General features: G+C 36.8%; 1 protein-coding gene across 1 annotated transcript; it reads left to right on the forward strand.

Annotated features, from left to right (window-relative positions):
- Nucleotides 1–10,557: 10,557 nt before the first annotated feature.
- Nucleotides 10,558–59,587, forward strand: LOC127680345 (selection and upkeep of intraepithelial T-cells protein 2-like; the record flags this gene model as incomplete). The annotated part of the gene is made up of 5 exons (XM_052175830.1): nucleotides 10,558–10,942; nucleotides 13,988–14,269; nucleotides 17,072–17,176; nucleotides 56,282–56,386; nucleotides 59,439–59,587. Coding segments are annotated over 5 exons (1,026 nt in total), but the record flags the coding sequence as incomplete, so codon positions are not given.
- Between the last annotated feature and the right edge of the window lie 12,502 nt (nucleotides 59,588–72,089).

Here is a 72,089-nt window from a genome sequence, read left to right on the forward strand (position 1 = left end):
ATTGGCTTCCTCGCTGCAGAATCTGGTAGACTCCTTTCCACAGCTGAGGTTATTCTTTGTAAAAAGTCAGGAAAGGTTTCTTGTGGACCTTGTATGACTTGAATAAATGGTTCAAGTCTTTTCCCTGACTCTGCAACTTTGTCCCAGGCCCTTAAAGCTGACAGTCGACACAAGACTAAGGTTTGTTCATCGTATACAGCCTGCACTTCTATCTCAGCAAAGTGACCCTCACCAAGCAGTCGGTCTATGGAAATCTCTCTACCCCTGGCTCTATTTTGCCGTGCTCTCTCCCTCACTCTGCCTCTCCACCATGTGAACCATTGTAAATTAACAGCAGGTTCTAGTATTGCTCTTGCCATATCCTTCCAGTCTTTTGGGATTATTCTATTTTTAATAGCCCAAGAAGTCAGAATTTGCTTCACAAATGGCGAATGCATTCCAAAATTAGTGACAATTTCCTTAAATTTTCTTAGATCTAACACATCCGCAGGTTGCCATTCGAATTCCTGATAACTCTGTGGATGATCATCATCTGGAGATCTTTGTTGTATATTGATCAGATAGACTAAAGTTTGTTTTTTAATAACCTTTGGCTGGCTTTCTCTAATTTTATCTTCTATATCGCCCTGAATATTTTCCTTTTTCTTGAGTTCCTGTATTTTCTGTTCAAGGTTCTGTCTCCACATTTTGATCTTTTCTTTTTATTGCAATTCTGATAGTCTACTGTTCATTTTATTTTGATTGATTAATTTTAAAAGGTTATTCTCTAAATCTAGCTTCCAATCCTCATTTTTTTCTGTTGGTCTGTCTGATATGTGAACTGCTGCATCCTTTGTTCTAGCATTACTTGTAATCTCTTTTCTAAGACAAGGAATTTTTTGTCTGGGACTCTGCCTATTGAGATGACATCAAGAGAATAAGTACTGCAATACCAATGACTTTTTCCTCTAAATCCATTCCTGTCAAATCATTCAAAATATTATCACATAGAGTCAAAAAGGTCTTCATTGTTTTTCCCATCTTTAAGTATCAAGATGCTATATATCTCTCTTATATTAATGAATTACCTTGTCCGGAACCCTTTGTATCTACTGCCCAAGCTGTTCCAGGCTTCTGTGGCAGTTAATGTTTTATCTCAGGTTTATTAGGTTCTAAACAATACATTGGGCGCCATTTTGTTGCTATTTTGTTTCCAACCCAGTTCCCTGGTAAAAGAAAGCTCAACTCAGTCAGTTAACAAAACAAGCTAAAAGCTTAGATTCGGCAACCTCCCACTACACTACTCTATTCCATCTATATTATCCCATATAACTTGCAGTTTCTCCAGGCCATGAGCTTCTCTCCCTCTGACACCTCTCCGTTTCTCCCCAGTAGCTCCTTCCCCTCCTCTTTGTTCCTCTCGCTCCTCCTCTGGATTCTCTGCTCCTCCCATTTCCTGGTGCTCAATCATTGGCTCAAGCCTTTATTTGAAAAGTTAAGGTGGGGAGAGGTTCACAGGGCAACTCCTCATCTGCAGCACCTCTGAGGATTGGAATTAGCATCAAAATACAAGCCCAGGGCTAGCCACAACATATATGTGTTGGGGGCCTCTGACCAGTTCCTCTGTCCTTCCTGGTTGGTGGCTCAGTGTCTGGGAACTCCTAGAGGTCTGGGTTAGTGGCTGGTCTTCCTATGGGGTCTCCTTCCTCTTCAGCTTTTTTCATCTCTCCCCTGATTCAACTATGTGGGTCCCTGACTTCAGTTCAATAGTTGTCTGTTAATATCTGTGTCTGTCTTGGTCAGTTGATGGTTGGTCTTCTCAGAGGACAGTCATGCTAAGCTCTGGTGTGTAAGCACATCAAAGTATTAGTAATAGTGTTAGGCAGGCCTTGGTGTCTCCCCCATGAGATGGATCCCAATTTGGACAGATCACTGGACAGTGTTTCCCTCCATCTTCTTTCCATTTTTGTCCCTACAGTTGTTTTAGACAAGAACAATTCTGGGTCAAAAGTTTTGCATGTGGGTTGGTAACCCTATTCCTCCACATGAGGCTCTGCCTGTTTACAAGAGGTGGACTCTTTTGGTTTCCTCTCCCCACTGTTGGATATTTCATTTGGGGTCACTCTCATTGAGTCCTGAGAGTCTCTCACTTCCAATGTCTTGGGTACTTTCTAGAGGGGTCCTCAATCTCCCACCCCTGAGGCTGTATATTTCCATTCTTTCTTCTGGCCATCTGTGCTTCTGTCATGAACCCTCACCCCAGTACTTGATCTTGTTCCCCTTTTCCCTCCTGCTATTTCTCCCACATCCTTCCCTCCCTCATCAAGTGATTATTTTCTTTCCCCTTCTAAGTGGGATTCAGGTATCCTCACTTGAGCCTTCCTGCTTGATAACCTCTTAAGTTCTGTGGGTTGTATCATAGGTATTCTGTGTTTCAGGAGGTAATATCTACTTATTAGTGAATACATATCAGGCATATCATTCTGGGTCTGTGTTAACTCATTCAGGATGATACGTTTGAGTTCCATCCATATGCCTAAGAATTTAATGAAGTCATTGTTTTTAATAGCTGAGTAGTACTTCATTGTGTAAATGTACCACATGTTCTATATCTATTCCTCTGTTGAAAGACATCTGGATTCTTTGCAGATTTTTCTGGCTATTATAAATAAGGCTGCTATGAACAAAGTGGAGCATGTGAACTTGTTATATGTTCAGATATATGCCCAGGAGGGATATAGCTGGGTCCTCATGTAATAAATATTATGTCCAATTTTTTGAGGAACTTCCAGACTAATTTTTACTGTGATTGTACCAGTTTGCAATACCACCAACAATGGAAGTGTTCCCCTTTCCCCACATCCTCACCAGCATGTACTCTCACCTGAGTTGTATAGCTTAGCCAGTCTAGTGTAAGGTTGAATCTCAAGGTACTTTTGATTTAAATTTCCCTAATAACTAAGGATATTATTAATTTCTTTAAGAGCTTTTTGACTATTAAAGACTCTTCTATTGAGAAATGAGTCTGTCTCTGTACCAGTACCATGCAGTTTTTATCACTAATGCTCTGTAGTAAAGCTTGAGGTCATGGATGGTGATTCTCCCAGCTGTTCCTTTATTGATAAGAATTGTTTTCACTATTATTGTTTTTTTTGCCTTTCCAGATGAATTTGAGAATTGTTCTTTCCATGCCTTTGAAGAATTGTGTCAGGATTAAGATAGGAATTTCATTGAATCTGTAGATTGCCTTTGGTAGGATGACCACTTTTACTCTATTAATTCTGCCAATCCATGAGCATGGGGTAATCTCTCAATTTTCTGAGATCTTCTCTGATTTCTCTCATGAGAGATTTGAAGTTACTGTCCTTCAGGTCTTTCATATAGAACAGAATTGAAGACCTGGAAATGAAAGCACATATTTATAGACACTTGATCTTTGACAAAGAAGCCAAACATATACAATGGAAAAAGAAAGCATCTTTAATAAATGGTGCTGGTCTAACCAGCTATCTGTATGTAGAAAAATGAAAATAGAACCATATTTTTCACCTTGTTCAATGCTCAAGTCCAAGTGAATCAAGGACATCAACATAAAACCAGATGCACTGAATCTAATAGAAGAGAAAGTGGGAGCAGGCTTAAACTTATTGGCACAGGGGAAAATTTCCTAAACAGGACTCCAATGGATCATGATCTAAGATCAAGAAAGGATAAATGAGACCTCATAAAACTGGAAAGCTTCTATAAAGCAAAAGGCATAGTCAATAAGACAAATCAGCAACCTATTGATTGGGAAAAATCTTCACTAACCCCATATCAGATAGTTTGCTAATATCCAAAATATATAAAGAAGTCAAGAAGCTAACCACCAAAAAACAATACAACCCAGTCAAAAAATGGAGTATAGAACTAAATAGAGAATTCACAACAGAAGAATCTCAGGTGACTGAGAAGCCCCTATGGAAATGTTCAAAGTCCTTAGTGATCAGAGAAATGCAAATCAAAATGATCCTAAGGCAACAACGTATGTTGGCAAAGATGCAGAGAAAAAAAAAAAAAAACACTCCTCCACTGGAGGTGGGATTGCATACTGGTACAGCAACTCTGAAAATCAATCTGAAGGTTCCTCAGAAAAGTGGAAATAGATCTACCTGAAGACCCAGCAATACCACTCTTGGGAATATACCCAAAAGATGACTCACTATGCCATAGGGACACATGTTCCACTATGTTCATAATGGCCTTGTTTGTAATAGCCAGAAGCTAGAAACAACCTAGATGTTCTGCAACAAAAGACTGGATATAGAAAATATGGTTCATTTGCCCAATGGAATACTACTCATCTATTAAGAAAAAGGACATCCTGAGTTTTGCAGGCAAGAGAATGGAACTAGAAAATACCCTGAAGTACATGCATGGTATGTACTCACTACTAAATAGGTATTAGCCAGAACAAAATACAGAATACACAAGATAAAGTTCACAGAATTCAAAAAGTTCTACAAACTGAAGTGCTCAAGTGAGAATGCCTCAGTCCCACTTGGGAGGGATAAAAAAGCAATAACAAGTGGAGAGGGAGAGAGTGACCTGGGAGGGAAAGTGGATGGGGTGGGTGGATGGGAAGAGGGTAACCTGTTCTGGTAGAGGGTAGGGAAAAGGACTGAAGTCCTAGGGACCAACAGAAAGAATGGAAGCAGGCAACCTTGGCAAGTGGGTTAGGGGACCCTCAAGAATGCACCAGAGATGTGGGAGATGAGAGACTCTCAGGACTCAAAGGGAAGGATATTAGATTAAATACCTCACAGTAGGTAGAGGAAACTTAGCCCACCTCTATAAGGAAGACAGGGCTTCAAATGATGGATGGGGTTGCCATCCCACAGTCAAAACTCTGACCCATAATTGTTCATGTCTGCATGACGATAACTGCATGGATGAAAATGGAGAGAAGCCTCAATAAAAGAAGGGACAGGCCAAAGTGGAATCCATCTCAATGGGAGGTCCCAGGGCCTAACAATTTTACTGAAGCTAAAGAGAACTTGCAAAAATGGACCTATCATTTGTGCACTCTGAAAGACCCAACAAGCAGCTGAAAGATTCAGATGCAGATATTTGCATCCAACCAATGGACAGAAGCTGTTGATTGCCCCCTCCCCCACAACAGTTAAATTAGGGAAAAGCTGGAAGAAGCTGAGGAGGAGGGCAATCCTGTAGGAGGACTAGCAGTCACAATTAACAGTGATGCCCAAGATCTCTCAAACTCTGAACCACCAACCAGACAGTATTCACCTGCTGATATGAAGTTGCCAATACATATACACCAGAGGAATGCCAGGTGGGTCTAAGTTCAGTCAGATAAGATGTATAACACCCTCAAAAGAGTAGAGGCCCCAGAGAGTTTAGATATCTGGTTGGATGGGGGATGGTTGGTGGGGGGGGGACATCTTCATGGAGACAAGGACATGGGGAGTAGGTAAGGGATGTGGAACAGTTGGAGTGTGGACTGGGGGCAGGAATTAAAATCTGAGGTGCAAAAGAAAGAGAAAGAGGGGGAGGGAGGGAGAGAGGGAGGCAGGAAGGAGAGAGAAGGAGAAATGGAGAGAGAGAGAGAGATTTAAAAAAGATTCTTCTGTTATAAATACTCTGTTTAGCTCTATACTCCATTTTTAATTGAGTTGTTTTTGTGGATGCTGTCTTCTTGAGTTTATATATTTTGGATATTAGTGCTCTATAGGATGTGGGATTAGTGAAGTTTTTTCCCAATTTGTAGGTTACTGGTTTGTCTTATTGACTGTGTCTTTTCCCTTATGGAAGCTGTTTAGTTTCATGAGGTCCCATTGATCAATTGTATGTCTTACAGCCTAAGCCATTGTAGTCCTATTCAAGAAATTTCCCCCTGTGCCAATGAGTTCAAGGCTCTTACTCTCTTTGTCTTTGATTCAATTCAGTATATCTTGTTTTACGTAGGGGTCCTTGATCCACATGGACTTGAGCTTTCTCCAAGGTGATACATATAGATCTGTTTTTAATACATATAGACTACCAGTTAGACAAGCACCATTTGTTAAAGATGTTTTCTTCTTTCCATTGTATGTTTTTCATTTCTTTGTCAAAGATCATGTACCCATAACTGTGTGGTTTACTTTTGGGTCTACAATTCTACTATATTGATTGAACTGTCTCTCTACCAATTCCAGGCAGTTTTTAATCACCGTTGCTCTGTAGTACACCTTGAGTTCAGGGATGGGGAATCCCCCAGAAGTTCTTTTATTATTGAAAATTGTTTTCTATCCTGTGTTTTTGATTTTCCATATAAAATGATAATTGCTCTTTCAATGTCTTTGAAGAAATGTGTTGGAATATCAATGGGGATTATGTTGAATCTGTAGTTTGGATTTGGTAGAATGGCCAATTTAATATGTTAATCCTATCATTCCATGAGAATGGGAGTTCTTCCCATTTTTGGAGATCTGGTTCTACGTAGGGGTCCTTGATCCACATGGACTTGAGCTTTGTCCAAGGTGATACATATAGATCTGTTTTTAATACATATAGACTACCAGTTAGACAAGCACCATTTGTTAAAGATGTTAATAAAAGAAATTGGTCTACAATTCTCTTCATTTGTTGGATTTTTGTGTGGTTTAGGTAGCAGAGTATCTGTGACTTCATAGAATGAATTAGTTAGTGAGCCTTCTGTTTTTATTGTATGTAATATTTGAAGAGTGTTGGTTGTAGCACTTCTTTGAAGTTCTGGTAGAATGCTGCAATAAAACCACCTGCCACTGGTCTTTATTTTTATTTTTTGGATAAGTTTTTAATTAACTTCTTCTATTTTCTTAGAGAATATGGGACTGTTTAGATAGTTTACCAGATCTTAATTTAACTTTGATATGTGATGTCTGTCCTGAAAAATCATTCATTTCATCTATATTTTTCAGTTATATTGAGTAAATGCTTTTGTTGTAACATCTGAGGATTATTTGAATTTCCTCAGTTTCTCTTATTATTTCTCCCTTTTCATGTCTGATTTTGTTAATTTGGATACTGTCTCCATGTTCTTTAGATAGTTTAGGTAGGAGTTTGTCTATCTTGTTGATTTTCTCAAAGAAGCAGGTCATAATTTTGTTGACTCTTGGTTTAGTTCTTTCTGTTCCTAATTGGTTGATTTCCTCCATGAGTTTGATTATTTCCTTCCTTCAACTCCTCTTGGGTGTGTTTGCTTCCTGTTGTTATAGAGCTTTTCAGATGTACAGTTAATTTGCTAGTGTAGGATCCCTCCAATTTCTTTATGAGTGCATTTAGTTCTACAAATTTTCCTTTTATCACTGATCTCAATGTTTCCCATAAGTTTTAGTATACTGTATCTTTATTTTAATTAAATTGTAGAAAGTCTTTAATTTCTTTCTTTATTTCTTCCCTGACCAACTTATCATTTAATAGAGAGTTGTTCAGCTTCCATGAATATGTGGGCTTTCTGGGGTTTTTTTGTTTTGTTTTGTTGTGGTTTTTGTTATTGAAGTCTAGCTTTTGCCTGTGGTGATCTGATGAGATGGATGGGATTATTTCAATCATCTTGTATCTGTTGAGTCTTGTTTTGTGACTGATTACATGGCCAATTTGGGGGAAAGTACCTTGAGGTGTTAAGAAAAGGTATAATCTTTTGTTTTAGGTGGAAATGTTCTGTATATGTCTGTTAAATCCATTTGATTCATATCTTCTATCAGTTTCACTGTGTTTCTGCTTTGTTTCTGTTTCAATGACCTGACAGTGAGAGTCTGATGTTGAAGGATCCCACTATAATTTTATGAGGTTCAATGTATGTTTTGAGCTTTATTCATGTTTCTTTTTTGAATGTGTGTGCCCTTCCATTAGGGGCATAAATGCTCAGAATTGAGCATCCTCTTGGTGGGTTTTTCCTTTGATGCTTATGAACTCTTTCCCCATCTTTTTTGATATTTTTGGCTGGAAGACTATTTTATTGGATATTAGAATGGCAACCTTCCACTTGTTTCTTGTAACTATATGCTTGGACAACCTTTTTCTATCCTTTTACTCTGAGGTTGTGTGTGTGTGTTTGTGTGTATGTGTGTGTGTGTGTGTGTGTGTGTGTGTATGTGTGTGTGTGTTTAATTCTCTCCTCTTGCTTTTCTTTTGTGATGATTAGTTCCTTAGTTTTCCTTGGTGTAGATGCCTTCCTGTGTTGGAGTTTTCCTTCTAGATTCCTATGTAGTGCTAGATTAGTAGAGATATATTGTTTAAATTCCATTTCGTCATGAAATATGTTGGTTTTCTCATCTTTGCTGATTGAGAGTTTACGCTGGGTATAATAGCCTGGGTGGGCATTTTTGTTCTCTCAGGGTTTGCATGACATCTGTCCAGGATCTTCTGGCTTTTAGTCTCTACTGAGAAGCCTGTAATTCTGACAGAAGTGCATTTATATATTCCTTAGCCCTTTTCCTTTACAGCCTTTGATAATTAATCTTTGTTCTGTGCATTTAGTATTGTGATTAATATATAATGGGAATTTCTTTTCCTGGTCTAATCTATTTGGTATTCTTTAGACTTCATGTACATTTATGGTCATCTCTTTCTTCAGGTTAGGAAAGTTTCCTTCTATTATTTTGTTGAAGATGTTTTCTCTCCTGGGAATCTTTACCATCTTCTATGCCTATGGGAATATTTACCTTCTTCTATTCCTATTATTCTTAGGTTTTATCTTTTTACTGTGTCATTAATTTCCTGGGTCATTTGGATTAGGAGCTTTTTACCTTTTTATTTTCTTCAATGGATGTGTCAATATCTTTTATGGTATCTTCTATGCCTCAAATTCTCTCTTCTATCTCTTGTTTTATGTTAGTGATATTTGCATCTATTGCTCTAGATCTCTTTCCTAAGTTGACAACTCTATTTCTCTGATTGTTTTTTCAACCCCAGTGATCCTTACTTGCATCTTTTATGTTTTGTAGACATGCTTATTTCTTTTCTTCCTGTTTGATTATCTAGAATTTCCATTTTCAAATTTTCTTCAGTCTGTGTTTTCTTTATTGTTTCTATTTCTATTTTCACACCTTAAATGATTTTCTTCACTTATTTTTACTTCCCTGGCATTCTTTGCATTTAAGGGATTTATAGATTTCCTCCAATATTACTACTGTTTGTCTTTTTGTGGATTGTATTCTATCCTTAGTACAGGATTCAAATCTAGTAAGAAAGTGATTTGTTACCATGCATAAATATTAATGTCAATAGTGCAACATATAGGTACATCTTGCTTTGCTCTTTATTGAAACATACATTGTTTATTGTTGGGTTAGTCCAGTGATGATTTTTATCCCCAGTGGTATGCATAGAAATTTCCATCTCTATGAAAGCTAACCAGTATGGAGAAAATTTCCAGGTTAGTTCCAGTTTGATTCCTTTTTTTTTTTCAAACAAGTGGTTTTATTTCTCTAACTATAAGAACTTACCATGCAGCAACTATATAGCAATGTAATTTCTACATTTTAATAAACTTTGGTCTGGAGAGTTGGTTCATCTGTTACATTATCTGCTGTTCTTCCAGAAGACTTGGTTTTGATATCCAGCTGGCACATGAGAGATCAAAACCACCTGTGATTCAACTTTTAGGAGATATGATGCCTTTCTCTGGCCTCTAGTGCCACCAGGCATACACATTCTATACAAACATACTTACAGGCAAAATGCTCTACACATAAAATAATATATTTTATAATTTTAATAAATGTTTCTTTCTGGAGCATTTTATAGTTGTTGTAAATCTATGTACAAAATGCATAGACTAAGCAAGGAACTAAACTTTTCTTTCCTGTATCAAAGACTTTCCCATATATTTATCATCTTGACTTGGTATGGTACATTTATTAGAGCTGAGAAACTGTGGACATAATATTAATAATTAAAATTAAATTTAGATTAGGGTTCACTCATGTCCTACTGAGTCTTAACACCCACCTTATATTGACAAGATAAAGATAGCTTTTTTATTGGTATTGTGTTGATTGCCACAAACCTGATACTCATTAATGAAAAAGCATGGGGGGAGGGTGGTGTAAAAAGAGATTTGTGGAGGGGGAACTGGAAAGGGTGATAACATTTGGCATGTGCATAAATAAAGTAAAATAACCAATAAAAGATTTTTTTTAAAAAAAAAAGCCAATAAGGGTAGATTCATCTGTGTCACCTAAAAGATAAGTAACACAAAGGGGTAAGAGGACCTGCCACATAATCATCTACAGTCATTGTACATTTTTCGCAAGAGTCATGAGCTATGGCTGCTCCTTTCTCTGCTAGCGTCTTGTACATTACCTGATTTGCCTTGAATCTAGCCTGTCTTGAAGTGGCTCAGCACTTCTAGTATTTCCTGAAAAACTTCTCTTACCATTTGCAGTAACACGTTCTGCTTCTGATCAGCTAGGAAATTATAATTAAAATACATCTGGATAAACAAAGCGACATTAAATGAGGTATATGTGAATGTTTTGGAGAAAGGGAGAGAAGACAGGAGGGATCAATAGAGAAAATAATTTCAACAAGAGGTGTGAACATGTTTACTAACTCACACTCTTGTCTTTTGTTTATTTGTTATCCTTCATAGAACAATTCACTGTGAATGGCTTACAGCAGCCAGTCTTGGCACCACTGGGTGGAAAACTGGAACTCAGTTGTCAGTTGTCTCCACCACAACAAGCAAAGCACATGGAAATTCGCTGGTTCCGGAATCGCTATACTGAGCCAGTATACCTGTATAGGAATGGTAAAGATCTGCTTGGACAAACTGTCTCTAAGTATGTTGAGCGGATTCAACTCTTGAAAGATGACATTGGAAGAGGAAAAGTAACGCTCAGGATCTTTAAAGTGACTGCTGATGATGGTGGGTTCTACCACTGCTTTTTCAAAGATGACAAGTTCTATGAAGAGCACATCACAGAAGTCAAGGTCACAGGTAGGCATGAATTCCTCTGTGACTGCCATGTACCCATTATTAAAATCCTATATAGTATTGAGTAGATGGAAATTTCTTGGTGTTTAACACTTATTGCATGGATTGATTAATGAGCTGATTGATATGCATTTAATTTATAATTGGATGTTATGGAAAAATCAAAAAAGAAGATTATTACAGTGCAGAAATTAGTTCTATAAGGAAAAACTTTCTTGTTATTTCTAAATACATTGTTAGATTTCAACCTATCATCAGATTCCTCTTGTTTTTCCTATTCTTTCAAGTATATAGGACAACTCCTTAGTATTCTTTCAAAAGAAGTGAATTACATAAATGTGCTTCTCACTAAAAATTTGGGTATGTAAGGAGGTAGGGAGATATGAGTAGAGATGATGAGGGGGAAATTATCAGAATATTTTGTATAAAATTTTTATTAAAGTAAGAAAAATATTCTTTCTGAAATAGTAATTTTTTGTTTCTGTCCAAATCAATTAAGTGACCACTCATCGCCCAGTGAATTTTCCTAAATCTTTAAAGTTTTAACTGCAATTTTCATTATCCTATGTTATAATGCTATATGTGAAGGATAGACAACTGCATGTAATTTATATTTCCTCTGAAATATTCTGAATGAAAAAGAAGAAGAGGGAAAGTAGAGGGTTTAAAGGAAACTGAACAAATCCACACATGTGTGTACATATGTGTAAGATTCTAGACACTGATGATTAATCTTTTTTGGCTGTCATGTAACACTAAACTTTGTAGTTTAAAGTCAAAGGACTTAATGTAGGCCATTGCTATTTCTAGTAGTGATATGTCACAAAAAGCTACTCTGTTAGCACAGATATAAAACATTTTTTGTCCTAAACATTAATAGACTGATCAGTTTTGATATAATGCCTTAAACCGCCATATATTTGTTCTTTGCCGAGATTTATGTCTCAGAAAGTACCTTGTTTTCAGACATGTTCATTTTTTCTAAATAAATATATACATTTCATAATATTAATGTATTATCTGCTTAATATGAAACACATTTTATAAAATTACCTACAAGTAAAATACAATTTCAACTAAAGTTACTCAATACTGTTTAAAATGAAACTCATTTTAATAATCTGCTTCCAGGTGCTTAAAAGTAACTAGTAACAATTCTAGAATCATTAAATTATTATTTCTATAAGGTTTGAATATGTATTTCTGCTTCTCATAATTAAAAGACCAAGTACCATTTCTATTGCTTTATAAATACAAAAATATTTTAAATACATGAATAAAAATGTAACAGGTCTTTTCATAGTTGACTTTAATTTGGACATGCTGCTGATTGAATATTTTATCCTTCCCATCTAGTCCTTTTGATTTTCATGAGCTCTTTTCAAATATTTATATAAATTTAATCTATAATTTTATAATTTTATTATATAAATAGTACAATTTATCATAATAGAAAATACATAAACTTTTTAAAATGATGAATGGAAACATAGTATTGGTAAATCCTAGCACAGACATAAATCAATCAATACTCTAAACCTACATGCTAATAAGTATTCAATATGATTATACTTTACCAAGACATATCTAATAACTACTGCTATCCATACCCTCATTAGTTAATATATATTTTCATTAATATTTAATTCTTATTAATGAATGGATTACATTATTTTTTTACTTAACCAATTCCCAGATAATGTACTTAAACTGTATCTAATTTGTCTCATTTAAACTCTACTAAAATTTATTTATGAGTGAGTTTTTATAAGTATATATAATGGTATACTTCTTGAATTTCAGAAGTTTTCTACAATATGAAAGTATTTTTAATAAAGCTACAAATTAGACCTTGTAATTATAATGGCCAAACTTTTTCACTGGTATGCAAATCCTTCTCAGTTCCTTGATGCTTAAAAACTATATAAAAGATCTATCTGGAATGATGGAGTAAATGATAGTAGTTACTGATTAAAGGATTCACAAGTCTTTTGTTTGTTTGTTTGTTTGTTTGTTTTGTTTTTATTTAAGCTTAATATCTTGGCTCTTACTATGGTGCAAACCTGAAAAAAAAGAACAATTTTACACATTGGAGTTCATTGTAATAACACTGCACCTCAATGTCCTTCATATCACCAAAGGATTTTACCTCCATAGTAGCTATGCTAAGAATTAACAGTTTTGCTGATTCAAGGAATGAATTGTAGGCACAATTATTTGGATACAGATTTCCTGCTATGAACAAAGCTATTTGACTTGAGTGATTATCAACATACTCAGCCCATGGAGAACAGGCTACATTCACTTAAGAAATGGTGTGTGTATTAAAATGGTCTATCTATTAAGATGGTCTTTTCATTCATCAACTGTTTCAGTGAACAATGGTTCTGCTTGGGGTGGCACAGACATTAGGTGAGGGTAAGATTCTGGTTCATTGGCTGTGTTGACTTTGAAAAGCATTCATCTCAGAAAAAAATGGTAACTTATAAGGTCATCTAATTGAAAGTTGATACAATAATTATGAATACCAAGCAAAACAATTGATTATACTCTTTGTTGTTCTCTTGCAAGCTACCTCCCAAATTAATTGTCTACACTTCTTTTAGCTGTATAAATAATTTTAAAATATATAAGCTGTTCTGAAAACCACAGTATAGTGTAAAAACATCAAATAAACAATCCTACTAATAAAGAGGCTGAGATAGGAGAAACATGATTTCAACACCATTATGTGGTACACAGCAAGACACAGTCATGTGCAAACAAGCAGAAAGTATATATGGATTGTACAATACTGGACCTATTTCTCCAATTACCAAATTAGAGAGACCACTGGGTGACAGGCAACAAATTTTTAATTCCTCATATTTTTCAATTTCAATCAATTAAGTTTCATGAACTTCTTATCGCAACAATATTCCTGCAGTTTTTTGACTATTATGTGTCTTTTGAAACTGGAATTAAAATTGAGAAGAGCTTTTATTGTTCTATCATGTCCTCCTTCTATGAAAACCTGAAATAGTATTTTCCTGTTTTGTTTTCAACCAGCCACAAGCTCAGACATACACATTCTTATGCAGCCCCCTAATATCAAAGGTGTGATGTTGGAGTGTCATTCAGGAGGCTGGTTTCCAAAGCCTCACATGGAATGGAGAGACAGCAAAGGAGAGATCATCCCAGCTACATCAAAATCCCATTCACAGGATGTAAACAATTTTTTCACCATGAAAATGACCCTTCTTATTGAAGTCAACTCACACTGCAATGTCACCTGCTACATTCAAAACACTGTAACTCACCAAGAAGAAAGCATAAGTGTTGTCCTATCAGGTAAAAATGTGTACTTTGCTTCAGTAACTTCCATTGTCACACATACTTACTATTCTATTCTTCCTTGACTTCATTTCTAACGTCTTATTTTCTTTTAGCATTACTCATCACTTAGAGCAGCATCTCTTAATTTCTTTGATGTATTTATCTTATCACTCTGCATCCTTGACTACTAACTACATTTTCCATTTAAAAACATTATGAGATCATAAACAAGTTGGGTTGGGGGAAGAGTATATTTATTGCTAAATCATACAGTGAACACTACTCACTGGCGTTCTATTCCTAGGTTTCACATCCTGATTTCTTCAACAACCCACTTAACATCTACCCAAAGTTGACACCAGTCACTCCAAGTGGGATGGGCCTATCACATGCATCATTAATCAATAAATGGCCACAGTCCAATCTGATGAAAGCAACTACTCAATTATGCTTTCTTCTTCCAAGATGAATCTAGTTAGTCTCAGCTCAAAAAAAAAATCTAACTGATATTTTGACAATGAAGTTTCCAAGGCATAGCCTTTGACATCTTACTCTCTTCTGGTTTCCTTTTATCTAATGGATTTGGATACCACTAGGCCTCTAAGAGTTTCTAAAGCTATATCTCCTTTCATTGCTTAATTTACTGCTGTGTAGTGAAATTTTATATTTTCAGTTTCTCAGGAACAAATCTTTACCTTGACGTCCATTTTCTATCACATTCATATATACAGAATAATAATGCTAGGTTTCCTTAAAATATATCCACAGAGTTGTCTGAGTCAGGTAGTACTAATGATTCCAATTTAGTCACATATTCCTAAAAGAAAACTAGGAATAAAACCTGAAGATAAAACTACAAAAAATAGACAGAGAGATAAATTCATCAGATTAATAATTGGATCCACCTAAATCATTACTTCTCACCACCTTTTCCTTATTGTATAAGCCTGAATTATAATTTTTGAATTTGAAATATCTCCTTAAAATCCTCTTTGTTCTAAACTAGTTTAGGATTGTTTGTTTTGAACATAAAGATAGGATGATTTATTTAGGATGAATATTTAATATATTTGTGTTTAATACCCTGGAATCATTCTCTATTTACTTATATTTAACCATCTCCCAATATTTAACTCTTTTTCTTTGGTAACTATATGGCCTTACCTCCTAATGGTTTCCATCTCCATCTTGTCTACTCATACATCATATAAGTGAGCTCTGACTAAAGATTGTCTTATCTAGTTGCTTCCTGTTCCAGCATATTATAAACTGAACTAACTTTCCTTACCCACTTTAATTCCATATTCAAGTCTTACATCCTAATAAGCATTAACTTGATAGCTGCCTCCATACATTAGGGAGTTCCTATTGCTTTACCTTTTTAACTCTACTTTCTTTCATATTAGTATTTTAATCTATTATGTACCTGTAAGATTATGCTATTTCTCTATGCCTGGGTCCTTTGCAAAAAAAAAAATAAATCCTTGGAGGTATTATACACTAACCTACCTAACTGATTTTAATACTAAATGCCATTAATGAAATAATACTTGATGCTTGGATTCAATACAACAAACAAACAAAAAACTGTATTGTAAGCATACATCAGTATTGGTTTCCATTCTGGAAATAGCTAAACACAACCTGGAAGAGAATGTTAACATGACTAAATCCACTGATTTAGTAGAAAGATATGTTTGTATGTGTATGAATATATATATTCACCTGTGTATAAATAATCTATATTACATATATATGTATATACATGTAAAAATTAAAGTATTTGTTATTTGTTTATAACTTCATTGAATACAAAGGCATATTTTATGATATAGTAATATCTTTAAGCATTTATTAATTCTAAACAACATATTTTTAACATATTAAGAACATGTAATTAACACAAACTTTAGGAAATATGAGATTTAAGCATATTTGCATTAACTGAGCAGAAAGAAGAATAAAGATGGATGTCAAAGAAAAGCATTTTGTCAAATGTAATTGTTTAGAAATTTGCTAGTGACTGAGTGATAGGCTGGCAAAATTCCACGTTGAACTCATTGTGTTACAAGGCATGAAAATTCACCTGATAAAGAAATTAATTCTAATGAATTACATATAAGAAAGTACGAGCTAAATACATGTTTATTCCACAAGAAACAAATATCCAAATGGATATAGAAGAATTCATTGTAGTCTGTAAATCAGCATCCTACTAGACATAATGAAATATTTTAGATGGTGTAGAATTTTTATCTAGGAATAAAGATATGAAATTCATATGAGGAAACTGAAAAGGAAAACTTACACAAACTTAAGTCTCTAGATACATTAAGTATCAGCACCCAACATTCAATGAGTACATTGAAGTGAGAAGTGCACATATCTTGCTGATATTTCAGACATTAGTGTTACAGCACTAAGTTGGACTGACTTTATTATAATTTTTGGAAGCCTACATCTGAGCATTATGGTAGATTTTGATCTTAAGAAGCTCTAAGAGGAAAAAGGTCTCTTCCTTTATTACAAGTAACCTTATAGGCAGGATGGATTGGAAGAAATGAAGGAGGTGACCTCTATATACCTGTATAGCAACCTCACTCTAAATTCTATCTGGCTCATTTTTACTCAGGTCATGTCCTGCTCTCAGCCAAATTCATTATTACCACCTCACCTATTATTACTAACTTGCCTATGGCTAATATTCCATGTGGTAGTCTCTTGAACAGTAGCATGCATCAGATGAATCAGTATTTCTAACTAGATATGTCCATCCCAATGTTTCTCAGTGTTAAGATTTGTGATTCACTCTTTTAGGTGAGCTGTTTTCATGGAAAACCATTTGGATAATGATTCTGAGTACATTACCATTTGTGCCGATTGCCTTCCACATGACTTACTTTGTTAAAGAATATCTACATGGTAAGTAGATTTGAGTTGTGGGGAATTCAAGCAGGCAGAAAATTAGTAGTTAAAGCTACCCAACCAATACTTCCCTAGTTGTCAGTTTTGACAGGAATTCATAAACTCCTGAATTACCAATTTATTTATCCTTCATCTCCTGCCTTGGTAATGTAGCTTATCATGATGCTGTTTTTTAAAAAGCATGTTGCTTTTATGCAACTCAAGCTCAAACCGTATTTATCTGTGATGATTGCCATTCAAATTGTGTATGGAATCACAAATGCTGCAGTAAACCTTTCAGAAATACAGCTATCTATCTTTGAACCATACAGGTACAAGTAAGCACTTTCTTAACCAGAATTGTGTGAGCAATCTCAAATAATTTCTGGTTCACTAATGTAGGCTTACATGGAATCTTCTATCTACCATGGGTGCCTTGGTGAATCGAATAAATTGTCTTTAGTCAACCTAGGACTATTTGCAAAGGAATCATCACCTACCTTTAAAAATATGCAATGTGAGGATATAACTCTGAAAGTAAGGGTCTTTCCTGGAAAAACTCAATATTTATCCCTTTGCTAATGTGAAATGGAATGAGTAACCTCTTATCTGCAATGAACAGTTGCATGTTCAATGTGATAAGGTATAAATCATGCAACCAAGATTGAAATATAAGAGAATAGAGTGTCATTTGTAAACAATATTGTTAGTGTAGAAGTATTACTTTACAAGGCACATTGCAAAGGCCAAGTTGTTGAATGTGGTCTGTTTCATGGGAATTTGGAGGTACACTTCAAATGCATGGTTAACTGTTTATTGTGGGAAATAAATTCACATCACAGAGAAGCATAAGAGGTCACTAGCAGCAGTCACACGCCTTTACTTTTAGTCATAAAACACATTCTGCATTTCCACAAAGAATTCACCCACATGATTGATGGATGATTTAATACAAAAAAATAGATGAGACAATTGGTTGGGACCAGAAGGTAGAATATACAATTTAAGGCCTCATTTGATGTAAGGTCTTTTTCCAACCTGTAGGTTGCCATTTTGGTCAATTGACAGTGTCCTTTATCTTATAGAAGTTTTTAAGTATTGTGGGGTACCATTTGTCAATTGTTGATCTTAGAGCCTGAGCCATTGTTGTTCTGCTCAGGAAATTTTCCCCTGTGACATTGTGATCAAGGCTATTCCCCACTTTCTTTTCTATTAGATTTAGAAGATCTGTTTTAATGTGGAGGTCCTTGATCCACTTGGACTTCAGCATTTTACATGGAGATAAAAATGGATCAATTTGCCTTCTTCTACATGTAGATGCCCATTTAGAGCAGCACCAGATGTTAAAACTGTTCTTTCTTTCACTGTACTGTTTTGGTTTCTTTGTCAAAAATCAAGTAACCAAAGGTTTAGTTTATTTCAAGATCTTCTTTTCTTTTCCATTGTTCTACTTGTCTATCTGTGTACCATATGGCTTTTATCACTATTTCTCTGTAGTACAGCCTGAAGTCAAGGCTGGTGAGTTCCACAGAAGTTCTTATATCCTTGAGAATTGGTTTTGCTGTCCTGTGTTTCTTGTTATTCCATATGAAGTTCAGAATTGCTCTTTCTGTCTCTGAAGCATTGAGATGGATTTTTGATTGTGATTGCATTGAATCTGTAGATTCCTTTTGGTAAGATGACCATTTTACTATATTAATTCTACTGATCCGTGAGCATGGAAGATCTTTCCATTTTCTGAGTTATTCTTCTGTCTCTATTTGTGGAATAGTTTGAGAAGTATTGGTATTAGGTCACCTTTGAAGGTCTAATAGAATTTTGTACTAAAACCATTTGGCCCTGAGCTTTGTTTGCTGAGGAGACATTTAATGACTGCTTCTATGTCCTTAGGGCTTATGGGACTGTTTATATTGTTTTCTTTATCCTGACTTAAATTTGGTATGTGGTATCTTTTTAGAAAACAAGCTATTCTATCTACATTTTCTAGTTTGTAGAGTATAGGCTTTTTATACTAGATTCTGATGATTTTTTTTAATTTCCTCCATTTCTGTTATGTCTCCCATTTCATTTATGATTTTATTAAGTTGAATATTATCTCTGTACCCTTTAGTTTCTTTGAACAATGGTTTATCTATCTTGTTGATTTCCTCAAAGAACCAAGTCATAGTTTTGCTGATTCTTTGTATCACAGAATACAAGTGATAGAAAAAAAGAATCTCAGGCATACAAGACAGGGGAAAAGTTCACATGGCTACTCATAAGGGGTAACACCTCTTTAGGAAACAATATTAACATTAGAATACAAACAGAATCTGGTCAACCCACTACTTTTTCCCCTTTCTGTCTGACTAAAAATGTTCTTACTCGTATATTAACAAACAATGCATAGTAATAACTATTTTGAAATAATTATGAAAATTATTAAGTATAAATTCTATTCAAAAGTCTGGCCTATTTGTATGTTGTAACTAGATGAGGAACTTTAGTATCTATCCTGTCTTAATGAATTTACAATTCTATACCTAAATCATATCCTATTATGATTTGTCTTAACATCTTCAGGCAATCTTTTCCAAATTTAGGACATTTTTATTGCTAAACAACTTTATAAGTTTAGTTTTAAGACTATAACTATCCTATTCTTCAACTCTGTAAGATATGTTAAGGAATTAAATATTGCCTGAGTATGCAGGAAGCACAAAGACAGAGCTTCCAAACCATAGAAATTACAGAAATATCTGACCAACTGAACAGTCCCCAACATTTCTTATAACATTGAAGCACTATCTTCAGCCTTCTGGTCCAGAACATCTGACAGAACTTAAGTGAAAAAAGAGTCAAATATCCTGCATCTTCTGTACTTTTAGTATAGCATTCTGTCTGTAGATGATATTATGGCATTCCTTGCCCTGTGACTAGCTTACAATCATTGAAGCCATTCTGCCTCCTGGAGATATTGATTCTCAATATCTTCTTTGAAGTTGATAAGGGGTACTCTCAGGAACAGATATGTCTCATAGTCAAAAGATGTTTTAATATAAAATAATATTAAATGCCATATTCTGTGGATCTCTGATGCTTTTAAAGAACATACATACATATATATATATATATATATATATATATATATATGTATATATATATATTAAGTGAGTTGCCAAATATTATTTATATAATTTTATTGTAATTAACTAAAGTATAATTTAATATGTCCATGAGTTTTACTATCTGAGTATTCACTTCTATTACTTAATCATCCTAAACAGTTCGTAACAGAAGCTATTAGACTGGGTCTAAGCCTTATATCCTTAAATGAGCTGCATAGGCACAATACCTATTTAAGAGTAACAAAATTAATATTAAATTTTGTATCTATATAGACTTATTGCAATGAATTGTATCAAAATAGAAAGATTTATTTCAATGAAAACCTTAAACCTTCATCATTATCCAAAATTTTGTATCCATGTAATAAAATATAAACTCAATTCTGGATCAAAATATGAATATTTCTACAAATATAAGATTATGGCTATAAAATGCTTTGTTTAAGCGTATGTAATTTAATAATCATTCCTATTTGTCTAATTTCTTATAATAATTTTATATACTCCTTTTTCTTTTTGACCCCCTTCACTTTACCAAAGAAAACGTGATAGAGAAGAGGAAATGAAAGATAAAAATACCTGAGTCTAAGCTCTCTATTTAGTTTCCTCCCTGTCCAAAAGAATAATTATTTATAAATTATCTGTTAACATGACAACATAGCTAAAGTTCACAAAATAACCAAAACCAGACACCTAAACTTAAGAGATTGAGATGACGATTTTCTTATGATTGATACCTGCTGGATTAGAGTGAAGAATTCCATTTGGGGGAGGGCCAAGGAAATTAGAAAAAAATAGTCTTAAGAAAGCTAGCAGTAGCATTTGTCATCCAGTCTCTGTATGCTAAGAAAGCTCAGGACTTAACTGAAGTCCTGACTGGAACTACCCAAAAGGCTCTATGAACTGAGGTCATCAGGAATTAGCACTCATTTCAAAAGCTGTTCTCAACGTAAGTCTCCGGAAACAGCATCAGTTGAAGCAAAATCAGACTTGGAGGTAGAACAGCAGGTCATTTTGTTGTCAGGGTTTCCCAATTGGTGTTTCAATCTGTAATATAGTAACCTTAAAACCAATATTTAGCTCTGTAAAGGTATTTGTATTGATTGTGCGAGGTGCACAGATCAGTTAAGGATGAAATTTTGCTGTTTGTGCAGGTGAATTTTTTTCTGTTTTTATGAATTAGTTTGATCAATGACCAAATTGAGATATATCTTCATCCATGCCATATGAAAAGATGATATGATGAATTTTGATGATTCTGTAGCAAACAAGATTTATGGGCTATGTATAGGTGATTGTTTGACTAGAGACATTTTTATGTCTCAGCCAGTTTTAGGGCTTTTTCCAGGTAGAGGGAACAGTAGATCATATTACCTATCCTATTTGATCTTATTGAATTTTTCTTTCCTGTCTACAGCCAAGGGTGCCTTTCACTATGATGTCTGATCCGTATAACTTTGAAAGGATATCAAAACCTTTTTTTTTCCTGTTAATACAAATACATGTCCTTCGTCCAGCAACCCAAAACCAACAAAATTATAGATTGATTCAACTCAGCAACTTCTTTTTTTCTAAGGCCTGCTCTATTTTGTACTCTCTCACAGAGGATTTATAATACCATTAAAACTTATAGCCATCTTCATTTTAATAATTAAAACAATTTAGAACAATTAAAACAATTATGATTATTTATTGAGATAATGTCTCTCTGTGTAGCCTGAGTCAACACAAATTTGTTTATAGGTTAGGTTGGCTTCAGACTCATAAGAAACCTAACTGTATCCATGTCTTTGTCTCCTACACGGTGACATCAAAGGCCTTGATTTATTTATTCATCCACGCATGCTTAAAAACATTTAAAGCAATTACCATTCTTTTCTCCTTTCTATCCTTAAAACAGTTAAAGCGATTTTTTATTTCTCTTTCTATGAAGATTAATATCTTTTGAATGTATTTAATTATATCCCTTTTCTCTTTATATAAATCGAATTAATATCCTTCCCTATTTATTTAGCTTCAATTAACTTCCCTTCTATTTAAGCCTATTCTCAGGCCAACACATTAGTCACATGCCAGACTAAACATTCCCAGAATTCCCATGGAGCCTACTTTCAAAGAACCCAAATGCTTAGGATAGCATTGACTTCTTACAATTTCATTTTTTCTCTAATTTTTTTTTGTTACAGGAAGCATGTAGCCTTGCTCTCTGACTTCTGAGTAAACTGTTTTCATTTCCCAACAGGGACTCCTAGCATCTATAGCATGTTGTCTGGTTGGCTTTGAGGTCACAGCTGTGTTCTAGTTTATACCATGAACCCCATAACTATGTGTACCAATTTAACAAATATGTTGTCCTAGTCCCAAACCTAAGTGGCTTGGGGAAAAACTGCACAGCTCTGCTAATCTCCTAATTTTAAGGAAATAACATGTGTTTTCTATTGTTGTAGCATATTTCTTTTCCATAATTTTATGGCTATATCAACCATATATGGCCTTATATTTCCTATCTAAGCCCTATACATTTAAACCACCCTGAATTGGCTTTATCTGATATAAAGTCTCAACTTCTTGAAGTGGCTAATCTACAGGCCATGATTTTGGAACAATAATGGTGACATCTGCTCCACTGTCAACCATTCCTTCAATTTCAGTATTATTTCTCAGTATCTTTAGCTTGTGTCTTTGATCCTCTTTAGAAGTTTGCCAAAATCTTGGTTTTGGGGCCTTTTATATGTTTGTTGGATTATCTATAGAATTTGTGTTGATTTTGCTATCTGGTCTGTTTTCAGAGCAGTGGTATTTAATTGTCCTGAGGAACAGAATTTTACCTGTTTGGCACTGGGGCTTGCAGGACCCCTCCACCCAGATTTTCTGGTAAATGATTACCCCATTTGTCTTTTCTTCCTTTATATTCACGCATGCAGTCTGCCTTTTCCACATTTCCTACATATTCCAGGAGACATAGACTTCCTTTTGGAATTAATTTGGTTTTCACTGCAGTTTCCTTTGCAATGAACTTGCTCACCACAACTAAGATATCTGAAATTTTAGATTGTCTCAAGGCTTGTGGTGGTAGCTTCTCCTATTACGGTCATATCAGGTGAATGAAGTTTATCATCAACTGTATGTCTAATCCACTCACAAATCAATACAACTCTACCTTCAACTGTTTGATTACTTCTTGGCATTGCACTTGAATTTTCAAAAGTTAAAGATTCAATTAGTGCCTTTCTTGCTAATGGTTCTGGTATACTTCTTTCTACAGCTAAAGTGAACCTTTGCTAAAAGTTAGAGAATTTTTCATTTGTACTTTGCATGAGTTGAGAAAATGGTTCAAGTCTTTTCCTTGTTTCTGTGACATTGTCCTGGCATTTAAGCCTGTCAAACAAAATAATGTCAAGGTTTCTTCATATTTGTCTTGAACCTGTAACTCAAAATAGATCTCACCCAGCAGCTGAACTTTAGAAATATTAATATGTCTGACTTTATTTGTCATGATACCTCCTTAGCCTCTTCTCTCTACCATGAAACCCACTGTAAATAGATTCTAATTTTACAAAAGTGTAATGTTACTTTTGCCATATCATGCCAGTCTTGAGGGATTATTCTATTTTTGATAGCCTCAGAGGTTAGGATTTGTTTGAAAAAAAAAAACGTGAATGAATTAAAAAACTTGCGATTCTTTCTTTAAATTTTCTTAGTTCTAACACATCCACAGGCTGCTATTCAAATTCCTGATAATTTTGTAGATGATTATTGTCTGCAGGTCTTCACTGTATACTTACTGGATAAACTAAACTGGCTTTTTGACAATCTTTTCTTGGCTTTCTCTAATTCTATTTTTGTCTCTATATAAGTATTTTCCATAATTAATATTTTAAGTTCCTCTCTTAAGGTCTGTGCCCATATTTCATATGTTTTTATCTCTTGTCATCCTGGCATTTAGTTCAACCTGAATTATCAGTTTTTTCTATCCTCTCCTCCAAAGCTTGCTCTCATGTCTCAAATTTTTCTCTCTGCTGCTCAGTCTGTTCTACAAAATTTTGCATTTTTTTGTTCTGGGATCTGTTCCAGGTCCTGTCTCCAATTTTCCTACTGCTTTTCTTCCTGCCTTCCAGACATATAAACAGTCTCCATATTCTGATTTTACAATTGCTCTATTTTCCCTCTAGTATTTTGTCATTGTTCTCACTCTGTTTTATAAATTTTTTTAATCATTTTTCTAAGGCTCATAATTTTTTTGAGGGCACTACTTTTTGAGGAGACATAGTAAACCAAGATACTTATAAGAATATAATTGAATCTTAATATTATAATAATGATAACTAGCATGGTGTCAATATCCCTTTCCAATTGTTCCAAATGCATCCCTTTCCAACTGTTCAAAATGGCATCACCTAAAATCCAAAAGGAGTTCATTGTATTTCTCACCTTTAGGTATCTTATATTTTATTTTATTTTTTAATTATCATTAATTATTTTTTACAGTCCAGTCATTATCCCCCTTCTAGTCAGCTCTCCAACAATCCTCATCCCATTCCTCCTTCCCTCTCTCCAAATGGATGTCCCGAACCCACCTGCCCATGCCACCAAACCTCCCCACTCTGTGGGTTTTAAAGTCTTTTGAAGATTAGGTACATCTTCCCTCACTGAGGCCTCACTAGGCTGTCCTCTGCTGTATATGTGTCAGGGGCATTATATCAGGTAGCATACCTAGCCTGGTTGGTGGCTTAGTGTCTAAGAGATCTCAGAAGTCCAGATTGTTTGAGACTGCTGGTCTTCCTTTTGGGTCACCCTCTTCCTTAGCTTCTTCCAGTCTTTCCCTAATTCAACCACAGGAGTTCCTGGTTCCTGTCCACTGGTTGGGAGTAAGTATTTTCTTCTATCTCAGTCAGTTGCTGGTTGGGTTTCTCAGAGGGCAGCCATGCTAGGCTCCTGTCTGTAAGCACACCATAGCATCGGTAATAGTGTCAGGCCTTCGAGCCTCCCCTTGAGTTGGATCCCAATCTGGTTCTGTCACTGGACCTCTTTCCCTCAGTCACTTTTCCATTTTTGTCCCTGCAGTTCTTTTGGATAGGGATAATTCTGGGTCAGAGTTTTTAACTGTGGGATGGCAACCACTTGATGCCATCTTTTTACTGGAAGTGGACTCTACAAATTCCCTCTCCCCACTGTTGGGCATTTCATCTATGGTCCCTCCCTGTTTTATTCCCTAGAGTCTCTCACATCTCAAATCTCTGGTATATTCTAGGGGTCCCCCCACCTCCTACCTCCTGAGGTTGCCTGTTTCCATTCTTTCCGCTGGTTCTCAGGGCTTCACTCCTGTCTCCCTCCTCCCAATACCTGATCATCTTCCCCCTTTCCCTCCCAGTCCCCTCTCCCATCTAGGTCCTTCCCCTCCTCTGCCCTTACCTCCATTATTGCTTTCTTCTCCCTCCCAAGTAGGACTGAGGAATCCTCACTTGGGCCCTTCAGCTTGTTAACCTTTTTGAGTTCTGCGGATTGTGCCCTGGGTATTCTATACATATTTTACTAACATCCACTTGTTAATGATGACATACCATGCGTGTCATTTTGGGTCTGAGTTACCTCACTCAGGATCACATTTCCTAGTTCCATCTTTTACCTGCAAAGCTCATGATGCCCTCTTTCTTAATAGCTGAATATTGGTCCATTTTGTAAATGAAACCATATTTTCTGTTGTCAATTTATAATTTGTTTTACCGGATCTGGAGGTTCTTATCCCATTGTTCTCCCTCTGCTGTGCAGACCTCTCTGATTCTTTTATTCACTAGGAGCAACTTGCTGTAGAAAAACCTCAGATTTCTATGCTTCTGAGCCTTTTCTGTCTTTTCTTTGGGTTGCAGCTGGCAGCCTACACACCGATCTCAGGCAGCCTGAAGTGCACACAGTCTATAGAGCTACTGAGGCTGTCCCATGTCATAGGAGATACAGTAAAGCAAGCAGAGGAAGGCTGGCTGGAGTTGGAGGTGGATATGGAGGTGGAAAAATGCCCAGATAATATTTATATGCCTGAGATAAGGCTTTGGAAAGTTAACTGCCATTTCTTCAGCTATTGATCCTCAGCTGTGAAGGTTGACTGTCATGTAGCTGTGCCCTTGGGGTCCTTGGTCCTTCCCACTATGCTCAGGAAACCCCAATTGTGTTATCAGACTGGCACTACCTTATGCTATACCTCAGGGATGGGATGTTGCCTCTGGTTGTCTTCTTTGCTTGGGACTTGAAGCAGGAGCTTCTCAGTTAGTTCTCTGTATTCCTTTAGACCCACTCTGTGTTTAATTTCTACTCTGTTGGAGCACAGCACTAGTTTTTTTCTATATTGGAAGGGGGCTTTTTGATCTCTGGTTAGTTCAGTTCTAAGCCCAAAGTAAGGAGAGCCAATATGCTGGAGAAAATTTGAACCCTAATAAGCCCATAGAAAAGACACACAATCCACATGTTTTAATTATAATTCATATGACTAGAATGGGCAAATCTAGTACTATACTAACTTATTCAACAGCTACTAGAACCCTTGCTATTTGCAATTTCTCCCACCAGTTCTTATTTATACTGGTTTCCTTCTCTTCCTCTATACTCCTCTCCCTCTACCTGCTTCCACTTCTTTCCAGCCTCTAGTCCCACCTTTCTTTTCCACTACCCTACTCTAGACTTTTATTGGCCAGTAAAAATGAGGACAGTGTTTACAGGGCACCACTTGAGTTCATCAGTAAGCATATATTATGCTTATTGGGGGCACCCCTCTTGGGGAACCAGTAATAACATTAAAATACAAACAGCACCATGCCAATCTACTACAAAAAGGAATTGATGTATCTGAATGATTTAGATTGGGTTCTTTAAAAAGCTAATGCTGCTGGAAAGAACCCGGATATCTCTCAACAGAAGAGTGGATGCAAAAAATGTGGTACATATACACAATGGAGTACTATTCAGCCATTAGAAACAATGAATTCATGAAATTCTTAGGCAAATGGATGGAGCTGGAGAATATCATACTAAGTAAGGTAATCCAGTCTCAAAGGATGAATCATGGTATGCACTCACTAATAAGTGGATATTAACCTAGAAAACTGGAATACCCAAAACATAATCCACACATTAAATGAGGTACAAAAAGAACAGAGGAGTGGCCCTTGTTCTGGAAAGACTCAGTGAAGCAGTATAGGGCAAAACCAGAAAAGGGAAGTGGGAAGGGGTGGGTGGGAGAATAGGGGGAGGGAAGGGGGCTTATGGGAGTTTCAGGGAGTGGGGGACTAGAAAAGGGGAAATCATTTGAAATGTAAATAAAAATATATCAAATAAAAAAAGGAAGTAAAAAAATAAAATAAAAAAGGAATAAAAAAAGGAAGTAAAAAAAACCTAATGCAGTGAACATAAGGAGGACAATGTAGACAAAAGGGTCTTCTAGGGTTCAGTCAAAGATGAATGTGTCAGCTGGAATGCTAGGGAAATTTTCATAGAAATATTAAGTGCTGAATACCAATTGGTTTATGGGACAGTTTAAAGCCTGAAAAAGTGATCAAATAAAGAACATAACTGATAAAACCACAAAGGGAAAGTATTGAGCCTGTCATGGTGAAGATCACTAATTTCCTGCTAAAGTACATGAGGTATGTTTCTTCAAAACAAATAGGGATACCACAAGTTAAGGTTTTCATACCTCATCTTTCAGTAACCAGTTATACCGGGTAAAGGGGCTGTGGTGCTGACATAACAGAAGGCTACATATCACACTGTTCCTCCTCAGGCCTGTGCCAGAATGAGTACCACAAAATGGAACAGACTGAGGACATCCACATGTAGTATGTCCACAGAATGCTTACAATAGCAGTACCCAGTTTTCTGAGGGACTGCCAGACTGATTTCCAGAGTGGTTGTACCAGTTTGCAACCCCACCAGCAGTGGAGGAGTGTTCCTCTTTCTACACATCCTCGCCAACATCTGCTGTCTCCTGAGTTTTTAATCTTAGCCATTCTGACTGGTGTAAGGTGAAATCTCAGGGTTGTTTTGATTTGCATCTCCCTGATGACTAGTGAAGTTGAGCATTTTTAAGATGTTTCTCTGCCATCCGAAGTTCTTCAGGTGAGAATTCTTTGTTTAACTCTGTACCCCATTTTTTAATAGGATTATTTGGTTTTCTGGGTTCTAACTTCTTGAGTTCTTTGTATATATTGGATATTAGCCCTCTATCTGATGTAGGGTTGGTGAAGATCTTTTCCCAATTTGTTGGTTGCCGATTTGTCCTTTTGATGGTGTCCTTTGCTTTACAGAAACTTTTTAATTTTAGAGGTCCCATTTGTCAATTCTTGATCTTAGAGCATAAGCTATTGGTGTTCTGTTCAGGAACTTTCCCCCTGTACCGATGTTCTCAAGGGTCTTCCCCAGTTTCTTTTCTATTAGCTTCAGAGTGTCTGGCTTTATATGGAGGTCCTTGATCCATTTGGAGTTGAGCTTAGTACAAGGAGACAAGGATGGATCAATTCGCATTCTTCTGCATGCTGCCCTCCAGTTGAACCAGCACCATTTGTTGCTCCCGAAAGATCCTGCTATACCACTCCTGGGCATATACCCAGAGGATTCCCCAGCATGTAATAAGGATATATGCTCCACTATGTTCATAGCAGCCCTATTTATAATAGCCAGAAGCTGGAAAGAACACAGGTATCCCTCAACAGAAGAATGGATGCAAAAAAATGTGGTATATATACACAATGGAGTACTATTCAGCCATTAGAAACAATGAATTCATGAAATTCTTAGGCAAATGGATGGAGCTGGAGAACATCATACTAAGTAAGGTAACCCAGTCTCAAAAGTTCAATCATGGTATGCACTCAATAATAAGTGGATATTAGCTTGGAAAACTGGAATATGCAAAACATAATCCACACTTCAAATGAGGTACAAGAAGAATGGAGGAGTGGCCCCTAGTTCTGGAAAGCACCAGTGTAGCAGTATAAGACAAAACCAGAACAGAGAAGTGGGAAGGGATGGGTGGGAGAACAAAGGGAGGGAAGGGGGCTTATGTGACTTTCGGGGAGTGGGGAACCAGAAAAGGGGAAATCATTTGAAATGTAAATAAAAAATATATCAAATAAAATTTTTAAAAAAATCGAAACAAAAAAATAGCAGTACCTAAGAAATTGAAGGCTAGATAACTAAGGAATATGACAGGATTGTAGCTGGATTGATATGTTGTCTCTCATGTCCAGGCATTTGAATCAACACTGCTATTGACATCTCTACATGCAGTACACATCCTGGCTCTAGTTTCTCAATAAATATTCTTTTAGCCCTCCAAAACCTATCGATTCTTTTTTAACTTGATAGTAGTAAGCCTTTCAAGATCCTCTCCACCCCCTGTAAAAGAGATTTCACTGTGTAAGGCTGTGAAATCAAGTTTTGACATGAAGATGTAAATTTAGTCAGGCAGCAAAGGAATGTGGCATCCATGATCAGAGACAGAAGCTGGTAACTTCTGGCAATTTAACTCTCTTTCTATTTGAGGGCCAAAAGCTGCTGTCTTGTAGCAATTAACTCCTATTGATAGCAACAGGGCTAAAGAAATAAGTTTCTTGGCTTCTTTACTCTTTTACTCTTGGACATATCACTGGCTAGTTGAGATGCCCAGATTTTATTAACAATTCAAAAGCAAGTAGAAAAAGCAAGAAAAAGAAAAGAAAAAGAAAAAAGCAAACAAGCAAGCAAGCATGTGAGAAAGAAAGGCACAAATAGATACATGCATATTGCATGAAGCAGATAAGGCTATATCACAAATTTATTTTAAGTTCACAGTGAGTTTTAGGCTATACTTCATGTCATAAGTCAATAAGAATTATAGAAGAACCATTTACATATCTTTCCATTAACTACTACCTGACTAAACTTTTATTAACTGTTTTATATCTCCATAAATCTATTATAAGTTTAAAGCAATATTTTATGTCATAAGTTATCATGGTTTTTGTCAAGATACAAATCATCTGCCTTGTGTCTTGTTATTTTGAAGACATGCATAGATAAATCAGTCCAACACTTATTTTCTGTCTTTGTCCCTACAATAAACTACTCATCCATAGTTTAGGATCTTTAGAGACAAAATAATAGCCTCATTCCTAAATAAGATGGAATATTACCCTAGATCCTAATTTGTTCTAAGACTGTTTTCTTATCCTAATGCAATTATCATGGGACACATGAAGGTTGGCAGGACAAGATTTGCAGCTTTTATTCTATAGCAGACTTGTATCAATGTAAGCATTCTATAAAATCATTATCAGGAATTATGAAATCAAATTTATGTAACACAGCATTACCTCATCAAAGTATGTCTTCATATTGATCCTGCAAGCCCAATAGGGAATTCTGAAGCCCAAGAACCATTAGGCTATGTAGTAGTTTCAGGAAAGTCATACCAGCAGGAAGAATCAATCCTGGATCTTCAGAGGACCATGCATCTAGGAGTGTACCAAATCTAGCCATGCAAAATTATTGACTACCTTACAAAAATCCATTTGTTTGCCATAGCCTTTTCTAGATGGCTTCTAAAATTAGGCTAAGTAATAATTAGCCTAATTATTTGAAAAAGAATTAGGAAATTTTTTGCAAGCCACCATATGAAACTAAAAATGAACAAAATAACACTGGTAGGAGCCAAAAGGATGGTAGTAAAATGTTCATGCCACGGGGGAACTAACTCTATAGAAAGCTTTGGAGACCAATGAAACCCTATGTCCCCATAAACCACCTATGCTATTTCTACTGTTGTTGGTTATGCCAAAACTAGATTGTAAGGACCTGTGACTGCAGACACTGTACCCTTTGGCTATATAATATGAATAACAAAAATCAGGTTAGGATACAGCTGGAAATTCCCTCCATGAATGCTAGTTTTCATACTTCTAGAAGATACAATGTAGACTGCCATTGTTTTGATAAACAGTTTTGGAATATTTTTGTTATTAGAACTTAGAGGGAAATCTGCCTTTTGCAGTCACTATGAAGAATTGCATAATAACTGACCAAGATCCTGAAAATGAGTGACTTTTGTTTTAACATAGGGATTTAATTATCAACCATAAAGAAAAAAATAATAGTCATCAATACTACTCTCTCCAAAGTTCAGAAATTAACATAAAAGTTAAACAAAGTGTATAAGAGCCTAATGAAGGTATGGAGTGTTGTGTAGTTCTTTCCTTTAAAGAGAATCATTGCTTTCTAGACAATGAAGGACGACTCAAAACATTTAGATAGAATTTATGGAAAATTAAAATGATCAAGAAGAACATATACTTTAGAAATCTTATGATTCACATCCCCATTATTGTTTATAAAATTAGTAAAAACTTTACAGGAAAAGATCTTACACTCCAGCCATCCGTAAACTGAACATGATGTAGTGAGTTTTTTGGAATCCTGGTTTCTTTAACAAACACAAAAATATGTTAATAACTTATATCCCTGGTGTGGAGATGTTGGGCTGCATTACACTGTGTAATCACATCAACTAACAGATTTGTCTGGTGCTCTAGCAGGGGTGTGAGTTATGAACTACAAATATTTGCTGCAAATGTGTGACATTTGCAATTCTGGGGTCTTTTCAGAGGCGTAAAAATTCTCATGCTCTATGTGGTGAAGTTAATTGTTGGTCGCTCAGGGGGTTAATTGTGGTTTGTTTGTATTGGTAGCCACAGAAGAAACATGAAGATAAAAAATTAGACTTAGAGTTCTCCTTTTTTATGCTCTCTCCCTTTCTACTTTTTGTACTCCTATGTAGTATTATGGGTTTGACTGGGTCATAGAGGGATGGGGAATTTTCAAGAAAGAAGAGCCCACATAGGAGCAAATACCATCTAAAAGTGAAAGCCAAATGTGAGGATAGGCAAAATTGAAAATTTGATTTCAAATACCATAGGGGAAATAGCAAGAAAAGAAGTGATGCATATTTTTGCTTGTTTTTTGTTTTCATTTTTTATTAAATTATTTTATTTATTTACATTCCAAAAGTTGCCCTCCTTCCCTCACAGAGTTCTTCATCCTATCCCCTTCCCCACCTCTGAGAGGGTGCTCCTCCACTAAGGTGCCAGCAAATATTTATTGTAGCTGCTTTTGCTTTGATATTCTCTGCTTTGCTGCCAAGAGGGTAATTTTTGTTTTCTCTTCTTCTTCCACATATATTTTGTTTCATAAAAAGGTTGAAAGAATGGTTGAGAAGTTTGAAACTTGTGATCAGATTGTTAAGGAGCAAGGGTGAATTTAGTTATTATCAATCAAGATTTCAAAGGAGAAAGTAAGTCTGTGGTCTGTGAAAAAAACTACAGATGCAATTTAATGCAATTGATAGGATTTCTCAGCTACTACTGCTTCCCTAGCTCAAAAGTAAAACTGATCCAGTAGAGAGAACAGGAAGCTTGGAAATACAGAAAATGTATATTTTAGCAAACAGTTGTTTGTGATCAGAGACTATTATGTTTGTATATGTTTGGTCCAGGGAGTGGCACTAATAGAACATGTGACCCTATTGAAGAAGGTGTGACCTTGTTGGAGGTAGGTGTGTCTTTTAAACATTCATCCTAGCTACCTTCAGTATTCTCCTGGCAGCTTTCAGATGGAGATGTAGCACTCTCAACTCCTCCTGTGCCATACCTGCCTGAAAGCTGTCATGTTCCCACCTTGATGATAACAGACTGAACCTCTGAACCTGTAAGCCAGCTCCAATTAAATGTTGTCCTTATAAGAGTTGCCTTGGTCCTGCTCTAGGTTCACAGCAGTAAAACTCCAACTAAGACAGAAATTGGTACCCAGGATTGTTATTCTGATAGGCCTGATTGCAGTGTGCCAGCCTTGTTGGAGTCATCTTTCTTGCTGGTTCTTCTTGAGGCAACAAAGGAGGAAGAGCATTGGTAGAGTGTAAGACTTTTGTCTTATTACATATTTAGGGTTGTTGTATACTAATTAATAGCTTACTTATCCAAGTCTAAGTTACTTTGCTACTGTAACAGACTGGCCATCTGTCTTCCTCTGAGTCCAGAAACTGCAGTCTCTAGTTTAGCACCTCATTCTAAAATAGTGAGGGATTAAGTAAATAGCCTTTGTACTATCTCAGCAGAAACTGCACAGCTCTAACTTTCAGCATTCCAGTAGAAGTTTCAGAAATAAAAAGGGACACTTTAACAAGTGATTATAGCATTTATTACTAAGCTGTAAAATGCTATCTAAGAAAAAGGGGGAAAGACAGAATGAACAAAAAATGGGGAAGTAAGAGAATATTCTCTTATTTTCTATTTGTCTTCATCACTTATATATCTTTCAGAATACAGGATTACATGCTAAATTTCATCAGAAGTTCACACATAAAATTCAAATCATGAATTGAAATAGAAATTTAGAACAGAGAATTATTACATGCATATCCATTAGGAATATATATCTGCTTTTCATAGCTGAGTGGTACTCGATTGTGTAAATGTACCACATTTTCTGTATCCATTCATCTGTTGAGGGGTATCTGGGTTCCTTCCAAATATTATAAATAAGGCTGCTATGAGTATAGTGAAGCATGTGTCCTTAATAATGTTGGAGAATCTTCTGGGTATATGCTCAGAAGGGTTTTAGCGAGAGCTTCATGTAGTATTATGTACAATTTCCTGAGGAAGTGCCAGGACTGATTTCCAGAGTGGTTGTACCTGCTTGCAATCCCACCAGCAATGGAGGAGTGTTCCTTTTTCTCCACATCTTCACCAGCATCCGCTGCTACCTGAATTTTTGATCTTAGCCATTCTGACTGTTGTGAGGTAGATTCTCAGGGTTTTGATTTGCATTTCCTGATGACTAAGGATGTTGAACATTTCATTAGGGGCTTCTTGTCCATTTAATATTCTTCAGTTGAGAATCCTTTGTTTAGCTCTGTACCCCATTTTTAATAGGGTTATTTGGTTCTCTAGAGTCTAACATCTTAAGTTCTTTGCATATATTGGATATTAGCTCTCTATCGAATGTAGGATTGGTAAAGATCTTTTCCCAATCTGTAGGTTGTCTTTTTGTCCTATTGACAATATCCTATGCTTTGTAATTTTATGAGGTCCCATTTGTCAATTCTTGATCTTAGAGCATAAACCATTGGTGTTCTGTTCAGGAACTTTTCCCCTGTGCCCATGTGTTTGAGGATCTTCCCCAATTTCTCTTCTGTTAGTTTCAGTGTACCTGGCTTTAGGTGGAGATCCTTGAGCCACTTGGACTTGAGAATGGATCAATTTGCATTATTCTACATGCTAACTGCCAATTGAACCAGCACCATTTGTTGAAAATGCTGTCTTTTCTACATTGGATGGTTTTTGCTCCTTTGTCAAGCAATGAATTTATGAAATTCTTAGATGACTATAGGGAATTAGAACATATCTTCCTGAGTGAAGTAACTCAGTCACAATAGTACATACATGGTATGCACTCACTGATAAGTGAGTATTAGCCGAAAAGCTCAGAATACCCAAGACACAATTCATGGACCACATGAAGCTTGAGAAGGAAGAAGACCAAAATGTGGATGCTTGAGTCCTTCTTAGAAGGGGAAACAAATTACTCATGGGAGGAAATACAGAGACAAAGTGTGAAGCAGATACTGAAGTCCAAAGACTACTCCTTCTGGGGATCCATCCTATATACAGAAACCAAACCCAGACACTATTGTGGATGCCAAGACATGCTTTCTGACAGGATCCTGATATAGCTTTCTCCTGAAAGGCTCTTCCAGAATCTGAAAAATACAGAGGTGGTGCTTGCAGCCAACCATTGAACTGAGCACCGGGTCCTGAATGGAGGCATTAGAGAAAGGACTGAAAGAACTAAAGGGATTGAACAAAAATATCAACCAATCAGACCCCCCAGAGCTCCCAGGGACTAAAACACCAATCAAAGAGTACACATGGAAAGACCTATGGCTCCAGCTGCGTATGTAGCAGAGGATGGCCTTGTTGGACAAACATAAGTGGGAGGAGGGACCCTGTGTCCTGTGAAGGCTTGATGCCCCAGTGTGGGGGAATTTCAGGGTAGGAAGGCAGGAATTGGTGGGTGAGTGGGGGAGCACCCTTATAAAAGCAGGAGGAAGGGTGATGGGATAGGGGGTTTCTGTAGGGGAAACAGACTGGTTATAATATTTAAAATATAAAAAAATGAAATATCCAATTTAAAAGACAACAAAAATGGAGTATTTATCTGACTGAGCATTCATTACCTGTCACAGCTCCACAGGTTCACTGAGAGTTAAACACTATTACTTATTATTGAAGTTTTGTGCAGATAAACCCAGTCCATAGTTGTCTATATAGCACCACTACAAGACAGTACATCTTCATATATCTCCAGAGATATGCTCAAAAGGGGTATATGCTAATACCTGGTGATTGTTAAAGTTGTTTAATAATAACAGGAAAAGTATATTAACAGCAGGAAACTTTCCTAAAATGATTTTTCCCTAGGCTTTGCCTATCAGAACTTCATTATATATATATATTAATCTAAAGTGAAGTGATTTCAGGAAGATCACCTGCTAGTTATTAGCCTGTCCTATGATGGCTCCTGACACCTGACAATTCTTTTGCTTGTAAGAAGGTAATTGGGACTTAGTATTTGGAAAGCAATGGGATGCTTTAAATGAGACTTTAATGGGCTCTTGTAGTAGGAATATGGAAGACTTTGCTATTGAGAATAATTTTAATTGTACTAACCTGGACTAAGTGATTTCAGTAGAGAATTTCAATATGTGACCTAGGGACTATTTTTTGGTGTTTTGGTGAAGAATGTGGATATGTTTTGCCCTTGTTTGAAGAGACTGCCTGAGGCTAAGGTGAAGAGACTCATATTAATTGTATTGATAAAGAAAGTTATAGAAATCTTCATTATAGACTTTGTTCTGAGGTAAAGTCTCATGAAGAACAGTATAAACAAATGTAGCAATCTGAGAAAGGAAAAATATAAAATATGTGGTTTGAGTATTAAAGGAGCACCAGGAAATGAAATGGAGCTAAAACCAGTGTTCAAGGATATTAAATTCAATTACAGGACAAGTGACCTTGGGGCAAAATCCCATCCAGATAAATTAAGGTCCAGGAATGGTAGACAAGCCTTTAGTCCCAGGAGGCAAAGACAGCCAAGTCTCCTTAGTTCAAGGCCTGCCTAGAACAGCAAGTTGTAGGTGAAAAACTTAAACCCAAGCTTGGTGGACCACACCTTTAATCCCAGTATTTAGGAGATAGGCATGCAAATCTCTTGAGTTCAACGTTAGTCTACAGAACAAGTTACAGAACATTCAAGCTTAGGCAGTGAAACAGTTGGAAAAGAGAAAGTTGGAGCTAATATAATAGAATAAGGGGGTCATGTTGCAGCACCACCAGTAAGCAGGGGAACTTGGCAACTTTGGACATGTGGCTTTAGAATCCAGAATAGAAGGGACTACTAGGACAATTGATACTGGTTACCTGTAGCTAAGAACTTAGAGGTGGGCTGGAGAAACAGCTCAGCACTTAAGAGCACTAACTGCTCTTTCGGAGGTCCTGAGTTTAAGTCCCAGCAACGACATGGTGGCTTGCAACCATCTGTAATGGGATCTGTTGCCCTCTTTTGGTGCGTCTGAAGATAGCTACAGAATACTTTTAAATAAAAATATAAATCTTAAGAAAAAACTTAGTGATGAGTAAGAAAAGGCCAACATCACTGAGATGAAATCTTCTGGAAAGTGTTTTCTGAGAGCACAAAGAAGCAAAGGTTCCAGAGATAGCCATGGTTGTACATTGTGCTGCAGCTGTACTTGGTAATGTATAAGAATCACTCAAGTAGTACTGGTTTTGAAGGCATGAAGGGGTCATGAAGAGAAGCTGAGATTTGGCACTGTGAGAGGTCATGTAAGGGTATTGGCATGGGTTGCAGCTGAGCTGGAGAAAAAACACTAGGCCTTTGCAAGAGCCCAGAAGATTGTGTGTGGATCCCAGACAGTGAAAAAGAAGTTATAACATTTAAGTTGTCTTGGAGACCCTCAAGATGATTGAGATGCCAGAGTCATGGGGTTATCTGCTGAGGAAAGTTGCTAACAGGGAGCGGAACAAGCCCAGATAAAGGAAGTTTGTTGCAGTCAACAATGATAAAAAGGGAATTGGAGATCTGAAGACCACTTTGACATGAGACATGGAGGTACAGATATTGGAGTTTGCCCAGCTAGTTTCCTGACGTGCTATGGGCATCACCGTTAAGTGATTGGATAAATCTCAGAAGAGGCTTTTAATTTTGGACTCTTATAATTGTCGAGACTACTATAGACTATGGGAACTTTTAAGTTGGGCTAAATGTATTTTACATTATATTATGTTTACATACAGCCCCATAGACTCATGTTTGAAGAAGCCTGTGGGGTCCAGAGAGTGGCACTATTAGAATGTGTGGCCTTGTTGGCGTAGGTCTGGCCTTGTTGGGTAGGTGTGTCTCTGTGAGTATGGGCTTTTAGACCCTCATCCTAGCTACCTGGAAGTTAATATTCTTCAAGCACCCTTCACATGAAGATGTAGAACTCTCAGCTCCTCCTGCACCATGCCAGCCTTAATGCTGGCATGTTCCTGCCTTGGTGATAAAGGACCAAACCTCTGAACCTGTAAGCCATCCCCAATTAAATGTTGTCCTTATAAGAGATGCCTTGGTGATGGTGTCTGTTCACAGCAGTAAAATCCCAACTAACAGAGAGAACAAAATTAAATTTGCAATGAAATATTATTGAAACAGAAGTCTTAGTGGGTACAAGAGCTGATGTAACTATGATTTCACAGAAATCTCAGAACTCAGAATAGTCATTTCAAAAGGTTTATACCCAATTTATAGGAACTGAAAAGTTACCACAATTAAAACAATGTGTGCATTGAGTTAAATGTGTGTGACCAGAAGGTAGAATATCACAGTTAACGCAGTGTAAAACAGTGGGGTATACAGGTTCATATTCCTGTGATTCAAGAGAGAACCCATGATGAAATCTGAGGTGAAATGGTAGATTCTTCTGGGGAAGGTATTGATATGTATCATCACAAACAACCCCAGAGTATGTAAATGTCCAAACACAGGACATAACAAGAACTGAGCTTTCAAGTATAGAGTAGGAGCCATTGCTGAAATACCAATACCACTGCCCTTAAAATGGTTAACTGACAAGCCTACACAGGCATAGCAATGGCCCTTCAGTAAGTAAAAATGATAGTAGCTTGTGCATCTGATGCAAGAGACCTAATATATATTGGAGTCTACCAGGTCATGGCCATCCCTTGCATTTGTTATGAAAAAGAAATAGGGAAAATCAAAATGTTAAAAGATAATGGGCAGAGAAAAGCCGTGGATCCTGAGGTTGAATTAGGGAAAAGCTGGAAGAATCTGAGGAGCAGGGCAACCCCAAAGGAAGACTAGCAGTCTCAACTAACCTGGACCTTCAAGATCTCTCTGATATTGAGCCACAAACCAGGCACCATACATCAGCTGATATGAGGACCCCGGCACATAAATGACAGAGGACTGCCTGGTTTGGTCTCGGCAATGAAGATACACCTAATCCTCAAGAAACTTGAGGCCCTCGGGAATAGGGAGGTCTGTATGGTGGCATTTGATGGAGTGGGGGGAAGAAGGTATTTGATAAGGAATAATCAGAGAGCAGACCAGAAATGGATAAAAACTAGACTGGTAAAAAATCAAATAATTATATAAAAATTTAAGTTTTCTTAAGGAAATGTTTAAAAATTAAATAGAGATACTGGGGCTGTGAATAGAGTAATTCAATCAATATATTCATTATAGCAATGGAAAACTTATACCTTCTTTATTGCCTAAAATATGCCCTATGATAGTAATTGATTTAAAAAACTATTTTCCTCTTTTATTAACAATATAGGCAAAGTTTTGCTTTCATTATACATAGCTTTTGCAATGCTTAATCTGTAAGAAGGTACAAATAGTAATTTCCTCTACAGGGAATGTTAAGTAGCCCAAATGTCACTATTTTGCACAATAGCCACTAGAAATAATTTGTAGATAATTTCCACAATCCACTATTTATCATTACATGGATGATGTTTTGTGAGTTGCTTCTGACACAGATACTTTACAGAAAATGTTTAAAGAATCACAAAGCATTTTGCCATGCTAGGGTTGGACAGATTGATGTATTGTACCTCTATTCGAAGTGTCCGTACATGAGACAAGACTTGATGCCTGTGAACAGATAAGTTGATAAGAGTATATAAGAATATGATATGCATGCATGATGTAGTTTAATTCAGCTGCAAATAATAGAATTGTCATTTGTAGGGCATAAAGTGAATGCAATAGAAAATGAATAATTTAATTGATATGACTCAAAACTACTGATATCCTAATTTTTCTCTTTGTGGACTAGAGAATTTACATAGACACAAGAAACTATTTAAATATGTGTGATGCTATTGTTAAAGCAAGATTGTCTGGGATGTAAGGAGAATCAGAAGAGACTGAGAAATAAAACATTCTATTGAGGGAAGGGCCATGATATGGCTAATGATTGTGATATGTCTTCATGAAAATATCTTGAAGGAATTTATCATTATATGTGATGAAATATGCCAAGAAAAATGTAAAACCTCAAACTCATGTATATTCTTTGTCCTCTAGATTTTCTCAAATGGATACAGTTAGGTCATCAGCTGACAATACTGTTTTTAAAAGCTGTTTTTATTTTATGTTAATCATGAAACCACTATAACTGATGATTGCCATCCAAGTTTATCAGGGAGCTGTAAAATATAACTTATGTACAAAATCAGCCGTGATGCTGTGTAGTATACAAAAATATAACTATGAGTCTTTTAATCATTGAGGCTCAAGAAAACAACCTTTTAATATAATCATGTAAACAATCCCAAATAAATTCTTTTGTTCAATAACATAGAACTACATGAAATGAATGAATTTTCTTTTGTCTACTTAGGATTAGTTGCATTTGAGTCAATGTAACTAGTAATTTGAGTCAGTTACTAACCATGACAATGGACAATGTGAGTCTGATCAATCTGAAGATAAGGCAACTCTGCAGAACAAACTCAATATCTATAAATTCCCCATTTAATATGCAATGACGAGCCTCTTTTCTGTAGTGACAATTTCATCCTTACTGTGATGAGTTATAAATAATGCAACCAAGGCTGAGATATCTGAGAACGAAGCCTCTGTTGGGAAGGATGTTCTTAGTGTGCAAATATTTATTTTATAGGATCAGGTAGGAAATCTCAATGCTGAACAGGGTATGTTTCATGTCAGTGTCAATATGCATCTCAAATGCTTCTTTAACTATATATAACAATATCTGAAAGTAACTCATATTACAGAATAGCTAAAGAAAGCACTGTCAGTAAAAGCACATACCTTTACTGTGGCTGATAAAACATGAAACCTAGGTTTGTCTGTCTTCCCCTAAAAGAATGTTCCCACATGAGTGAGGGATGATTACATTTAAATGAAAATAAAGATAAGGATGTTGATATCCTCAAAAAAAATCTTACATTTGAAAGAAAATGAGAAAGAAAAAGTGTGGGGGCAGGGATAAGGAGAATACGTCTACTTGCAATTCCCCAAAATTGATAGGAGGGAACAATTTAGATCTTTGCTGAGTAGCTCACATCTGGAATAAAAGCTTACAATCCACTGTTAAAAAAAAAAAAGCTAAAACAAAAAATCAACCAAACAAACAAAATACCTGATAAGCAAAAGAACATGTGCCAGGATAGAAAATTCCCATCAAGCATTATTTTCAATATCAGTACAGGAAACACAATGAAATTATGATAATTAGGGAATACTTTAAATCTGAACTGTTTAAAACTGGAAAGATTTAAAAGTAAAAAAAAAAATCAGTTGTTCAGAACTGAGATTGTAAGGCTGTGAGACAATGTGGATATCACAAAAATGGAGAAACAATAATGTAACTATCGATTTTATATAACCAGAGTGAATACAAAGACATCAGTCTGGATGGACTGACTCACAGGAGACATTGGGAACACCTATCTATCTATAGCCAAGTTTCCTATAATCATCAGTCACTGGAAAACAATAGAAAATGAATAGGCATTACCATGTTATGTTGTTATCTAGAAGGTGGTGAGTGCCTAGTTTACCAGGCTGGCTAGAATTTGTTTATAGAAACTCAAGGAAAAACTTAATTCAGCTTATGGTATGGAACTTGAGTTGCTTAGCGGAGACCCATGGTAGAAGAGGCTTTGACAGATCTGAGTGATTTACATTGTTATTGAGAATGAGTTCTTAAAAAACTAATGCAATCAAACTGGGATAAATTGAGGACAAAATAGAAAAAGGGGTCTTCTTGATTCCCTCAAAGACAAATGTGGAAGTTGAAATAGGATAGGACATTCTCATCAAAAGGTCACATTCCATATACCAATGGAATATTCTGGAAGGCTTTAAAACCTGAAAAACAGTTCATAGAAGGCATAAATAATAAAACCATATGGGGAAATTATATAAGCTTGTTGTAGAGATCAGCAGGTGTCGATTTTCAGAGTATGTGGTGTATATTTTTTCCATGCTAATAGGTATATCACAAGTGAAGATGTCTATTCTTCATCTTTCATTAATAAATGTTGCTGATGAAGTAAAGAGGCTGTGGGGCAAAAAGCTAGTCAGAACCAGGGTAACCAGCTGCCACTAGGTGGACAGTAGGCTATATAACACCCTGTACCTCCGTAAGTCTGAGGAAGAATGAAAATCACAAAATGACAGAGCCTAGGGTCCATCACAGGTTGAAATATTCTTAGGAACCCTGAAATTGCACCACCCCAAGATGTGGAGGCCAGGTGGCATATGAAATATGATTGGTTTGTAGATAGTAATATGGGCAATCACTCATGTCCATGTATTTTACCAACATTGCTATTTATATGGCAGTATTCATCCTGGCCCATATTTCTCTACTAGTGTTCTTTTGTACTCCAGAACTAATTGACTGTTATTCAACTGGACAGTGGTAAGCCTTCAATGATCTAGTTTACCCTTGGTAAAAGAAACTTCACTATGTAATGTTAAAACATAAGTGTCTTACAGCTTTGGAAAAGCTGCCCTGAAATCAACAGTTGAGGTTAGATTTTTTAAAAATATTTTATTGGTTATTTTGTTCATTTACATTTCAAATCTTATCCCCCTTTTCTAGTTTCTCCTCCAAAAACCCACCATTCTACCCCATCTTCCCCCTGCCTTCAAGAGGGTACATCCCCACCAACCTATTTACACCCACCTTACCCACCCCCTCACATTCTTTTTTGGGCATCAAGCTTTCACAGGAACAAGGGCCTCCCCTCCCACCAATACCAGACAATGCCATCCTCTGCTACTTAGACAGCTGGAGTCTTGGGTCTCTACATGTGTATCCTTTGGTTGGTAATTTAGTCCCTGGGAGCTCTGAAGAGTCTGGTTGTTTGATATTGTTGTTCTTCCAAAGGGGTTGCAACCTACTTCAGCTCCTTCAGTCCTTCCCCTAACCCTCCAGTAGGGTCCATGCTCACTCAAACAGTTGACTGCAAGAACATCTGAATCTGTAAAGATTTGGCCGAGCCTCTCAGGAGATGTCCTGTGCTTTCGTCTCGCCAGCCAGAACATGCGGCACACTCAGGATCCTTCTGCAGCCAAACTTTATTGACGCCGCGCCCAACATGGACGCCATTTATATACCCCTTGGCGTGACGTGTACACACCTGATTGGCTGTTTACTCATGACCTCATTTGAGTGCCCCAGGACAGGCAGAGATTTGGCGCGAAAATACTCTTGCACTTGCGCAGATAGGTTGTTCACTAAGAAAGCAGAGCTGGCACAGTGGAAGCCGGCGCCATCTTGTAATGGCGAATACAGTCGCGGCTTTCCACACCTCCCCCTTTTAATCTTATTAAAAAATGCAAGCCACTCTGTAATAGATGAAGGTAGAGGTCGAATCCCTAGTAAGGTGAGTAAGAGCACCATGTACAGAACAAGACCCTTAGGTTCCTTCTCCCAGGGTCGTCCTGACCTGCACTCGTGCCATTTTTCCTAGGGGAGGGACACTTGGACACACAACCCTCATGCAATTCGACTTGTCTTCTAAGGGTGTCCAAAAATCTGAACAACCCTTATGCGGTGCTTAGCCCGACAATCCATCAGAGTGAAAGGACTTACTCATCCCTGTGCAATGAGTCTAACCTCTAGGGGTGCAAGAGCCGAGCAGTCCAGTGCTTGTAAGATTATTTTAACATGGATAACCAGATCTCTGGGGAGGCGCCTTGATTAATAGCCGCAAGTGCTTGAGCAATCACAACCTTGTCACGTCTTTGTTGAGATCTGAGTTTGCAGACCAGCCAAAGCGTGAACACGCATCCACAGCTTAAGGCTGCGCCAAATAGACTCACCCCCACCCACTCCTTAAAGTAATAAAAAGGCTGAAGTGGTCCAGGAAGAGAGTCTCTCTGTCAGCGACAGGTTCACTCGAGTCGAATTGACAGCCAACACTGCTGCCCGCAAGGCTTCAAGAGTTTCATCGAAGCCTTCAGACCAATTTCAAGGGCCAGGAGTAGTTTCTGTGGGATCCGTCCAGGTGTCATCTTCAGGTGTCAGAATTCTCCGCGTCAGTCGCTCTGGCAGCCATAATGGGTTATCTTCCCCCTGTGGGAAAACACAAACAGCTCCCCTGGATCTTATTAAAATAGGATCCGGGCCTTTCCATTGACCAGACAATACATCTTTCCATTTGACCATTTCTTTTGGTCTGTCAGGTTCTGAGCAGTGTCGGTCTGCTGCAGTCTGGTCATGCTCGTCTAAATTTAAAAAATTCATAGTAAAGAGTGCTACCACCATAGCAACCCTTGGTATAGGGGGTAAGTCCTCCGCTATTCCCCCTTTTTATTTTATTAAATAGGATTTGAGCTTACGGTGGGCTCGCTCGATAATGCCTTGTCCCTGAGGGTTATAAGGCAGACCTGTGATATGGATAACCTGCATTTGTAAGCAGAATTGATTAAATTTTTGAGAGGTGTAAGCAGGTCCATTATCAGTTTTCAAACTTTTAGGTTTCCCCCAGGCACTCCATGCCTCGAGGCAATGTTGAATGACTTGGGAGGTGTGGCATGGAGAATGCCAGAACATGTGTCCATGGACACATAAACATATTGGAGTCTCCCAAATGAGGGCAGGTGGGTGACATCCATCTGCCAGACCTGTAGGAGTAGCTTGGGCCGTTCCTGTAGGCCAACTATCAGGTATGCTGAGTCCTGACCGGTAGACCCCATTCGGTCACCTCGGGGGTCTCGGCGTGGGCCAGGCAAGAACAGTAGCTGAGCTATCCTATCCCCTTTGCTTATTGAGAATATGCCCTTGGGGCAGGAGCACAAGGCCTGGATCTCTGGAGCATGTTGATAATCAATTATGCCAGGATATACAATCAGTCCCTGTAGCGTGAGTGATCCCCGGCCCAGGAGGAGCCTGACCATCCCTGAAGGCAGAGGAGTGGGCAACTGGACAGGAATGAGTTGTACCCCCATTTGAGGCATTAGTAGGAAATCGGAGGAGGCGCACAGGTCCAATCTGGCGCCTGGTCTGGGGGAGCGGGCCCTGGTGTCTGGGGACATCGGTTCCCATATTTCTGCGGGCCCTGGGACCAGGGACCCACTCCCCCGTTTTTTGACTCTTCATTCCTTGAGCCCTCTCTAGGGGGGAGCAGATTACCTTTCAGATCTCTCACTGAGCCGACATTGATCAGTTTTATGGTATCCTTTGCCACACCGCGTACAAAGTGTCGGGGAATTTTTCTGACTCTTGCAATTCCTCTTCATGTGCCCAGGCTTTCTGCAATTAAAGCAGACGCGCCTGTCAGGGCCCCGAGGAGGGCATTTCTGAGACTGTAAGATGGCGGCAGCCAGTCCTGCATTAGTTAGTGGGCCACCTAGCTCCCGGCACACTCTGAGCCAATCTTGCAAGCCTTTGTTCTTGCGGGGGAGCTATTGCTGTGCGGCATTCCTGCGTGGCCTGCTCAAAGATGAGTTGCCCTATAAAGGGCATGGTGGCCTCAGAGTCCCCAAAGATTCGCCCTGCTGCTTCAGTCATTCTAGCCACAAAATCAAAGAAAGGTTCCTGGGTCCCCTGTATGATCTTGGTAAGCTGATTACTTCCCTCCCCTCCTTTTGAAAGAGCTTTCCATGCCCTGATTGCTGTACTTGATATCTGTTGGTATACCCCCCATGGGTAGTTGGTTTGATTGGCGGCATAGCGCCCTTGTCCCGTTAGCATGTCAAAAGTCCATTGCTGCTGTTCCGGGTGTTAGGGAGGCAGCATTGGCCCTAGCCTGATCTTGGGCTGCCTCGTGCCATAAGGCCTTCCATTCTAGGTACTGCCCCATGCTGAGAAGCGTGGCCTTGGCCACCGTCTGCCAATCGGTGGGTGTCATGGCGTCCCCTGCCAAATGGTCTAACTGGGCCAATGTGAAATTGGCCGAGACCCCATATTTTCTAACGGCCTCAGCCAGTTCTTTAATCCTACCATATTCCACCGGGGCATACGCCCGATCAGTGTTCTCCAGGCTTTCAAAGACGGGAAAGGACATCCGGAGCTTTCTCCTCACCCTCTCTGGTAGGAAAGAGAAGGTTTCGCGGCGTGCCTCATAAGGAGGGGCGCCGAGGGTGTCTTAGCAATGGTCATGGCAAAGTGAGGGTTCCGACTCCACCCAAACCATGAGCTATATATATATATTTACTATTATTAAAAGCTTGATTGTTAACACCTCAAAAATAGCTGCTATAGTATTTGTGCTGAAGCAGGGAGAAACTTAAAGGAATAAACATGTGATCTGAGAGTACAAATTCTTTTGGATAACAATTATTAATTTTGCCTAAAGGGGCTTGCCATGTAATAGATCAACCATTAATAATAATTAATTTGATTGCTACTTGAAGCAAGGAACAAACGTTTTCTTGAAAACAGAGGTTTAAGACCTCCTGTGGCAAGCTTAAAATAAGGTAAATATAAGATAAAGCCAATTAATATATCCTAACAACCTTTGAAAACCATTTACCTAAAAATTCTAAAAGTCCATAGTTAGGAGCAAGGGCCTGTAACAAACATTCTATGAACATTATACACTGAAAAATTTAAGATCCTAACTTCTTTTATTGAAACAGAGACAAAACATTTTTTCTCACATGAGGTAAGACTGTTATTAGCCATCCTTGAGGCAAAACCTTTTAATGAAATTGCTTTGTTGTTTCTTTAAAGTTAGAAGCAAATGCTTTTATAATTATCAGAATGTAAAGTAAAAAACCAACCCTTTAAATTTACAATAATTTTGTAGGGAGTAGACAGGCCAAATGTTAATGCCTTTATAGGCTCCTTGACCTTTCATAGATTTGAACTGCATTTTAAACCACACCAGGATAAGTCAAAAACTTTTTTTAAGCCAAACACTCCCTAGGTGGGGCCTGTAAGGCAGAAACAATTTCTTAAAGCTTCCTCACTAGCTTCCCCTGAGGCAGCTCTAAGCTTTGCATTAACTCAAATGTAAAAATTCTGCCCTAGGATCCACCTTGAGTCCTTGGCAAGGACCTTGTATGAGATTCCTCAAATGTAAATATCTTCTAATCTGAGCCTTTTATCTAAGACCAGACCCAAGACTACCAGGTCCTGCAAGGACGTTTTGAGGATTAAACAAAAGAAACCTGAAATTCCATGGTCAAAGGAACCTACTTGATATCAAATACATTTCTACTGAGATCTCTTTTTAATCTTGGAGGGTTAAATTTTGCTCCTACCATTGTAGCCTATAAACTTATGGAAAAGTGGCAATGGGCCTATAAAAGCCACAGCTGTATCACTCTCAAAATTATCTTAATTACAAGATATTTTAAGAATTATGAGCCTGCAAACTGAAAACTGCAGCCAATGACACACTGGCGATTTTTATTGTAACTAAATTTTTCCTTGCATTAGAGCACAACTGCAATTCTGGGAGCAAATTCCAATTTTAAACAATCTATTTTCTTTAAAATCAATGGCAAACACATTTTTACAGCACAAGGTTTGTCTGACATTTTCTTCTGTTTCCTGGAAAGTTTTAAAATTAGCTTTTAACCATTATTATTATTATTATTATACTTTTTAATACCATGTCCTGTGCATGAAAAAAACAGCTTTTCAGAAAACTGCTTTTTCTCTTGTTTAAGAGTTAATTTCTTATCTTCTTTTTCTTCTGGGAGTTCTGCCAGAGAAGGGAGGAAAAACACAGTGACCTTGTAGAGAGAGGTAGGAGGGGAGGAGAGTCCAGGATTTTCTTTGTCCTGCCGTTTTAACTGTCTCTGACTTATAAAGAATAATTTTTCTTCTAGAGAATTTAGCTCGAGTAGGCTGCATAAATTCCTCAGGTGTGATCTAGCTCTCTGTGGAGCTCCTTTAAGAGGGCTATACTTAAAGCAAGCTCTTGCTCTCCCAAATAACCGCGCAGGCTAGCAAAAAGCTGCTTTAAAAGTAGGGTTGCGAACTTTCTTGTAGGTCTCACTTAACTGTGAAGTTTGTTTTTAGTTTATTACTATGTAAATCTTCTTTCCTTTTGTTCCACCTTGAACTCCCCCCCCCCACCTTGTTCTGCTTTAATCTGCAGAGTGAGGCTAAGTAGCCACTCTCTCCTTTGTCTGTATAAGGTGGGGAATGGTGGCTTCCCACCCAGGCCCATATCTTTTCTTCCTCATATTTAGCTGCTTCCTCTTTTAACTCTTCCTCCTCCTGACTCTGACAACTCCTGCTCAGAGTTACTGCTAGCCAGATCTAAGGCTATTTATATTCTTAAAAACGGATACAAAGTATCCTCTCCGGGGGTGACTTGTACTTCATCTCCTGGGGCACAACTGCTTTTTCTTCTGTCGACATATCTTCCTCTTTTTGTATCTCTTTTACTTTTACTTTAACAACTTTTTTCTTTTTGCGCGCTTCCATTTTTGTGTTTTATCTTTCTCCTCCATTTTCTCTCCCAGGGGCGTACTTTTCCCCTATCTCTCACTTCCATGGATCCAGAGTCCTTGGAAGGGCCTTTTTCCTTAGGTGCACCTCTTTTCTTTTTGACCACACCGGTCCTTTTACACCGCTCTATTTCTGACAGACTGTCCTGAATCTCTTCCAAAACCTCCTGCCCTGCTCTTATGGACAAACGGCATTTCTCATCCTCAAGACATGATTTCACAAGCTTCCACAGTGGCATCCTCCCTGCTTTTAGTTTCCCAGCCTGTTGTTCTCTAATTAGGTCTTTCTCCAGCTTCTCCCATGAAGCAAGCATTAGCAACCCGGAACATGCGTACCAGGGTGCCACACGATCCACCTCCCTGACAAAACAATTTAGAGTTTTTGTTGAGACCTTCAGATTGCGCTGTCTCAGAAGAGACCGCAGTGCCGTGACCACCAAATGCGAAGCCCCCATACTGCTCCTTTATCTACAGGAGAAGCTTATGTACCGGGCAGGCACTGCGGCTTATCTACATCTGTCTAACTGTGCCTAATGATGATGATTTAACACCACTGCCGGTGGAAGCAAAATGAAACCAAAAGAAAAAGGATGAGTGCCACGAAAACAATCGGGAAGGCTTCCGTAGCCCCGGCTAATTGAGGAAAAAGGTGGGAGAGATCAAGGCCAAGGACAAACATGCCTCTTAGAGCCTTACATCACTGCAGTTCTGAATCCACCCCGTGACCTTGATGGGGGGGGGGGGGTGTCTCCTCGGTGCCAGCAATGATAAGGCTTATCCCGGGTTTCAGCACCAGATGTCCCGCGCTTTCGTCTCGCCAGCAAGAATGATGCAGCACACTCAGGATCCTTCTGCAGCCAAGCTTTATTGAAGCTTTTCGTGGAGGGAGATGCCGCGCCCAACATGGACGCCGTTTATATACCCCTTGGCGTGACGTGTACACACCTGATTGGCTGTTTACTCATGACCTCATTCGAGTGCCCCGAGACGGGCAGAGATTTGGCGCGAAAATACTCTTGCACTTGCGCAGATAGCTTGTTCACTAAGAAAGCGGAGCTGGCACAGTGGAAGCCGGCGCCATCTTGTAATGGTGAATACAGTCGCGGCTTTCCACAAGGAGACATCCATATCAGGCTCTTGTCAGCAAGCACTCCTTGGCATCAGCAATAGTGACTAGATGTGGTGTCTGCATATGGGATGGATGCCTAGATGGAACAGTCTCTGGATGGCCTTTCCTTTAGTCTCTGCTCCACCCTTTTTCACTATATTTCCTCTAGACATGCGCAATTTGGGGTTAAAATTTGAAGAATGGTGGATGGCCCCATCCTTCAACCAGGGGCTATATCTAATCTCTGAATATGATTTCTCCAGGTTCTGTCTCCTGTTTCATGAGTATTTCTGCTAATGTCATCCTTGTTGGGTCCTGGGAGCCTCTTGTTTTCCTTCATCTGAGACTTTCTGTTGGCTACCCCCCATACTCCACCCCCCTTTGCTACACACCTCTGTTCAATTTCCTAACCCTTCGTACATCTCCTCTATCTCCTCCCATACCTGATCCTGCCCTCACTTTTCTTCCTCTTCCACTTCTCTCTTCTTACTAAGCCCCTCCCACACTCTAACTCCAGTGAGTATTTTCTTACCATTCTAATTAGGACTGAGACATCCACACTTTTGTCTTCCTTCTTCTTAACCTCCATATGATCTGTAAGTTGTATCATGAGTATCCTAAACTTTTATCCTAATATCCACTTATCAGTGAGTAAATACCATGTGTGTTCTTTTGTGACTGGGCTACCTCACTCAGGATGATATTTTCTACTTCCATTCATTTGACTGTGAATTTCATGAAGTCATTGTTTTTAATGGCTGTGTAGTACTCAATTGTACCAATTTTTCTGCATCCATTCCTCTATTGAGGGACATCTAGGTTGTTTCCAGCTTCTGGCTATTTTAAATAAGGCTGCTATGAGCATAATGGAGGATATGTCTTTGTTATATATTGGAAAATCTTTTGGGTATATACCCAGAAGTGGTATAGTGTGGTCTCAGATACTACAATGTCCAATTTTCTGAGGAACCTCCAGACTGATTTCTAGAGTGGTTGTACCAGCTTGCAATCCCACCAACAATGAAGGAGTGTGTGTTCATCTTTCCTTATATACTTACCGGCATCTGCTGTCACCTGAGATTTTGATCTTAGCGATTCTGACTGGTCTGAGGTAGATTTTCAGGATTGTTTTGATTCGCATTTCCCTGATGTCTAAGAATGTTGAAGACTTATTTATGTACTTCTTGGCCATTCAATATTCCTCAGTTAAGAATTATTTGTTTTGCTCTGTACCCCATTATTAATAAGGTTATTTTGTTCTCCGGAGTCCTATTTCTTGAGTTCTTTGTATATTTTGGATATTAGCCATCTATACAATGTAGGATGGGTAAAGTTCTTTTATCAATCTGTGGGTTGTCATTTTGTCCTGTTGACAATGTTCTTTGCCTTACAGAAGCTTTTTCAATTTTATGAGTTTCCATTTATCAATTGTTAATTTTAGGGCTTAGGTCATTGCTGTTCTGTTCCAGAAATTCTCCCCTGTGCTCATGCATTCAAGCCTCTTCCCTATTTCCAGTTCTATTAGATTCAGTGTATATGGTTTTATGTGGTGATCCTTGATCCACTTGGACTTGAAGTTTGTACAAGGAGAAGAATGGTTCAATTTGGCTGCTGGAGACAATCCTCTGCCACAGGGCTCCATAACCACGTGGCTCAGGGATATAGCTAGCCTCCCAGGAGTGTGGACAGGCCTGTGAGTGCACATAGGACCACCACTACTGCTCACCACTAAGCCCTAAAATTAACAATTGATAAATGGAAAAAAACCCTCTAGGAACCTTCAGGCCATAGGAACCAAGGGGTTGCCTGGAACAACAGGCTTCCAATTTTCATTTGTGCCAAGAGATGATCCTGGGCTATAGAGCTAGAGACACAAATACCACAAGGAGAGAATTGGTCTCCCAGGAGTGCCTACACACCTACAAGCACAGAGCTAACCCTGTACCACAGCTCTCCATACCTAAATACCTCTCAGAGACAACAGGTCTCCCAGGAGTACTGACACACAGGCTTTCAGGACAGAAAAACCACAGTCAAAGACAGCAAGACCAGCTGATACCATAGATAACCAGATGGCAAAAAGCACATGAAGAACACAAGCAAGAGAAACAAAGTCTATTTGGTATCATCAGAACCAAGTTCTTCCAACACAGCCAGTCCTGGTTACCCCAACACACCAGAAAAGTAAGACTCTAATTTAGAATCCCATCTCATAATAATGATAGAGATCTTCAAGAAGGATATAAATACCTCCCTTAAAAAATACAAGAGAACACAGGTAAACATGTAGAAGCCCTTAAAGAGGAAACACAAAAATCCATTAAAGAATTACTGGAAAACACAACCAATCAGATGAAGGAATTGAACAAAGTCATCCAGGATCAAAAGAAGGAGGTAGAAATAATATAGAAATCACAAAGGAAGAGAACTTTGGAGGTAGAAAACCTAGGAGAGAAATCAGGAGTCATAGATGCAAGCATCCACAACAGAATACAAGAGATAGAATAAAGAATCTCAAGTGCAGAAGATACCATAGAAAACATTGACACAACAAGTCAAAGAAAATGCAAAATGCAAAAGCTCCTAGCAGAAAACATCCAGGAAATACAGGGGACCAATGAGAAGACCAAGCTTAGGATTATAGCTATAGAAGAGAACAAAGATTTACAACTTAAAGTGCCAGTAAATATCTTCAACAAAATTATAGAAGAAAACTTCCCTAACCTAAGGAAAGAGATGCCAATGAACATACAAGAAACTTACAGAACTCCAAACAGACTGGAGCAGAACAGGAATTGCTCCTGTCACATAATAATTAAATGCACTAAAGAAAGAAAGAATATTAAAAGCACAAAGGAAAAAAGTCAAATAACATATAAAGGTAGACCTATCAGAATTACACCAGACTTCTCACCAGAGACTAGGGAAACTAGAAGATCCTAGGCAGATCTCATACAGACCCTAAGAGAACACAGATGCCAAACCAGCCTACTATACCCACCAAAACTCTCAATTACAAAAGGTGGAGAATCCAAAATATTCCATGAAAAAAACAAATTTACATATCTTTCCACAAATCCAGACCTACAATGGATAATATAGATAGAAACCACCAACACAAGGAGGGAAACTACACTCTAGCAAAAGAAAGAAAGTAATCTTTCACCAAACCCAAAAGAAGATAACCACACAAATGTAAAAATAACCTCAAAAAAAAAAAAAAACATGAAGCAACAATCACTATTGCTTAATATCTGTTAACATTAATAGACTCAATTCCCCAATGAAAAGGCATAGACTAACAGACTGGATATGTAAATGGTACCCAGGATTTTGCTGCATACAGGAAATGCACCTCAGTATCAAAGACACACACTACCTTAGAGTAAAGGGCTAGAAAACGATTTTCCAAGCAAATGGTCCCAGGAAACAGGCTGGAGTAACCATTCTAATTTCAGTTAAAATCGACTTTCAACCATAAGTCATGAAAAAAGATAAAGAAGGACACTTCATACTCTTAAAAGGAAATATCTACCAAGAAAAACTCAAAATTCTGAACATTTATGCTACAAATGCAAGGGCACCCACATTCATAAAGAAACTTTACTAAAGCTCAAGGCACACATTGTACATCACACAAAAATTGTTGGGGACTTCAACTCCCCACTCTCATCAATCAACAGATAGGGAAATGCAAAATAAACAAGAGACATAGTGAAACTGAGAGAAGTTGTGGGCCAAATGGAATCAAAAGAATATACTTTCTTCTCAACACCTCATGGTACCTTCTCTAAAAATGACCATATAATCAGTCACAAAACAGTCCTCAACAGATATAAGAAGATTGAAATAATCCCATGCCTCCTATCAGATCACTACAGATTAAGACTGGTCCTCAATAGCAACAAAATCAACAGAAAGCCCACATACACGCAGAAGCTGAACAAGACTCTACTCGATGATAAGCATTTCAGGCATAGATGGTAAGAATGGAGATTTTTTTTCATGCATTTTTTATAGGATGTATTTTTATTTACATTTCAAAATGATTTCCCCTTTTCTGACCCTCCCACTCCCCTAAAGTCACATAAGGCCCCTTCCCTCCCCCTGTTCTCCCATCCACCCCTTCCCACTTCCCTGCTCTGGTTTTGCCCTATACTGCTTTCCAGAACCAGGGGCCACTCCTTCCTTCTTCTTGTATCTCATTTGATGTGTAGATTTTGTTTTGGGTATTCCAGTTTTCCAGGCTAATATCCACTTATTAATGAGTGCATACCATGATTCATCTTTTGAGACTGGGTTGCCTCACTTAGTATGATGTTCTCTAGCTCCATCCATTTGCTTAAGAATTTCATGAATTCATTGTTTCTAATGGCTGAATAGTACTCCATTGTGTATATATACCACATTTTTTGCATCCACTCTTCTGTTGAGGGATACCTGGGTTCTTTCCAGCTTCTGGCTATTATAAATAGGGCTGATATGAACGTAGTGGAGCACGTATCCTTATTACATGCTGGGGAATCCTCTGGGTATATGCCCAGGAGTGGTATAGCAAGACCATCTGGAAGTGACGTGCCCAGTTTTCTGAGGAACTGCCAGACTGATTTCCAGAGTGGTTGTACCAATTTGCAATCCCACCAGCAGTGGAGGAGTGTTCCTCTTTTGCCACATCCTCGCCAACACCTGCTGTCTCCTGAATTTTTAGTCTTAGCCATTCTGACTGGTGTAAAGAGAAATCTCAAGGTTGTTTTGATTTGCATTTCCCTAATAACTAATGAGGTTGAGCATTTTTTAAGATGCTTCTCAGCCATCCAAAGTTCTTCAGGTGAAAATTCTTTGTTTAGCTCTGTACCCCATTTTTAATAGGGTTATTTGGTTTTCTGAGGTCTAACTTCTTTAGTTCTTTGTATATATTGGATATTAGCCCTCTATCTGATGTAGGGTTGGTGAAGATCTTTTCCCAATTTGTTGGTTGCCGATTTGTCCTTTTGATGGTGTCCTTTGCCTTACAGAAACTTTGTAATTTTATGAGGTCCCATTTGTCAATTCTTGATGTTAGAGCATACGCTATTGGTGTTCTATTCAGGAACTTTCCCCCTGTACCGATGTCCTCCAGGGTCTTCCCCAATTTCTTTTCTATTAGCTTCAGAGTGTCTGGCTTTATGTGTAGGTCCTTGATCCATTTGGAGTTGAGTTTAGTACAAGGAGACAAGGATGGATCAATTCTCATTCTTCTGCATGCTGACCTCCAGTTGAACCAGCACCATTTGTTGAAAAGGCTATCTTTTTTCCATTGGATGTTTTCAGCCCCTTTGTCGAAGATCAAATGGCCTTATGTAGCCTCTCAGGAGACAGTGATATCAGGTTTCCATCAGCAAGCACTTCCTGGCATCCACAATATTGTACAGGTTTAGTGGCTGTATATGGGATAGATCCCCAGGTGGAACAGTCTCTGGATGGCCTTTCCTTCAGTCTCTGCTTCACACTGTGTCTCCATATTTCCTCCTGTGAATATTTTGTTCACCCTTCTAAAAAGCACTGAAGCATCAACATTTTTGTCTTCCTTCTTCTTGACCTTCATATGGTCTGTGAATTGAATCTTGGTTATTCTCAACTTTTGAACTAATAATATCCACTTATCAGTGAATACATACCTTGTTTGTCCCTTGTGACTGATTTACCTCACTCAGGATGATGTTCTCAAGTTCCATCCATTTGCCTGTGAATTTCATGAAGTCATTGTTTTTAGTAGCTGAGTAGTACTCTATTATGTAAATGTATTCCATTGTCTGTATCCATTCATCTGCTGAGGTACATCTGGGTTCTTTTCCAGGTTCTGGCTATTATAAATAAAACTGTTATGAACACAGTGGAACATGTATCCTTATTAGATGCTAGAGCATCTTCTGGGAATATGCCCAGAAGTGGTACAGCTGGGTCCTCAGGTTGTACTATGTCCAGTTTTCTTAGGAACTGCCAGACTGATTTCCAGAATGGTTGTCGCAGCTTGCAATCCCACCAACAACAGAGGAGAGCTCCTCTTTCTCCACATCCTTACCAGCATCTGCTGTCACCTGAGTTCTTTATCTTAGCCATTCTGACTGTTGTGAGGTGGAATCTCAGGGTCATTTGCATTTGCATTGCCCTAATTAGTAAGGATTTTGAACATTTTTAAGTGATTCTCAGCCATGCAAGGTTCCTCAGTTGAGAATTGTCTGTACCCCTTTTTTTAGGGTTATTTGGTTCTCTGCAGTCTAATTTCTTGATTTCTTTGTATATCTTAGATATTATCCCTCTATCAGATATAGGGTTGGTAAAGATTTTTTTCCCAATCTGCGGATTGTCCATTTTTCCTTATGAGAGTGTGCTTTGCCTTACAGAGGCTTTGCAATTTTATGAGGTCTCATTTGTCAGTTGTTGACTTTAGATCATAAGCCATTTGTTTTCAGTTCAGGAACTTTTTTCCTATGCCCATGTGTTTAAAACTTTCCCCCAATTTCTCCTCTATTAGATTTAGTGTATTTGGTAAAGGTCACATTTCTTAATATATATTTATGAACCTATTGGGGCCATGTTCCTTCAAATTACCACAGTGAGTAAAACTTTTTAGCAGAATAATGGAAACTACATATTGAACAAAGTGCCCACTTTATAGAAATTAGTGTTTTTAGGCAGTTTAGATTCTTCTAAATTGTCCTCCCAAGAGACTCTATCAAACTCAAAAAATCCAAATGATCATAACGAATACATAACTCTGTATGTAACTCTTAATAATGCCTATTTATGACAAGTATTTCCCCAATGTAGAGTGCCTCCATTACAAATATCAAATCATTATAACTTTTTTTAAAGGTACCTGCTCTAACAGAACTCTTCTTTGGAAAAACAGTGCAACTGTATTCATTTTGGTGTTAGCAACTGCAGGAACCATGTTCATTTTGCATGCAAAACAAAGAGGTATGTAAACAAGAGGCTGGTGCCATCATGTAAAATGTTTCTCTCAAATGTTCAGTAACATATTTAGCAAAGGAAGAATGATTGATAATGGAAGGACAAGGTCAGTAGGAATGAGGACAAAGACAACACAGACACAATGTCTTGATTTAAGAACACTCATTTTTATAGGCTTAATAGTAGATACACATGATTATTCTGCTCCAAGAGAAAAATTTTCTATTGAATTCAAATTCATAGTGGCATTTCTTGTTATCATTTATGGTGCCCCCTTTTAAAAGAATTCAGCAGATGTTAGTACCTAATAAATTGTTTCGAATTCATTATAATTTTAGGATAAAGGAGATAATTACCTTAAACTACTGTGACTTACGTTTTTAAATTTTATATATGTGTATGATTATTTTGCCTTCATTTGTAGTGCATGGGAAAACCAGAAGATGCTATTAGATTCACCAAATTGTCAATAGCCATCATGTAGATTCTTATAATTTAACCTAGACTTTCTCAGAGAGAAGTTAATGTTCTTAAATGCTGGACCATCTCACTATCTTATGTATCTTAAACTTTTAAAGTCAAAATCAAACCTGTTAAAAAATTCCAACATTAAAAAAGCAGGAAATCCTGAGACTGCATCTGAGTCTATCTGAGGAGCTACTAGGAGTTTATGCTTTGGTGGGAGGAAGAGTCTATTTTCTTTGGAACTGTGGCCATTGGTAGCGGTCCTGTACCTTAGTTTATGACATTAGACCCTACATATGGGAAAAAGTCTTTAAACTCATTGGTTTAACAACAAATAAAAAGAAGAGTTGAAGTTTGGAGGGAAATGTGTTGGAGAGTTCAGAGCATGTTGGAGTGAGAAAGTGGTGGGGGGGTATGCTCAAAGTATCAAATATGAACTTTGTAAAGGCAAAGAATAAAAGAAGGATTGGAGTTGGGTGGGTGTGGTGACAAAGAGGAACTAAGAACAGCTGTGGAGGGTAAACTAATCAGAATATACTATAAATTTTATTTTCAGTTAAAAATAAAATTTTAAAAGAAAAATTCAAAATTAAATAAATATTTTCCCCAAATCAAAAATAGTTTTAAGTATAATTTTCAAAGTGAAATTCTATAATTGCCAAATAACTTGGATAATATTAATTTAAAAACGTATGGCCATTGTGATAAGATACTTCTAAATTCAAAGACTTTGTTAATTTAGTAAAACTTGCCTTCTTTTGCAACCTACTTTATTTTATTTCAATGCTGTTTGTAGACAACTGGAGTCATTCTTTTTATATTTGAGGGTGAAATCAAAATTAAAAAAAAAAAGGGAACCTATTTGAAAAGTGTGGTTCTCCATTTTATCCTTAAAGTCTTATGGAAATTATGTACACAATGCACAGAACAATGAAAGAAAGTGATAATATATGCTATAGTGGTGCTCAACCTGTGAGTCATGACCATTGTAAAACACATATTTCTTATAATCATAAGAACTGAGATATTCCTTAGTGTCAAAATTATAGTTACAAAATAGAAACAAAAATAAATGTATTGTTAGAGGGTCCTGAGACCACTGGAAATACTTGTTTTCTGATACTGCAACTCACAAATTGAGAGGTTTTGTTCATTAGAGTAAGCCAGACCCATAGTCCATATCATAACACAAACTCACAACCTGGATTAGAATCTTTTAGAGGCGTTTTTCATTCATTTTCTCCTATGAAATAAATACAACAGCCTTAAAGATATAAGAGTAATGGGCAATACTGTCTATAGAAATGAGTTTTAGTACCCTTTACATAAGTAGAAATATCTAGTCATCCAAAAACACTGTAATTCTACTTATATGAAACATTTAAAGTACTCCAGACATGCTATGTGTAGGAAGTTTAGTAAGGTATAAAGGAGTTAGAAGAAGGATAGTGAGAGCCCTTACCACCGTCCCTTGCCCCACTTCCTCCTTTTCCCATTTCCTTCCAAGAAACTCCAAAAGCTAGAATTCCTCTTTTTCAAATTGGATCAGGAACTTAATTACTCTCTCTCCAAACCTGTAGAGCCTGTTCTAACTTTCTGGCTTTTGTTTCGAAGAGATGGCCTGGCAGAAATGCTCCTTCTTGTCTTTGTCAGTAAGCTATAAGAAGTTCAACTGAGAAGAGATCTATTCTACATCACTGAGAAAAAATGTAATATTCCAAATGGTAGGCGCTGCTGTGTCTGTTCTTGAGTTCAATCATATTTCTACACAGTTACCCATGCTACATAAAACAAAAGCACAAAAATGAATAAGACTTGTGAACATGCTGATGTTGTTCTAATAATGCTCTATCATAAAAATATTGATTAAATATATCAGTTATCCTCTTTTACTATGAATATGTGTCTTTAAGTTTAATTTCCAAGCTAGCCACAAACTTGAGGAAGAACCAGAATACTTCACCTGAAATTTTTCAGAACTATGTGTTTGAATAAAACTGTGTGCCTTACATTGGAGGGCACATCCATGGGTGGATGGGAAGGTGCCAAACTTTCCTATTCTCATCTAAACTGTCATTGAGTGCACATTGAGTAGACAGCCTTGATGTGAAGGAATGGCACAGACAGGCATCAGGGAAGAAGTGTGGAGCTGTAATGTGAAAATAGGGAGCAAAATAAAATTATTTCTTAGAGAATAAGATGTTTAAGAAATTCAAGTCCTCTTCCATTTCAGTGATCCTGACCATCTAAGTAAGAATGCTCTATTTCACTATACTCTACATGGGCCAGAACTTCTAAGGAGCCTCAGCAGTAAATAAAACATTAATAAAAATATTTTTTACCCATGTGATCTTCAGATAGAATAGTAAGAGCAGGAGACATATTGCATAAGGGGCAGACTCCTCCTAGCCCTTTCCAGGCTTGACACAAAAGATGTTCTTCTCCAAAATCAAGTAGGCACAATTTCTTCTCTACTGCTCTACTATATGTAGGAGGAAAGAACAACAGGAATCTGAAAATCAAATATACCTTTCTTATATAAGCTGCCCTTTCCCCTTTGTTGCAACTCTCCTGAATAATTCTCTTTTTTCAGTCCCAGTTTCAGATCAACATTTTGAATTGAATACTTTGTGGTTGGAAGATATTAGTGTGATCCTGTGTATGCTGATAGTGTTCAACATCAAGCTCATGTCATTGATTTACTTCAGAATGTATGGTAAATATGAAGAGAATGGTGACTAAGAATTGCTTCATATGTTAAAACTCAGATGTCTAGAATGTTAACCTCTCTAGTTCTTTGTCTTAGTAACTATAACAAAATCCATATGAAGAACTGTGCATTGTATACAGGTTAATAGACTAGAGACTCCTTTTGCGAACTATGTGGCTTTTCACTGGTAAGAGTGCTGGGGAATCTCAGGTTAATGACTTTTGTAGCTCTTACTCTACACTTATGATAATCCTCCCAGGTACACATGGGAAGGCAGTTATTCCATCAATACATCTCAAGAAACTTTTTATACTGAATTCTTCTCAAGAACTGAATGAATTTTTAAGTTTTATTTTTGCGAGTTTGGACTAAAATTGTAAATGGTACAAACATTCATTTAATTTTAATAGTATTCTTTCAAAACCTTGTAAATGCCTCTAAGGGCCAGACCAGCAACACTGATAAACTTGTGTTTGTGAAAGCTGCATCGTTGAAATTTCCTCCAACTCATTTCTAAAGCAAAAGTCCTGTCTATACTGGGTGAAAATAGTTTGCATGTGCATATGGATAAGAGTATAGAACTGATACCATGTGAAGAAAAAGAAAAAACAGACTTTTGCATTTTATCAGTAACATACAGTCCTAAAATGTTCCATTAGAAATGTACACATATGGTATGGAGTCATGGTTCAGCAGTTAAGAGCACTTCCTACTGCTTTTTGAATTATATGTTTTGATACCTACATATATGAGTTCTATAGACACACCATTTTTATAGGAGGAATGGAAGTACTTGTGCTCAAAAATAAGCACCCAGGAAACCAAAAATATTAAAAAACATAATGTTTTTCATTCAGAGGAACATATGGATTACTTGTTTTCTGCCCAAAAATTTGTGAACTAAGGAGATTAATAGCCTGGTTATCTCTGTGCTATCAGTATGGCCTGGGCACACCAGCTCCCCTAGAATGTTGTCTTAAGATTGTTTATCTCAGTCAATCTGTGGTGGTATCCTTCCCTAGACACTAACCATGACCTTTTTTATCTTGACATGGCTTCCTTATTTAATTTATTGAACCTATTTTTTATGGGAGATGTCACTTGTACTTTACACGAATTTTGAAATAATTTGTCTTAAGGTATTTTGTGAACATGGAATTTATTATCTCCGGGAAACATTTTTCTAATTGTGCTTTCTTCACACATGCCTCAAGTAAGTTACCTTATGTCAGACTCTTGATGTTTGAACCAACACCAATGAGGGAGTCATGTTGAACAAAATTGTCTTCTTACCTCACATAGATCAACACTCTGTTGATGTTTGTGGTGGTAGTGACTCCCCACAACTGATGCACAGTGTGCGGGATTTGCACTCTCAGAGGAGATTAAGAAACTTTTGCTTAAATAGAAGAAGGTTGAAGTTTGTTTCTCTCACTTAAATGTTTGGAACAACAAATGAGAGTAAAATTACCATGGTTTCTTCTTAGTCCTTTGAGACAAACATCTTTTAAACTTTTTGCTAAGATTTTTAATATCCAGAGGAGCAAAACAATCAATACAACAGTTCTGCAGGTTTGTACAAGTGACAGTAAAATTCAGTATTTTGATTCCTAAACAAGGAACCACAGTTGTTGATAATTGAAAGCACAATGGGATTAATGTGAAGAGAGCCTATGAAAGGTGAGTTTAAATCCATGTCAATTATTTTGCAAGCTGGAGTGCAGTAATATCTTCCTTGGATTCTCTCAGGTATTATTAGCTCCATGTCATTTTGCTATTATATTCAACACTCAGCTTAAAGTTTCTTCTTGTATATCTTCCAGATTGTGAAGACTGATGAGTCATTGAAATACTCTATTCCATGGTGGTTATTGAAAATTTATTCTCTTTTTAGATCAGATAATTTTTATATAATGAATCCAATGGTGATCCTGGAAAAACCAAAAAAATAAGTTCTGATTCCCTATCTTCCAGATGCTAGAAGTCAAAAGTCTGATCTCTTGTTTAAAATATATTTCTAGTTACTTCAAAAATTTTGAACTTCCTTCTCTGGGAGGTGATAGGAATATTAACTAAAATATGTTTACATATTTGGTCATTTATGGAGAGACACTCCGTACTGTCTGTTCAATTTAGAAGGTGAGTCTCTGTGCCAGATCTTAGCAGATGAAAGGTGAGAGCATATTTCCTGCACTGCTGTAGGAGCAAGCAACTTTATTTTTAGAATCTGTGCATCCAATTCAGTTCACTTATTTCAGCTAATGCTCTTCTCACATCTACTCTTGGGATTAATCTTCAATCTGATGAAAACTACTACAAGTTGAGCTGTTTCCAGTGCCCCACTCCATTGATTTTGTGCTACCTTAGGTTGTTAGAGTCAAAAAAGGAAATTATTTTAGGTGTAGTAGTCTTAGAACTCCAACTGAGATGTCCTAGTCATAAAAAATCCTGATTATGAGTTCTGTTTTTGAGAGGGGTAAGCGTGGATAATGAGGCCCATCTTTTCAGTTGATTGTTCTTGAGCTACTATCTCACAAGCTCTAAAGTAATAAAAATAAACTCTTTCTATTAATTCTAACTCTCTCTATTCTAGGATATGAACCTGGATGTAAAACATGCAAACATATACTTAGCAAAATGTTAAGAAACTCACAACTCTTATTTTTCACAGTCTCCTCTGCAATAATCTGTCTTAAGTGTCTGCAATTACGGAACAAAGGTAAATAGTGTTAATAGTAGTAAAATATCTTTATTTCTGCTTTCCTAGATTAATGCTTCTGTGTGATATTTATTTATGTAGAACTTTTATCATTACCATGAAGATCAGTGATTTGATGTAATGTTAAAAATCATATTCTAACCCAGTGCTGTGGAAGGCAACAACTAAATCTGCCAGTGATTTTAGCTGTGTTTTGGACAAGGTACTTCTCCTCCTGCCACAAGAAGAAACATACCATTGGAAAATATTATTCAATTAAATCACATTTATTTTCATTAATTTGTTATTTATTTATCAATATGCATATATGGCTACAGGTCAAAAATTGTTATGAGATTTTATTTAGTCTAGATTGAAAAATGTGAAATATCAAAAATGTCTACTTAATTCTAATAATTCTAATAATAATATTTTATTTGTATTCAATTCATGAGAATTTTTAAATTTTAAACTTTTTGAGGATTTACTAACTAGGAAATATGGTATATCTATTTGAAAATAGATTTTGTGGTGAATATAGTAACACTAAATATTATTTTGACTTTTGAAAATATTTTATTAATTATATGTGAATGCTTATACAAAACAGTTGGTGGCAAACAGTGAAGAGTAACAATGGACATTAATGTATATGATATATTGAATATAATATGTATGCATACATAATATATAATTTATGCTATATATGTTACATAAATATATGTTATATACATATATATACATAGATATGTATATATATGGAGAGAGAGGGAGAAGAAGAGAGAGAGAGAGAGAGAGAGAGGATTCAGTTAATTTTAGGCATTTCAACAGCCAACAGTGCTTACTTTCTCCTGAGAATAGAAGGTTTGTCATTTTTTATGATTTCATGGCTGTAGTAATCTATCTTGGAAGGATTAGTGATGAGGTGTGCACATGTTGGTGCACAAATAATTTATAAGCAGTTGATTATTGTATTGCTTGCATATCACTAAGACTGGATAAAATACTATTGGTGTGTGTGTGCGTGCGTGTTTACCTAGTATTCTGAAGGTCTTGGGGCCTTTTACACTCTGTTGATCATTTTTCTTTTTGTGCATAACTATTTTAGTTTTCTGTAGTTCTGCTTAATCTTTCTTCCATCAACTGTCTTTGAAGTCATACTTAGTGCACTAACAAACATTATTTTTCTTAATATTAGCCATTCTGTGATCAGTGATACCACTGAATATCACATTCTCAATTGTATATTTGAGTCTCTAGTAATTTTCCTTTATATTTATTTGCATCCTCTTTATATTCCATGTTCTATGTTAGGGATTCATAAATGACAAAATTATAGTCCTTTCTTAGATAATATTACCTAGATTTGTAAGTGTTGTTCAAGATTTGTGGATTACAATATTATAGTAGGTGCCATGATTTACCTTCATATCAAGAGTTATTCTTTTATTCTTGACAGCTTGTATATAAGATATCCTGGTGAAAACTTTCTTGGCTTAAACTGGTTGTAATTGATCTTTGTGTAGCTTGGTGCTCCTGTTTTCCTAGATTTCTGAAGTTTTCATCTATTATTTCTTTTTTAATATTTATTTATTTTAATATTTATTTATTTATTTTATGTATACAAAATGTATTTACATTGAAATGTCTTCAGACACATCAGAAGAGGGCATCAGATTCCACTACAGATGGTAGCGAGCCATCATGTGGTTGCTGGTATCTGAATTCAGGATTTCTGGAAGAGCAGTCAGTGCTCTTAATCGCTGAGTCATCTCTTCAGCCTAGCTATTATTTCTTTAAATAATACTTTCCTCTCATAATTTTTACTGTGCAAAAATTAGATCTCAGAATATGTCTCAAATACATTATAACTTTTCATGTTTTACTTTTCTCCTCCATCTGAATAATTCCAATGTATCTCCATTTGTTTAGCTTGATTAATGTTTGCTCTATTTGAACAAGTTTCTTCCTGTATTGATTCTCTCTGTTACTTTTTGGTTTCCTTCATCATGCCCTTCAGTTTAGGACTCCAGTTTGTATCTGTTTTATTACTTCTTTGTAGTAATATTCTCATTCTCCTGAGCAATCATTTCTCCAATTATCAATGTCCTTTTGTAGTTCACTGGATCACCTTAAAACTTGTCAGGCTATTCATAGTCCCCCCTTTCTTTGAGAGCTATTCTACTTGAATTCTTTCTACTAGAATTCACTGTGTGCTTTTCATGGTATATCTTTTCTGATAAGCATGATAAATTACCTTAAATTTAGTATCTTAAGTCAAGAAATCTTTGTTCTTATAGTTCTAGGAAGCAAAAGCCTGAAGTGTGTTTCACTAAACTGAATACACTGTTTTCTAAAGGGCCTAGGAAGAATCAATGTGTTTGCCTTTTATACTTTCCAATTATATAGACTATCGAATTATACTGTTAATCATTCTTCCCATAAGACTTTGTAAACCATGAAGAGCCAGGTCTCTTTCAGTCTTAGATCACTCTTTCTTCTTCATTCTGATCAAACCTAGTGAGCATCTCTGTTATTATCAGTTTTAATTATTAGTTGGATCTATCCAAATAATCCTAGAAATCATTATTTATTTTCATGTTTACATCTTTAATTTATACTATATTGTAAAAGAAATTGTCAGGTGTAATTAAAGATGTAAACATGAAAATAAATAATGATTTCTAGGATTATTTGAATAGATCCAACTAATTTATTCTCATGTTCTCCTCAAATTTTCTTCCAATTATATCATTAAATTAAAATTGAAAATAGTGGATGAAAACAACAATGATATAAATATCTATTTTCTACAGTTGTAAGTATTTGTTGAATCAATATAATTCAACAAGAAATGAGAAATGAGAGTTTTCAGACACTATTCTATTCATAAAATGTTTTCTGGTAAGTGAAAATTTAAATTAAATACTCAGAAACTGGACCAAACTTATTTTTATATAAATGAAAAGAATCCCACATAAAATTCAGACATTTCTTAGAGGATTCGATGAAAATAAAGAAGACCCCAGCCAAAGGTATACCATTTATTCATAAATATTTGCATCATTTAGTTTTGGGCCAATTTACAAGAGTTTCTGTCATTTCTTTTAAGAATAACAGCAGAGAAAACAAGCAGTCTCTGTCATGCCTGTCATTATCTGACTGACAAGTCATCCACTAGAAGTTGGCTTTCTGTTAATTACCAGAGGAGCAAGCAAAATTTGTAGATTCTGTTTCCTTTTAGTATAATACAAATTACCTGCACTTAAAAAAACTTTAGGAAATTATCGATGTCCTAGAAATTAAAAACAAACGCAAAGGCAGTAGAAATAAAACATCCTTTGAAATGTGAGACAATTTAATACACTTCTACAGTAGGCCTTAGATGTTCTCTATGGTGGAATAATGATGAGCAAAACACATGTGACATGGCTGTGACTTCCTGGTTGCATGCTTTAATTAAAACTAAAAATTAACAGCAAAATATGTCAAAAAATTATCTCATTGGTTTAAATTGTCACTACCTCTGATAATTTTGGTTAACCCATTGGGTTTTAAATTAAGCTGTCTATTCCATCTTCATCTGTTTACAAAAGCCAATCATCAAGAACCAGACATAAATTTTAGAATTGTTTTGCTGATTGAATTATACTGGATGTATGTTGTTTTTTCACAGTTAAAATAATATTGTGTAACACCAAATTGTAAGGTTTTGTTGCCAGAAAACTTTTGCTAATAGAAGGTTATTCTGGCAATTGACTCTTTTAGTATCTGATAATAGATGGTATTTTCTAAGGAGAGTTTTAATGAGTGTTTAAAGATGGTGCTCTTTCTAATGTTACCAGTAACAGTTAGGAAACATAACTTGTTCTTTGGTAACACATACCAAGTTTCCCAATGACTGAAATACATATGTTAATAGGAGTATTTTCAAATGTTGTAGTGAATTTGAATTAATTTCAAACTTACAGTTTGGACTTTTGAAGTATTCTTTGCTGAGTGTTTTCTATTTCTTGCTCTCTAATTTTCTAATTTGTGTACTATTGAAAATAAAAGAAATAATCCCAACTAATAAATCCCCCAAAGAAATGTGTATAAGTGATTGCCCTTAAAATTTAAAGAGAATAAAAACTTTCTGTGAAAGGGAAAAAATTAAAAAATAAAAAAGAATCGGTTGAATCAGTCTACTTTAAATAGTAATATAATGTATCTATATTTTACATTCTTTTAGTCTTCTTTCTCCTTTGTGTATTTTTGTTTCTCTATTTGTTTCTTTCTTCTCTTCTCTTTTTTTGATATGTAATTTTATTATATATCAGAGGCTGTATTCCATACTCTTGTCTAAATATCCTGAATGGTAATTAAAGATATTATTCTATTATAAAAAATTCTAAAAGTTAGTAAAATGATATTAAATGGTGCCAGTTAACTCCTCTGTTTCTTTTACACAGCTTCATTTTCTAACTTTTATATTTTTTAGTGTCATTTTCAGATCCCTTATTTTCCTTCTACAATAGCCGGATGACAGATATGAGAATCATTCTCATATTTCTGCTGGTCATTTTCAATATTGAAACCACCCTAACATTATGGTCATACATACGACGTAAGTAAATAAGAAGGACTATCACATTAAGCCTAGGTTCTCCTTTATAATTTAATAATAGTCAAGTTTAACTCAGTTTCTCAAGAGAAGACAACTTAATGCCTAAATTTTGGTGTTTATGTTGTTATATGTTAGTATTTTAAGGTTTAGTTTTAGTTTTCTCTTGCTTCAGTTTCTACCTCAAGTGTTTAACCAAAAAAAAAAAAAAAAAATGAAGAATTTGTACAGGAAAATGTCTCAGTGTTTAAGAGTACTGGCTTCATTTCCAAAGCACTGGGTTGAATTTTCAGCAAACACATGGCATGCCACAATTGTCAGTCATGCCTGTTCAAGGGGATCTGATGCCTCCTTTTGAGCTCTATAGGTACCATGTGGTGCATAGACAAATATGCAGGCAAATAATACACGTAGAAAATAGCAAAAGAAAATTGAAGACAATTTAAAAATAATAGGATTCTTTCTTCTTTTGTTCTCTTGTTATAACATGCAGAATCCTGAGTGTGTTGCTCAGATTTTCTGACACTATGCTTCAATGAATGAATCACTTTGTCTGTTCACACTTTTGGAACCTTCTCAAAATTCCAAGGTTACTTCTTCAAAGATACTTGTGAGGACATTATTTTCCACATAGATTATTTTGCCCAAATGTGTGTGTGTGTGTGTGTGTGTGTGTGTGAGAGAGAGAGAGAGAGAGAGAGAGAGAGAGAGATTAATTGAAATTACAAAAATTTACTCTTTCTTGCAATTCTTTAATTCTTTCACTCTTTATGTGAAGAAAGCTAAAGCCTTTCCATTGCTCTTCAACAAGATAATTTAAGATAATGGGAACTCAGAGATGGTACTGATGTTATCATCAACATGTTGTTTCTGATATAATGGGAGTCAGGGTCTTCGGGTAAATAATATTCCCCAACACTTCTTTTATATAGATGGCAATTTGTAATTCTATATTTAGTTCCATTAATTTCCTTACTAAAATATCTTTAAATGAGTATTGAATAGCTAATGCATATCAAAAAATGTTAGGAAAAAAGGAACAAAGTGTGATATACTGAGAAAAAAAGCTATTTTGTGTTCATAATTGTACCCTTTCTGAATTGTTTCTCATAAGAATAAAAATAATCAATTTTAAAATGCACCAATACAATTAAATCTATGAAATCATTTGAGAAATGTTTTCCTCAAATAAGAAGGAAATGCAAATATATCAACAACTATAACCATGCAAAGATAAACCTTTGAAAGGTTAATGTAAAATTATATTGTAATGGTAAAATAGTGAGTACTTAAATGGTAGAATGTAAATATATTCTTGGGGATCTGAAATAATAATATAAGATACATATTATACTTCCCTAGGTTCAACCAAATATAGATCAAAATATTTTTAAGATATTCTTTTTGAATGGAATACCAAACTGGCCTCAAAATCTTACAGCTATTAAATAAGCCATGCCTAAAAACTGTGTCTGAGGGAAGATGGCTGAGAATTTTTAAATGGCCAATCAATAACTTGTCTAACTAGAGAGTCACATACTGCATGAGGAAGAACTTGCCTGATACTGTCTGGATGGCCAGGAACTGGAGGATCAATAGCCCAGTGTTTTAGAATAGAATCAAGCAGGACTAGCAAGAGAGAGAAAGAGAGAGAAAAGAAACAGAGACAGAGATGATTGGAAATGATTCTTAATGATGTTCTGCTATACTTATACAGTAAAAAAAATAACTATTTTGCTCTAATATTTACCCTAGGTATAATTGTACTACTATTCTTCTGTGATAACTTTATATATAATGTGCTTCAAGAAATCAAGTTTCAATAATATTTTAAATATTGCAATTGACATACCAACCCAACCTCAAAACCTTTCATCTAAAATATATCCTGCCTGAAATATGTGCCTGGGTGATATTGGCACAGAATTTGCAACGTGGACAACTAATGTTTAGTTAAAAGAGTTTAGCTAGACTGGTCTAACTAAAGGCCCATACCACAAAAGGTAGCACATGCCTGATACTTCATGGATGCCCAGGAATCAAAGACTACATAGCCCAGAATACTAAAATAAAATCAAGCATGACTTCTTGTAGGTGCTCAGTCCTATGGGACTGGGATTTGGGACTTTGGATTTGGAAAGCCATGGAATGCTTTAAGTGGAGCTTAGTGGGACAACCTGGTAGAAATATGGAAGACAGTGATGCCGAGGGTCATTTGAACTGTATGGGTCTGCTGGTCCAAGAGGTTTCAGTGGAGAAGGTCTTTAGTATGTGGCCAATAGACTGTTTTGTGATGTTTTGGTGAAGAACATGGCTGCTTTTTGCTATTGTCTGAAGATACTGCCTAAGGCTAAGGTAAAGAGATTTATATTAATTGCATTGACAAAGGACGTCTCAAAAAGTCAACAGACTTTATTCTCTGCTTAAGTCCAGTGGAGAGTATTTTGAACAAATGTAGCAAGCTGAGAAAGGAAAAATAGAAAATATATATCATTTGAGTATTAAAGGGACACCAGGAAGTGAAATGGACCTGAATCCTGTGTTCAAGAATATTAAATTGAGTTCAGGGAGTAGTGACCTGACCTTGGGGCAAGATTCCGCTAAATTTTGTTACAGGCACCATTGTACAAATCTTTAATCCCAGAAGGCAAAGATAAGCAAATCTCTGAATTCAAGGCCAGCCTAGACCAGACCAAGTTGTAGGTAAATCAAAACTTAAATCTTGGCTTGGTGGATAACACCTTTCATCCCAATGCTTAGGAGATAGCCATGCAGATCTCTGAATTCAAAGTCAGTCTATGGAGCAAGATCCAGGACAGCCAAACTTAGACAGTGAAGGAGTTGGGAAAAGGGAAGCTAGTGATAACATAATGGAAGAAACAGGCAATGTCCCAGCTCTTGCAAGCATCAGAACTCAGCAGCTTCAGCCATGTGTCTCTGGCTTTATATTCAAGAGGAGAAGGAGACTACTGGGACAATTGATGCTGGTTAGCTGGAGCTAAGAAATTAGCAGTGATTAAGAAGAGAGCTGCATCACTTATGTAAAATCTTCTGGGAAGTGTTTTCTGAGAGCACAAAGAAGTTGTATTCCAGAAATAGCCAAGATTGTACCTCATGCTGCAGCTGTACATGGTAATGTGTAAGAATGACCCAGGTGGTACTGATTTTGAAGTCATGAATGCATCATAGAGAACAGCTGAAGTTTGGTACTATGAGATGCCATGGAAGGTCATTGGTGAAAGTGCAGCTTCAGTTGTAGTTGACAATCCAGGACTGAAGGGGTCAAGCAAAAGAGTTGAGGCATAGCACCATGAAGAGAGCCTGTGAGAGGCTTTTGGTGAAGCCTAGCTGCAATGGAAGGCTGCAGTGTACTGGACATGCTAGTTCAACAGTATGACCACCAAGAACAGCAGTGACAATGGAGTGGATCTACCTGAGCTACAGAGGGCAAACCTGGAGAAGCGACTTCAGCCCTGTAGAGGAGCCCATCCTCCTGTGGAGGAGTGGATCTCAGACACTGAAACAAGAAACTGTAACATGAAGCTGCCTTAGAGACCCCAAGATGTTGGAAATGCCAGAGCCATGAGTTATCTGCTGAGGAAAACTGCTAACCCAGAGTGAAACCAGCCCTGGAAAAAGAAGTTTGTCAATAAAGATGAAAAAAGGAGTTGGAGATCTAAAGAGCACTTTGACATCAGACATGGAGATTCAGAGTTTGAAGTTTGCACAGTTGGTTTCCTGTCTTGCTTTGGGGATTGCAGAAAAGTGATTGGATGAATCTCAGAAGAGACCTTGAACTTTGGACTTTTAACATTGTTGAGACTTCTATAGACTATGGGGACTCTGGAAGTTGGACCAAATGAATTTTGTATCATGCTATGTTTAGGTATGGCCACTATAGACTTATGTGTTTGAATAACTCTATGGGAGCTAGGGAGTGGTATGTGATGGTTTGTATATGCTGATATTCTCAAATATCTTTGACTTTCTAATGTGGGCTGATTATCAGTAACTTTCCATGGAACTTTCAAATGTATTTAAAACTTAGTTGATTATATGCCTCTTTAGATCCTAGTTTGTAAATCAATTTAATAAATTGCATTTTATAATATATACATGTTCTATTGGTTCTATTCTTATTGCAGCTCTTGGCTTTACAATAGCCTGGGATATTTTGGTTCTGTTAATCCCCAATGGCCAAGAATTAAAAAGGAATAATCATTACCAGTACAGGGATTTTATTTACTATTTTTCAGTGTCTAATTGGTGAATTATCTCTGACATGTTAGGGTACCTGGATTTAAACTCTTTGTAATATATGTGTCTGTATGTATTTTAGAAAGTTTCCACAGTAGTAGATTTCCATATGGCCTTTTCCAAAGCCCATTACTAAAAGATATCTCATCCCACATATCTTTCTTTATCCTGCTCTTCAATCACCCACCCTATATAATCTTTCCTATTTTATTATTATGGCCCTTATATGACTATTCTAGCTCCTCTTCTTTGAAAGAGCTCCACTCTATCATGGTGCTGACAACCTTTCTAACAGTGCAAAAAATTCCCATACATCTGCAGAATCAAAGCTCAAATCCACACATGAGAGAAAAAATGAGATGTTTAACTTTCTGAAACTGGCTTACCTCACTCATGATCATTGTTCAAAATTTCATGTGTTGACTTGAAATATTAATTATTTTATTTTTCTCTTTTTCTCCTTTTGTAAGTTCTTAGAGAAGTTTTATAGTATATGTTGGTCATATTGATTCACCACCACCATATTCTTTCCAGAGATATTTCTCTTTCCTACCCACACAACATTGTGTCCTCTGGTTTTGTTTTTGTTTTTTATTGACATATTAAGTCAAATGAATATAACCCATATACTCAAAACTGTTGAATCTTCCAGTGAAAAAATGGTTACTAACCAGGGAATGCACACTTGAAAAAAATCTATTTTCCCTCTCTCAAAATCTACAAATAGTCACAACTTCTTTCCTAGGGATGGAATTTTGTGCCCTTGGTTCTCTCTTCATGTTAGTAACTTTTCTCCCTTGAACTCACACAGATCATATACATGCTGTCTCAACTGACATAAATTCTTATGTACAACTATGATACTGGATACATATGATACTATGATACAACTGGAAAACATGGTTTCCTTGTATTGACCCTCCATCCCTGCCACTTACAGTCTTTCTCTGCCTTCATTAACAATGACCCCTGTGTC

Source organism: Apodemus sylvaticus, chromosome 3 (assembly GCF_947179515.1).
Source record: "Apodemus sylvaticus chromosome 3, mApoSyl1.1, whole genome shotgun sequence".
Taxonomy (NCBI): Eukaryota; Metazoa; Chordata; class Mammalia; order Rodentia; family Muridae; genus Apodemus; species Apodemus sylvaticus.